A 72,089-nucleotide genomic window follows, 5' to 3' on the forward strand; every position below is an offset into this window, starting at 1 on the left:
TCCGCCTGTGAACTTGAAGCAGTGCATCCAAATCAGGACCTATAAAAGTCAGCCCAGAGTCACGTTTCCGTAGTGTCTCTTTGCTTCAATAATATGCTGAAGTAGTTGTAAATCCCTTGTCTGAAAGATGGGAAGGAAAGACAAATTTCATCCAAGCAACTTGGATAAGATAGAGAGCCAAATACCATAATGTCTTCATAAGCCCTTCAGCAAGATGACTTAAGAGACTGGTTTTCACTGCCAAAGCCAAGGAAAGAATGAAAGCAGTTTGCTGCATAAATTAGAGGAACTTGGCCCTATTTCATCAAAAAACTGAGAATTTGGGGGGTTAGGGGGAGTAGCCTCACTTTTCGGCTCCATTTGTTAGCAGATAGCAAGTTCCTCTGCAAAGTAAGGAGGTAGGGATGTAGCTTATGGATACTTCTATCTCATCATCCTACAGAATTAACACTGTTGGGTATTAACTATATGCTAGAGTCTCTGCATATACTATCTCATTGAATTCCCATGGCATGTCCTCAGGGGGGAAAAAAAATCAACCCTGATTTTCAGTTGAGTTTACTGACGTTCCAGGAGAGCATCACTAAACTGTCCAAGATAACAGAGCCAGAGGGTGGCAAAGAATGCATTTGAACTCAATTCTGTACCATACAGACACACCATTTTGTACTATACGTGCCAAAAAAACACATAAAAACTTTTGGGAGGAGTTCTCATTGTGGCGCAGAGGAAACGAATACGACTAGTATCTATGAGGACATGGTTTCCATCCCTGGCCTCACTCAATGGGTTAAGGATCCGGCGTTGCCATGAGCCATGGTGTAGATCTCAGATGCAGCTTGGATCCCACGTTGCTGTGGCTGTGGTGTAGGCACAGCTCTGATTCGACCCCTAGCCTGGGAACTTCCATATGCTTTGGGTGCAGCCCTCGAAAGACAAAACACAAAAAAAAAAAAAAGAAAAAGAAAGAAAACAGTTTAGAGGACTCGGTATAGAGAGTCACCAGTCAAATGAGAACTAAGACCAAAGATACCCAAGCTTGGGCTCTCCAATCTTGTTTTAAATATGTTATAGCTTACCATTATAAAAGACAACCTCCTGCCCATCATGGATAAGATAGACCTGGATATTGTAGACTGATCAGTAAATTCAGCTGAAGACAGAGGAGGAGAGCCTCTCAACATAGTATGGGAGTCAAGGGAATGATCTTGAGGGTCCACAGACTGGACCTGAGTTCTCACTCTGTCTCTTCTTATCAGTCACGTGTCCAGCACAAATTATTTAATTTCTAGAGCATCCATTTCCTCACTTGAAATGTGGGGTCATAAAAGCATCTACTTCCTGGTTTACTGTCAGGATGAGTTAACACATCTAACTACTTGCTCACCATACCTGACATTTTTGTTTAAATATAGTCAATTTACAATGCTGTGTTAGTTTCAAGCAAACAGCAAAATGATTCAGTTATATTTATATTTACACACACACACATATATACTTTTTTCCTTTTTCAGATTCTTTTCCAATATGGGTTATTACAAGATACTGAATATAGTTCCCTGTGCTATACAGTAGGTCCTTATTGTTTACTTTATTAATTTTTTTATTGTTTTGTTTTTTGACCACCCCACGACATATGGAGTTCCTGGGTCAGGGATCAGGTTCAAGGCACAATTGTGACCTACCGCACAGCTGTGGCAATGCCAGATCCTTAACCCACTGTGCCAGGCCAGGAGATGAACCTGTGTCCCAGTGCTCCAGAGACGCTGCCAAGCCTACTGTGCCACAGTGGGAACTCCCATACCTGACATTTTAATGATCATTAGAGCCACAAACAGATCAAACAAATAATACCAAGCTTTTTAAAAAAATTGGGCACTGGACAGACCTTCTTAAAACTAAACCTGAGTATTAAAATTATTCTTCTAGAAAATGCAATCTCTTAAGTATATAGTATGCATGGAGTATGGACAAAATTACAGAATTGAAATAGGGATTAATTTTTATATTTAACATTCCCCTTCCAGAAAATTCACCATTTAAATCACCGTACAGAGTACTAGTCAGCTTGTGTTAGGTAAAACTGAAGGAGGAGAAATATTTTCCTCCTCTTCATAAACAACCATGCCACAAAGTCAATACTTAAATATTTTGTATGCTAGTCAGCATTTTTCCTGTTTCAATGTCTAATCTTTTAAACAGCTGGTCACCATTCTGTGTCTAAAGATATTATATGATCAGAAATCAATTTTATATAGCTCCTCCCCCTAAGAATGGACCACAATGACTTTAAGTATTCCTTCTATAAATTTACTTTAGCATAATTAATGGTAATTTTATTGTACTTTGGTTATTGGACAAAGTTAGAGAGAATATAATATACTAACCATTAGTATATCCTGTAAACATAAATTATGAGATGAATGACTTAAGAGAAGGGACGAGATGAGTAAATAAATAAATAGGTTAAGCAGCCTTGTAGAGCTCTCACTCAAGTAACGAAAAGTTTCCGGGGATGAAACAAAGAACATTAGCGCCACCTGGAGGCAGGAGTCTATTTGAACTATAAAGAAGATAAGAATGTTACCAGCACTGAAATTGGCCCAGAGATGGTCTAGCCCTGTGTGGTCCTACAGCACATGTGCTGCTACTGAGCACTTGAAATGCCAGCTGGTCCAAATTGAGATGCACCATGAGAGTAAAATACACTCCAGATACTGAAGACTTAATATGGAAAAAAATACCTCATTCATAGTATTTATATTGATGAAATAAAATAATATTTTGATTACAGGAGATTAAATAATTTCACCTATTTATTTTTACCTTTCTAATGTGGTTTCTAGACATTTAAAATTACATATATAGCTCATAGTATCTTTACTCTTGACAATGCTGCTCTCATCCTTACAACAACATGGACCAGCAGCATGAGTGTTCATTACCTGAGAGCTTGCTAGAAATGTGGAATCTCAGGCCCTATCCCCAACCTACTTAACAGGAATCTGCATTTTAGTAAAATCTCCAGGTGACCCTTGTATATATATAAACACTGAGACTTGCTGATGTAATCCAAACCTCTTGTTTCAGACACAGGCAAACTGAGACCCAAAGTGGCTTGTTCATGGTCATTTAGCTGGTTACCCAAAAGCCTGATTCCCCAGTGGTCTGGAAACTACCAAATACCCCACCCCACACTGCTTCATCCTGAAGACACTGCCAATCTCACAGAGTAAAAATAAAACAGACTGCCACTCAACTAGTCAAAAATAAAACATTATTGCAAACGCACTTTTTAGACATTGAAACAGGAAAAATGCTGACTAGCATACAAAATATTTAAGTATTGACTTTGGGGCATGGTTGTTTATGAAGAGGAGGAAAATATTTCTCCTCCTTCAGTTCTAAGGTATTCTTTAGTCCTTGGCAAAAACGTCATTGTATGTAACTACATGAGAAACCTGTGCTTTCTGAACTATTCCTACAAGTAACATCCTTTGACCAAGAAAAAGGGTCAGAGTTTAGAATCAACAATGTACATTCCAATCACTGAGCCAGTTTTGTAACGCAGCTCCTTGCAGGAGGTCTTATTTATTCTTTGTTTGTCCAGCTCCTTACAATATGTTTAGCTCATAGACAGCTTTGAATAAGCTTATTGAATGGAAAGATTTGTTTCTGTTGATTAGGTTCTCTACCTCAGGAAAGGTCCCTTTCTTTACATTGTCTGGCAACAATGTAAAGAAATTCAGGAAAACACTTAAGTAGGAAAACATAGCTAAAATCAGTAGTGCTTTTATGTCAAAATCTCTTTGTAATTAAGTACATTGTTAAGAGAGAAAATTCCAATAGATTTTCTATTTGGTCATGAAAATACAACCCATCTTGTAGAAAGAAGAGGTGCCAGGTAAAATAAGATAATATTGGCAAGTAATTCCAAGTAGTATATATTGTTAAAATATTTTCACTCTTTTTTGTAAAGATTTTTGCAAGACAAATTAATCAAACCTAATCAATTTACTGTGTACTGTGTGCAGGACCCAAATGTTTTCTCTCATGCCAACTGGAAAAGGTAGAATTAACTTAGGAAATGAATTTTGGTGCTATACGAATTGAATATACTAACTAGAAGAGGAAGCACATTAATGAAGTGAGTTTTTTAAATGATGTAAGTCATATAGGAAGGAAAGTTTAACTCCCACTCTCTTCCTTTCAATTGTCCCATTTCCTCATGTTTTATCCATTACTCATGTCAGGTTTTGTTATTAACTAAATAAAATAATAGGACATCAATCTTGCCTGTTATATATAATAATGAACAGATGACTGGTGCATATAATTATTGGAATGGTAATAACAATAAAAATAATAGGCAATTTGCAGCAACATGGATGAACCTAGAGATATCATACTAAGTGAAGTCAGAGAAAGACAAGTATCATATGATGCCACTTACATGTGGAATCTAAAGTATGACATAAACTTATTTACAAAGCAGAAACAGACTCACAGACATAGAAAACAAATTTATGGTTACCAAAGGAGAAGCGGGGGGCATAAATTAGGAGCTTAGGATAAAAGGTACACATTACTTTATATAAAACAGACAACGAGGGAGTTCCCGTCGTGGCGCAGTGGTTAATGAATCCGACTAGGAACCATGAGGTTGCAGGTTCGGTCCCTGCCCTTGCTCAGTGGGGTTAATGATCCGGCGTTGCCGTGAGCTGTGGTGTAGGTTGCAGACGCAGCTCAGATCCCGAGCTGCTGTGGCTCTGGCGTGGGCCAGAGGCTACAGCTCTGATTCGACCCCTAGCCTGGGAAATTCCATATGCCACGGGAGCGGCCCTAGAAATGGCAAAAAGACAAAAAAAAAAAAAAAACAACGAGGACTTGCTTATATAGCGCAAGGAACTGTGTTCAGTATCTTATAATAACCTATAATGGAAAACATCTGAAAAATATATAAATAAATAGGCAAAATAGTACATAAATCAGTAATTTATGTATCATTAGTATCCAAAAAATACATACGTCATTTATTTGGCAAGGAGGTATGCACTGCCTTATAACATTTCTTTTACTGATATGGAATGATTCACTTATTTAACAATATACACTGAGCACTTATAAGTGCCAGCCAGGCACTGGCATAGCCCTAGAGAAATACAGAGAATAAAACAATCGCTGCCTCTCTAGAGCATTTGTTCTCAAACAGTAAACACATAGGTAATGAAATACATGGTACATCAGATTGTAATGAGGGTTGTGGCAGACATTCGTGGTAGTCCCTCTTAGTTCTGAATGGGAGCCCATAAGAAGCGAAAGAAGAAGTCATGCAGACATGTGGGGGAGAGCTGCCATGGAACAAAGTACAAAGCCACAAGGCAGGAGCACGCTTCTCGGGTTGAGGAGCAACATGGAGGCCAGAGTGAGGAGAGGGGAGTGGCCATGAGCAAGCGCAGGAGGAAAGGAAGTCAGAGAGGTAGCAGGGTCGGATCTGGTAGGACACTGTATATCAGTGTAAGCACTTGCTCCTCCAAGTATAAGGGAAAACCGCTAGGGTTTATCAATGACATGACATGATCTGACAACCTTTAGAAGGACTCAAGGCAGAAGTGGGAGTTAGAAGATTATTATAATAATCTAGCTAAGAAGTAATGGTGGCTTGGATTGGGATGAGAGTGGTGGAGATAATGAAATGGCATAACATTCTAGATATGCTTTGATGGTAAAACTAGCAGGATTTTCAGGTGGATTAGATGTGGTCTATAAAAAGAAAAGACCTCAAGTGTTTTGAGCAATAAAGAAACTGGTTCCGGAGTTCCCGTGGTGGCGCAGTGGTTAACGAATCCGATTAAGAACCAGGAGGTTGCGGGTTCGATCCCTGGCCTTGCTCAGTGGGTTAACCATCCGGCGTTGCCTTGAGCTGTGGTGTAGGTTGCAGACGAGACTCAGATCCTGCGTTGCTGTGGCTCTGGTGTAGGCCAGTGGCTACAGCTCCGATTCGACCCCTAGCCTGGGAACCTCCATATGCCGTGGGATCGGCCCAAGAAATGGCAAAAAGACCAAAAAAAAAAGACAAAAAAAAAGAAACGGGTTCCTAGGAAAACTGAAGCATGAGTAGATTTGGTTGTCGGAAAGGTAGAGGTGGGGAGAAGCAGAGATTTATTTTAGAGATGAATTTAAGATGACTTTTAAATATTCATTTAAAATAACTAGAAAGACTAGAACAAAGTTCAAGGGAAAGGTCGAGGCTGGAGTCCTGGGCATTATTTCAGCCCCTGAGACATGGGATCAACAAAGAAGTGAGTAGAAAGGAGCCAAGAAGAATTTCAGGACTGAGCTTTATCCCGTATGAAAGGGGCTGACTGCTGTTTAACTGTTGAGATGTTTGATGCTGTCATTCCCCAATCAAAATGCTATCTACCTTAAGTCACAGCCCAATTTAAACATTCTTTGCTAGGCATTCTGCCCATGGTGGATGCTCAATAAATACCAGGTGAGTGAATGAATAAATGAGTGTATCACACAATGGTTAGAAGTTTTGCCTAGAGAAAGGAAGAAAAAGTATGGAAGGACCATGTCTACCATCTTTCTCCTGTGCCCATCACCCACCCCTTCCCATTGGGGAAAGAATGACTTACATACATGATGAATCTGGGAAAGGAAATTGAGACTGAGAGACAGTAGTTTCTAGGCTCTTATTTTCCAGGGAGAATTCTCAAGTTCTAATGAAGATTACCACTGGGGGCCTAGAAGACGGAGAGGGGGATGATAAGTTATCCCCCCATCAAATCCCAATGTATTGTTGAATGGTCTTTTGTGATTGCTTTCTTTCACTGAGCATATATACATCAGTCAAGGCCCCTCCATACTGTACCATGTATCAGTCTTTCATTCCTTCTTATGCCCAAATATTATGCCATTGTAAGAATGCACGGCATTTTGTTTATCCATTCCTCAGCTGATAGATACTTGGATTGGTGATTACACACAATGCTGTTATGAACACTCGTGTACAGTTTTTGTGTAGATAGATGTTTTCAATTCTTCGAGGCATATTCCTAGGGGAAAAACTGCTAGATCAAAGAGTAACTCTATGCATAATTTTTTGAGGAACTTCCAGACTGTTTTTCAAGGCAGGTGCTCTATTTTCCCTTCCCACCAGTGAGAGTTCCAATTTCTCCACAACACTTGCTGTTATTTGGTCATAGACTCCCACTGGTTGTGAAGTGATAGCTCACTGAGGTTTGGATTTGTATTTCCTTCATGGATAACAATGTTGAGGATCTCTTGATGTGCATATTGGTTGTTTCTATATTTTTCTTTATTCTTTCCCCACCACACAGACAGGTTTGTATCCTCTTTCTATTGTACTGGTTAACCTTACTTTTTTTTTTTTGTCTTTTTGCCATTTCTTGGGCCGCTCCCGTGGCATATGGAGGTTCCCAGGCTAGGGGTCAAATCGGAGCTGTAGCCACTGGCCTACGCCAGAGCCACAGCAACGCGGGATCCGAGCCATGTCTGCAACCTACACCACAGCTCATGGCAACACCGGATCGTTAACCCACTGAGCAAGGGCAGGGACCGAACCCGCAACCTCATGGTTCCTAGTCGGATTCGTTAACCACTGCGCCACGACGGGAACTCCTAACCTTACATTTTTAACATTAACTTGAGCTTTAAGTCAAACACGATTGTCCTTATCCTTCTCCCAAAGACAAAGACCTTAAAAGAATTTACCACTTCATCCTATCTTAACTGTTACATAGTATTTTATTCTAACTTAATTCTATGCCTTACACATTTGTCCTTATTACTATTTTATGAAGTCAGTGCTAACTTGGTGACCTAAGTAAACACTCCCTTGCAAATTACATTGCTTTACTGCATCTCACTCTTTCCTTCTGGTTTCAATTTGCTTCTTCCTAAAGGACATGCTCGAGTATTTTTTTCAAGAGGAACTTAAGGGTGATAAACTATATTTCTTCAGGTTCTTTTTAATTCTCTTATTTTTGGATAACAGTTTATGTAGTATAGTTGCTAACTGACAGTTACTTTGCTTCAATATTTTAAAATAGAATTCCACTAATTTGTGGATTCTATTATTGCTGTTGTTGATCTAATTATTACTCTTCTATATAACTGCCTCCTCTGTATATGGAAATAATCAATAAACCAATCTATAACAGGAATAGAAGAGAGTTTTATTTGAACCAGACTGAGAACTACGGCCCAGGGATAGAGATTCAAGACACACCTGAATAGTGCTCTGTTGGACTACAAAATGGGGGAGGCTTACAAAGACAAAAACCACAAAACTATGTAAGTTGTTGGTCAAGAATTGAAATTGCAGCTGGCAGAAAAAATAGGGTGCTTGTTAAGCAAGGGTTGGTTGTGGTCCAAAATGGTTGCATGGTTTTAAGGGGAGACTGTGAGACCCTAAGGCTGCAGCTGGGAGCTGCTAAAAGATATTGTTTTGAGAATTGTTGACGGTGTCTTTGAGTCTGAGGCAGTTCAGAAAATTTAAGTTTTCAGTGATGTGGAAATGTGGTTTTTTGTTTGTTTGTTTTCTTTTTAGGCCCACACCTGTAGCATAAGGAATTTCCCAGGCTAGGGATCTAATTGGAGATGCAGCTGCTGGCCTAAGCCACAGCCACAGCAATATCAGATCTATGCCTTGTCTGAAACCTACACTACAGCTCACGGCAACGCAGATCCTTAAACTACTGAACAAGGCCAGGGATCGAACCTGCATCCTCATGGATGCTAGTCGGGGTCGTTACTGCTGAGTCATAATGGGACTCCACAGATATATGTTGAAACCACATCCAGCTCCATCCTAGATGTCTGAACCACAGTTACTCCATTTTGGGTTTTGGGGGTTTTGGGTTTTTTTTTTTTTTTTTGGTCTATTTAGGGCTGCACCCACGGCATAGGGAGGTTCTAAGGCTAGGGGTTCAATCAGAACTGTAGCTGCTGGCCTACACCACAGCTCACAGCAACGCTGGATCCATAACCCACTGAGCAAAGCCAGAGATCAAATGTGTGTCCTCATGGATGCTAGTCAGATTCGTTTCCACTGAGCCACTGCGACAGAAATTCCCATTTTGATTTTTTCAATGAATTCTTTTCTTTAATGGCTAAAGCAGTTAACAATGCATACCTTACATGCCATAAAAAATGTTAGCATAAAGTTTAAGTTAAATCCTGCATAAGCAGAATGACTTCCCCATACCTCAACATGTGAAAATTTCTTCCATCAGGTCTCCAATTGCATTTAAGATTTTGTATGTATGTTTTGTCTCTGATGTTCATTTTCACTTCTGTGTCCCGATGTCTATTTTTATTTATTCTGCTCAAGTTTCATTATGCTTCTTAAAGATTCACAACTATAATCAAATTGGAAACTTTTTCAACACTATCTTTTCAAACTTTATCTGTTCTGCAATTTCTCTTTTCTTCTGGCATCTTATTGATTATATGTTGGCTTTCTTCTGCTTTGTTTCTTTCTTATCTTCTCTCATTTTCTATCTCTATCAATTTTTGCTGCTTTCTGAATATCTACATAGATGTAGCTTCCAGGTCTCTTGTCAGCTATCTCTAACTAGCTATTCAATCACTTTTTTTTCCTTTTCTAGAAGTTCCATTTGGTTTTCTAAAACTTGCCTGGTGTTTACCTAATAGGGCATTGTTTTCTAGGATTTTAATCCCTTCTCTTGTGTCTCTGACCACTGCAAACATATTTATTTTATATCTTTCAGACTGTGGTTCAGTTCTTTCAGTTTCTTATTATTCTGTATTCCTGATTTTTGTCACTCACAGTAGATTGCTTCCATATGAGTTCTATTTCTGTTTAGGAACTCATCTTCGTGTGAGTTCTTTTTCTCTGACAATTTCTTCCAAGTATTTTGGCATTTTCTTGTGCCAGGCAGAAGAATCAAGAGCTTAGGCCAATTTTTATATTCTTTTCTCAGCTGAGAAAGACAGCTAAAGATAAGATAGAATGGGTGACCAGGAAGTTGAACCTGAGCTAAATACCTCAGAAAGCAGACAGGTTGATATTTTCCTCCCATCCAAAGCCCAAACCACTACATACAAACCTTTTTTCCACCTATTTTTGCCAGTAGGTAGATTTTTTTTTGTAATTCATTTTTATACATTTTCACTATAGAAGGTAGAGAAAAAATTTATAGACTACTTACAGTTGGGTTGGGTTGTAAATGAGAGCGGCAAGCTATTTCTCCTGCCATAACAAATAGAAAGAGTAGAAATAGAAACAAAAATCATATTTTGAATCATTGAAAGGCTACAAAAACAAACATTTGAGGAGTTAAATTCCAGAGAAGAAAAAGTCTTTCCTAGGAACTAAGCAATCATTTCTTTCCTGTCATCCTATCTGTATGACAGAGTAAAGGGTAGGGTTTCTCTGAGGGAAAACACTGACTTCAATATTTATGGTCCATTTACAGGCAAACCCAGGTCACCTCCTCTGCCAACAACAAGCCAGGCATCCTAGGGAGCTGCTCCCTCATCCATAGGACAGGTGCTGATTAACCAGAATGCACTTAAAAAAAAAACCCACAAAATCTGACATATGATAAAAAATTGTAAAATATGAAGCACATAAAATGTGAACTACAACCAAAAGAAAAATAGACAATAGAAGATGACTCAGTTAAATAGAAAGAGACAATAATCCTTATTGGGTATGTACTTAACAACATAACTTCAAAATACATAAAGAAAACTGACAAAAATAAAGAAATAAAGGAAAAAATAGGCAAGTCCATAATCATCCCTATATATTAACACATCTTCAAGAAAACATAGAGTAAGTAGATAAGAACATATATTGGAGTTCCCGTCGTGGTGCAGTGGTAGGCGAATCCGACTAGGAACCATGAGGTTGAGGGTTCAATCCCTGGCCTTGATCAGTGGGTTGAGGATCTGGCATTGCCGTGAGCTGTGGGGTAGGTCACAAACGTGGCTTGGATCCTGCAGGCCACGGCAATGGCTCCGATGAGACCCCTAGCCTGGGAACCTCCATATGCTGCGGGAGTGGCCTAGAAAAGGCAAAAAGACAAAAAAAATTAATTAATTAATTAATTAATTTAATTAAAAAAATAAAGAACATATAAAATATTTGAATACTATCAACCAGTTTGATCTGATATTTATAAAATACTATTCTCAACTACCAAAGAACACACTTTCTTCTCAAGTACACTTAAACATTTACAAAAATACCAGGTACTGGAACATAATGAAGTCTCAACACATTCCAAAAGATTGAAATCACACAGAAATGTTTCTTGGCTACAGCAGAATTAAATTAGAAATCAGTAAGAGAGATAACTAAAGAATTGAAGGAAGAAGTCGTAATGGAAATTGGAAAATATTTTTAACTAAATAACAATGAACAATAATGTATCAAAAGTTGTGGTATGCAGCTAAAGCAGTGTTTAGAGGAAAATTAATAGTTTAAATTCTCATTAGGAAAAAAACATTTTAAATCAATGATCTAAATTTCTACCTCAAGAAGCTAGAAAGAAAATAATTACACCCAAGAAATTAGAAATGGGGAATAAAGGAGTTCCCGTCGTGACGCAGTGGTTAACGAATCCGACTAGGAACCATGAGGTTGCGGGTTCGATCCCTGCCCTTGCTCAGTGGGTTAACAATCCGGTGTTGCCATGAGCTGTGGTGTAGGTTGCAGACGCAGCTCGGATCCCGTGTTGCTGTGGGTCTGGCGTAGGCCGGTGGCTACAGCTCTGATTAGACCCCTAGCCTGGGAACCTCCATATGCCGCGGGAGCGGCCCAAGAAATAGCTAAAAAGACACACACACACACACACACACACAAACATGGTAAAAGAAATGGGGAATAAAGATATGAACAACAACGAAAAATGAAATAGAAGACAACATAAAATAGATAAAATCAACAAATCAACAGTTGTCTTTGAAAACATTAATAAAATTTATAAAACTAGCAAAACTGATAAAGAAAATATAAATTATCAATATTAGAAAACAACACACTTCTAAATAACACATGGGTCAAAGAAGAAATATCGAGGGAAATTTTAAAATATTTTGAGCTAAATGAAAATGAAGACACAACTCGTGAAAATTTGTGGGAAGCAGTGAAAGCAGTGCTTAGAGGGAAATTTACTGCCTCGAATTCATACAATAAAGACCTAAAATCAATAAGCTAAGTTCCCACCTTAGAAAACTAGAAAAAGAAGAGCAAATTGAGCCCAAAGTAAGCAGAAGAAAATAAATAATAAGAATTAGAGTAGAAATCAATGAAATTGAAAACAGGAAATCAATAGAGAAAATTAACAAAATCAAAAGCTGGTTCCTAGAAAAAAATAATAACTAGCCAGGCTAAGAAGAGCAAGAACACAAATTACTAGTGTCAATAATTAGAGTGGACATCACTACAGATCCCATGAACATTAAAAAGATAAAAAAGGAATATATTGGAGTTCTCCATACCTGATCATTTCTCTATAAACTTAAAACTGCTCTAAAATAAAGTACAATAATTAAAAAAAAAAAAAAGATGTGCCATCAACAGGGTTGAGCTTGGAAGTGTAGGGAGAAGGAGATTATTTTATTATTAATGGATGGGGAACAGAGCACAGGGTAACAAAAAGTGCTTGTGCTCAAAAAATATATTGGATGAATAAACATGCTCTCCAAATAGGTTATATCCTAAGGTACTGGGAGTTACAACTCCCAACATATAAATTTTTGTAGGACACAATTCAACCCATAACGTGGGGGAGGGAGTGGAAGGCCTCAGGGAATGTTGGACTTAGGGCAGAAAAGGTATTGACCTAGAGCAGATGAGAGGAAACAGGCTGAGGGAATGAATGGGAAGACATGCGCCCTGGTCTCAGTTAAGGGGAAATAAAGCCAAAGCAGAGCTTCAAGACTCAGGCAGAATGCTGATGGGAGCTAGCTGGGGAGGAGCAGGCCCAAGCCCTGGGCCAAGATTCATACCAGGGATGGGGCTGTCAGAATCAAGTCACCAGCTCTGGCTTGCTTGGCAGAACAGAGGACAGGTGTGGCCATCAGTATAACCACAGTGCACCCCCCAATGATCTCTTCTGCAAAGCAGGTATTCAGATCTCAGTCATTCTGAGAGTGAAAGGCTGAAGGGCAAAGTGCCAGGTGATTTGAATGCACAAGGTTGTGAAGACCCAATGCAGGATGATGGGCTTGGAATTGACAGAAAGCAAATGAAAGGACTGTCATGCGGCTTGGGTCATCCCATGAGTTCAGGCCAAAATCCTGCAATGAGCCCATCCTGCTCAGTAGCTCTGATAGAAAGTGGGTGGTTGGGTCCACACAGGGTTGGGGATTTGCAGGGCTACTGCAAGAGAAGAACAGGAATGAGGAATGGGGTTAGAAGCAGAAAAAAAAAAAAAAAGGCAACAATATAGCATGAATTCAGACTGGGAAGGAAAAGTAGCAAAGCATATATGTCTCAGAAGCATTCACCTCTCACTCCCTACTGCCACAATTTTCCTTAAGTCACAACAAAACTTCCACCTGCTCTCCTGTTTTTCATCTCGCCCACCCTTCCCTCCACGCTGTTCCATCCATTCTCTATCCTGCTGTCAGAATGAGTTGAAAGGTTTGATCATGTTACTCCTTCGCATAAAATTCCGTCACTGTCCATTGCCTAGATACAGCAGACACAGTATGCTGTGCACCCAGGTCTTCTATTCAGCAGAGGAAGCCAAATCATACAGATAAAGAAGCAGTGGCATCAAATCAGACATTCCATCTGCTTGCAAAAAGTGATCAAATATGACTTCTTTCCACGTGGAATCTGATGCACCGCCACCACCAGAACAGGACCTTGCTGGTGCCATTTCCTTAGTCTACAAGGGTCTCTCTCTTCCCCTTGCTCTTCATCTATTAGGAACTCTCACCACCCTTCAAGAAGACCACTGACCACACCAGTTAGAAACGACCCCTCTACCCATTTCGCCCTTGTTCGAGTCTTCACTGCGGTTATTTTTTTTTTTCAAATGTACATGAAATTCACATTTTTGAACACCTGTCTGACAGGTGGTGCATGAGGTGCTTTTATTTAGATGAATCTTACCAGATTGTCTCAAGGAAGAATGTATCTTGCCCACTGCACAGTCGAGAAGAATGCAGAGAGATGGTAATGCTTATCCAGGACCTATTCTGTGCACAAAGCTTTCCATACATAACCTCATTCAACCCGCGCAGCAGCCGCATGACACAGCTTCTATTTCGGAGGGGACTGTAATGTACACAGCAGATTGTAAATAATGGAGCCTAACCCTGGTGTGTTTGCCTCCCAAACCCCTGGGCTTTTTACTCTGATATGCTCTTCAAGAAGCCTATGATCTTGGCCCTGTGGACCGTTCCCACAGCTTATTATTATAAGACCTTATGCATTGTGGAGGCTCAGGAAATTTGTTCATTCATTCATGCATTTGTTCGGTCATTCCACAGATATTTACTGAGTACCTCCTATGTACTGGGAGGTAAAAATGTGTTTCCTAAATTAAGAAATGAATGCATACAGCATGGCATGTGGTGGCAAGGGTATGGAAAAATACAAAGGGAGTGTGGGAAGCGGGAGAAGGTTGTTTCTGGACCCTCTGTTATGCTCCACTGTCTTCTTGTCTATCCTTTGCTTCCACACTATACTGACATAATTACTAGATCTCTGTCTTAGTCTTGAGAGCTCATGAAGTAAGTCGACTTCTTAATCTTCAAGAGTGCCTTGACCATCTTTAGCCTTTACTACTTCCTTACAGATTTTAGAATCAGCTTCTTAAGTTCCACAAAAAGCTGGGGTTTGATTGGGATTACATTATTCCATAAATCAGCTTGGGGAGAATTGTCATTTTGACTGTACTGAGTCTTCCAATTTGTGAGCTTAGCATAGCTCTCCTTTTAAATGGATTTTCTCTGTCAGTAACATTTTATTTTCTTTGAAGGCCTACATACATTTTACTAGGTTTACTTCCAGATACATAACAGTTTATGTCATTGAAAATGGTATCTTTCTTATTTTTATTGTTTTGCTTTTTCAGCGGCATATGTAAGTTCCCAGGTTAGGGGTCAAATCGGAGCTACAGCGGCTGGCCTACACCACAGCCACAGTAACATGGGATCTAAGCTGCTTCTGTGACCCACACCATAGCTCATGGCAAGGCCAGATCCTTGACCTACTGAGGGAGGCCAGGGATCAAACTCACATCTTCATGGTTCCTAGTCAGGGTCATTAACTGCTGAGCCACAAAGGGAACTCCTATTTTTTATTTTTTAAATTTTACATTTAATTTTATTTACTTATTTATTGCTCTTTAGGGCTGCACCCACAGCAAATGGAAGTTCCCAGCTAGGGGCTGAATTGGAGCTGCAGATGCCAGCCTACACCACAGCCACAGCAACACCAGATCAGAGCCATGTCTGTGACCTACACCACAGCTCAGGGCAACGCTGGATCCTTAATCCACTGAGTGAGGCCAGAGATCAAAACCGCAGCCTCATGTATACTACTCGGGCTCATTACTACTGAGCCACAATGGGAACTCCGAAAATGGTTATCTTTAAAACATTTATTTTCTGTTCATTTCTGGGAAACAGAAAGGATCAACATCTAGAAACTGATTTTTGTACCTGGCAACTTTATCAAACTCTATTAGTTCTAATATCTTATCTGTAGAATCTATTGGAGTTTCACATTATCTTCAAATAACTACAGTTTGTTTCTTACTTTCAGTCCTTAGGACTTTTCTTTCTTTTTCTTATTTACTGAGCTGGCTAGGGACTTCAGGAAAGCAGTGACTCCAAAGGTGACTGAATTTTGGTTTTCTATTTTGAAGGCAGAGCCAAGAGGATTTGCTGACAAATTGCATTTAGGCTGTGAGAGCAAGAGAGGAATCAAGGTTGAGTTCAGCCTTTCCACAGAAAAGAAAATCATGGACATGGAGAACAGACTTGTGGTTGCCAAGAAGAGGGAAGGAGTGGGAGGGACTGGGAATTTGGGGTTAATAGATGCAAACTATAGCTCTTGGAATGGATAAGCAATGGGATCCTGCTGTATAACACTGGGAACTATGTCTGGTCACTTGTGATGGAGCGTGATAATATGAGAAAAAAGAATGTATACATGTATGTGTGACTGGGTCACCTTCCTATGCAGCGGAAAAGTGACAGGACACTGCAAATCAGCTATAATAGAAAAAATAAAAATCATAAAAATTTTAAAAATTAAAAAAAAAAAAGGTTGAGTTCAGGATTTGGGCCTGAACATTTAGAAAAATGACACTGCAGGCCAAGCCAGAGGTTTGTTGATTGTACAGTTCTGGTAATTAAATGAAGAAAAGACAGAAACCAAATGATATTTATTGGCAATGATCTAACAGGCTTGAGCCTGATTTACCATAAATAACTCACACTCTAGTAAAAATTTAAAACATTTACAAATGCTCCTAATTGGGCCTAACTTGGGATTTCCTATTCAGTTACTGCCCTCTACAGGAAGCTTGTCTGAATATGAGCTGTGCGTGCTGATAAAAATCCAATCCCCAAAATAGAGGTTAATTTATTCCTCCATCCTCAATCTTTCCTGTTTCCACTACACACACACACACACACACACACACACACACACACACACACACACACACACACCTTGTTTTGCAATCCTGCCCCAGGTGAGGAAACTACAACAGAACCTCCCAGGAAATCTGGTCTGTGCAAGGCACTTCAAGTAGCTTTTCTGGAAAGATGTCCTAGAAGGGCCAGCTGCGATTCTATGGGCTTACCCTAAAAACAGTGAAGGGGCAATGGAGAGGTGACCCTGCAAAAACCCTGGGTCATAGAAAGAGATCTCATCGTCCCAGCTGGAAGGTCAATGTGACCATCCTTTATCACATGGCTCTTAAGTCACTGGTACAGCCTGAGGTTTCCTTGCACAAGGAAGCAAAACTCTAAGAAGCTGGCACATTTAACAATGCAAAAGACTGTTCAAGCCACATTAACCTTCCACCCAGTTCCCTGACGCTGATTTACAACACACACAGGGTACCTCACTGGGATAAGGGCTGGTGCTCCCCTCACATGCCACCCAATCTCAGGAATGTAAGCTTCAAAAAGTCAAGGACATTGTCCCATAAGCCTCTCTGTTCTCATTGTCCAAAATGATACCCGTCATATAATAGGTATACGATAATATTTTTTGGAATTGTCATTTTAAAGGCTTTTAAAAGTATTAAAAGTGTTAAATTTCCATGTGTCCTAACCAAAAATCAATGTTGTTTAAAACTGATGAGTCAAGAAAAATCACAGTTACTGCAGAGAGGTAAATATCAAAAGAAATTGCTGATGAAGTTAAAAACTTTGCCTGTGTGGAGTGGAACTGCAGCAGGAAAAGGACCAATTTTTATCACTTTAATTTTTGTATTTGCAAGTGCCTTCATGATTTTCTAGTTTGCGTATTCAAATCATACACATTTATCTAATATAATATTCATTTTTGTGTATGATCTACCGTCTTCATCCGTACATTCACATTACATAATTGCAATCATAGCTATATATTTTATAATTGGCTTTTTTTCCCTTAGTCCACAGGTTCAGTTATAGTAAAGAGTTCACTGCGTTTTTAGTTTTCATAATTACCATGTCAATTACTGTATGACATTCCAATGTGTTACTGTACCATAATTTAGCTAAATACCTTAAAGTGGAACATTCTGCATTGTTTCCACTTTTCCACTGAAAATAATGCTGCAATAAAAACTCTCAGGCACCGTCTTATCCGTTCTGCCTCTTTGAATCATACTGTTCAATCACATTCTGGGGTCCCATCTAGGCACCCCAACTCAAACCAGCGACAAAGGACGACCAGCTAGCATCAGCGGGACCCAGACCCTGGAGCCCGCGCGGTGGCGCGTCGTCTCCTCCCAGGGGGCGTGGCCTCCTCCCAGGGGCGGGGCCTAGCACGTCTCCACCCCGCGCTGCGTCACCGACGTCCCGTCCGGCTAGCCGCGGGTGCGGTTTGCGTGTGCTGGCGTCTCTGCTGCCCCTCGCTGCCGACCTCCGGAGCGTGGACGCTGGGTGTGCCGGCCATGGTCCCCCGGTTGGAGGCCGAGCTCTTGGTACTGAACCCGCTGCGCGCCGTATGGCTCACGCTGGCCGCCGCCTTCCTGCTGACCCTCCTGCTGCAGCTCATGCCGCCCCGCCTGCTTCCGGGCTGCGCGCTCTTCCAGGACCTCATCCGCCATGGAAAAACGAAGCATGGGGGACCGCCGCGCCCTGCTATCTGCCGGGCCTTTGATGTCCCCAAGAGGTAACCGTGCTCGGGCGCGAGTCTCGGTGGCTAAAGCGTGCCAGGCTCAGACAGCCAGCAGGGGGCAGTAGAGGCGGGCGTGCGCCGAAGCGGACCGGGCCGGGGAGGCCCAGAGGAGTTCCCAGACAGGCCGCCCGCCTGCGCAGCCCGCTTCTGCTGCGTGGCCCTGGCGGCTAAATGCGCCGCGGTTCCGCCGTCACCGGTGATGCTGAGCCGCGCGCATCCTCGAGGGCGCAGGAAGGTGAATTGGTGGTTGCACGTAGTCTTTCCTTTGGGGAAAGACTTCCAAATTTAGGCCTGGTCACAAGTTCAAGTCTCTTTTGCCCCCAGATTCTCCTCTTTCCCTTCTCCTGCACTTTAGGGGCTCATCATCTATCTTGAGGTCTGCGGAACTCACTAGAAATGAAGGCAAGCCCCCCCTTCGCTCCTCTCTGTGCCCTATGTGTCTCATCAATCCTCGCAGTCAGGACTAAGGCTGAGAAGCTGGTTAGCGGCTGACGCCACTGACTCTCAAACCCGCACTTTGGCAGGTGCCCCTGGAGAAAATTGCCCGAGATGGCACGTTTTAGGCAAAGCAGGTCCCCCAAGCGCCATTTGACTTTCAGCAAATTTCATAACTGAATTTAATGGGAAGTTACACCGTTAGGGCTTAAATAGAATTCTTTCAGAAATTGTAAGGCCTGTTTGGCGATATTTTTGTTTCTCTGTTTTTACTTTAAATTCAGAATATAGCCAGAACAGTGAGCCACCCACTTCTAGATGGTAGGAACAAAAGCCATGACTTTACTTGGAGGTACGTCCTAAGTTGGCATTTAGGAAGGAATATGGAGAAATATGACAGGGTTTATGATGTATAAACACCTTGGTCACTTACTGCTTAACCTCTCTGTAGGCAGTGCCCCATATTCACAGACAGGATAGGGCCTAAGTAAACTTGGCTTCCAAACCCTGGCTTCCCATTTTGGAGAAAGATTCATCAGGTATTAACACTGAGACGGGAGAACTAGATCATTCTGAGCAAGAGTGAAGGGAATGAGGTCCTGGGAAGAAGTAGAGGATTCAAACATGAGGATTAAACTTACTAGTTATTACAGGCTCTTTACAAGTGGAAATTTCCTGTTACTATTTTTGGCTTTGTTTGCTTGTTTGTTTGCCTTTTTAGGGCCACGCTGGTGGAATGTGGAGGTTCCCAGGCTAGCAGTGGAATCTGGCCTACACCACAGCCACAGCAATGCAGGATCTGAGCAGCATCTGCAACCTACACCACAGCTCAGAACAGTGCCAGATCTTTAACCCAGTGAGTGATGCCAGGGATAGAACCCACATCCTCATGGATACTAGTTGGGTTCATCACCACTGAGACCCCAAGAGAACTCCCCTGTCACTATTTTTAATCAGGTTTCGACTATACTAAGTACTTTTCTACCTCATAGCGGAGGCATTCCTAGGTTGTCATTTATTTTAATGTTATAAAGTGAAGAAAAAAATTATTTTGAGAGTGTCAATTCTAGCAATTTATTTTCTGCATTTTGAAAAGGTACCAGTGGGAGTTCCTGTTGTGGCTCAGCAGTAATGAACCTGACTAGGATCCATGAGGACTCGGGTTCGATCCCTGGCCTCGCTCAGTGGGTTAAGGATCCGACGTTGCCATGAGCTGTGGTATAGGTTGCAGACGCATCTCGGATCTGGCATTGCTGTGACTGTGTCAGAAGCCAGCAGCTGTAGCTCTGATTAGACCCCTATCCTGGGAACCTCCATATGCTGTGGTGCGGCCCTAAAAAAAAGGGGGGGGGGCAAAAAATAAATAAATACAATTTTTCCTTGTTCAAAATTTAATAGTACTCTTAAAAGTGGAAATGAGCCTGTAAGTTCTATACTTAGAAATGGACAGCTATATATCATGTTTCTTCATCTAAAAAATTAGGTAATTTTGTTTGAGATTATTTTTTCCTAAAGAGACAAGAATTAAACCTAAAATGAGTTCATGGAGTTTGATTTCAGTAGCCCTGTCTGATATTTTTCCTTTTTTTTTTTTTAAGTTAATATGATAGTTGTTTTTCTTGTTTTCTTTTTGGTTCCTAGCATTTTGATTTCCCAGAAAGTCTGATTAAATATATGACCTAGAAAATGAGTTACAGTGCTCTTGGCTTGCATAGTGTATATGGAGGTACTTCTGTTTCTAATATTTCAAAATGTTATGGAAACACTGCAATTGAATGAGCTCTAGAGACAAAGAGAACCATCCAGACTTTCCCTACTGGGGTTCAGGGGTCCTAACCAACAGTCCAGGGGGGGTCTGTGGATAGAATTTGGGGCAAATCAGATTGAAAAAAATTACATCTTTATTTCACTAACTTCCAGCTGATTTAGTCAGTGAAATAAAGTTCAGCATTTCTTTAATGATGAACGTAATCAACAAACCACAGTAGCATTAGCAGTACCTGCAATTTCGTGGCGGGTTTTTTTTAATATTACATTAAAAATATTGAAGGGATCTCAAAACATTATTTTTATCACTGTAAGAATACTATATTGTTATTCTCCACTAGATTTTGTTATTTAACACGTTGAAGAAGCAGCACGTATATTACTATATCACATATGTTTCTTAGTGGTTATGTTATCTCTATTTCAGTATAACTGGTTTGTAATCCCTAAGTATTTTTTGCTTGGCAAGGGGCCTGTAGCCATCACCAGACTGCCAAAAGAATCTGTGGAAGAAAAGTGTTAAGAACCCTTGTTCTAGGAATTCCCATTGTGGCACAGCAGAAATGAATCTGATTAGTAACCATGAGGTTGTGGGTTCAATCCCTGGCCTTGCTCAGAGGGTTAACAATCTGGTGTTGAGATGTGGTGTAGGTCACAAATGAGGCTCAGATATGGCGTTGCTGTGGTTCTGACGTAGGCCAGCAGCTGTGGCTCCTGTTCAACCCCTAGCCTGGGAACCTCCATATGCCACGAATGTAACCTTAAAAAAAAGAAAAAAAAAAAAAAAGAACTCTTGTTCTAGACTATAAACTTTCCATACAATTACTTTTGTCTTATTTGTTGCCATAGCCCTGGCCCAATCCCTGATCAGTAATTATCAGTGTTTTGAATGAATTTGAAAAAAAAAAAGGTTTTAGGTTTAACTGGTTTGTTGATTAACTTGACTCCTTTCTCTGAGAGTAACTTTGGATGAGATACCTTCTCTTTCATTCATTTATTTAACCAAGCAAGATGCGGGGTGGTGGTGACAACACTGGAAAGGCTGTTCAGGAAGGGGCGGGGCAGGGATATGGCAGTTCAGTTCCAGAAGGCCAGGACAGATGGCCCACAAGGGACTTACAGAGCACAGTGGAGATTAGATTTTGTTCTGAGTATGTGGAAAGTGGCTTTAGGATGGGGGAAGGGGCATGGCATGATGTGGTTTATGTTGGAAAAGATGACTAGTCATTGTGTGGAGAAGACTGAATAAGAGGCTGTTACTGTGGTCCACGCAAGAGGTTGTTCTATGGATTAGAATGTTAGCATAATTGCATCTGCTTGTCATATAGGTGGTGATGACATCCAAGCACATAGCACACGGCCAGGGACCTCCTCAGAACTCAGTAACCATTAGTTCCCTTCCTTAGTTAACGCCAAAACTCCCCTAACTGGTTCTGGGATCAGTTCTGGGAGTCAGCAAATACGTATTAAGTCAAATAACATCTCCTGACTCAGAACCATCTAGTGGCTTCCAACAGACAGGAAGAGCTCAAGACCCTCTACCGTCTTGTCCCACCACCTCACTGACTTTGTGTCTTATGGTTTGCCCCCCATGTAGCTCCAGTCCAGTTTTCTGGGCCTTTCTGCTAGTTCTTTCTCCCACCTCAGGGCCTTCACACTGCCTGTTTCCTCTACCTGGAAAGCTCTACCTCAAAATAGCCAGGTGGTTTATGCCCTCATTTCCTGTAATTCTGTTCAGATATTACCTTCTCAGTGAGACATGCCCTATTTACACTGTTTAAAAGTATAATACTGTCTTCTTTTCTGACCAGCTTTAATTTTCTCCTTAGCAGTTAGCACCTGCTGACATGCTGTAAAATGTACTTCTGTGAGTGACTGTGAGTATAAGGAAGGCAGGAATCCTTGTCTCTTGTGTTCATTGTTACATCCCCAGAGCCTAGATCAATCCCTGGCTTATAATGTGCACCAAAATGTTAGATCAGAGGAGTGCTTGCTCAGGGCCCAGCCCAGTGTTACCATAAGAATATCTTACTCTTGCTCTCAGGGACTTGCTTCAATTAAACAAAGTGGCCAAGGGAGGAAAAAGAGGGAGAACATGTGGAACAGAACAAAGTGGAATTTTTAGACCTGCCTGCTTTTGTGTCTAGAGCCAAGCTGAGTCTTTTAAAAATATATATATATATGTATATATATAATGGAGTTCCTACTATGGTACAGTGGGCTAAGAGTCCAACTCCTGTGGCTTGGGTCACTGAGGAGGTGCGGTTTTGATCCCTGGCCAGGCGTAGTGAGTTAGAAGATCTGGCATTGCCACATTTGCAGTAGTTTCTGCAGTCCCTGGCCCAGGAACTTCCATTTGCTGTGGTGGGGCCATAAAGAGAAAGAGAGAGACAACCTTGAATAAAGAGGAGAACATGTTTCCTATGGAGGGCAATCAGGCAAGCCAAACAAGAGATAGAATATGCAAAATGTAGGAGTAAGAATCGCAGAAACAACTTTCCTGTGAATCAAAACCCCATGACATGGAGTTCCCTTCGCGGCTCAGTGGAAATGGACCTGACTAGTATCCATGAGGATGCAGGTTCGATCCCTGGCCTCACTCAGTGGGTTAAGGATCTGGTGTTGCCATGAGCTGTGGTGTAGGTCGCAGACACAGCTCGAATCTGGAGTTGCTGTGCCTCTGATATAGGCCGGCAGCTACAGTTCCAATTCGACCCCTCGCCTGGGAATCTCCATGTGCCGTGTTTGGGTGCAGCCCTAAAAAAAAAAAAAAGAAAGAAAGAAAGAAAAAAACACCCATGGCACAAATAGGGCACAGCAGGATGTGGCTTAGCAGCTTATATCAGGCATACCAGAGTGATTTGGGTGACTTTAAGGTTTGGTTTAAATTGGCACATGTGATGTAGGGTCAGAAAAGCAGGTTCAGGCAAGTCTAGCTTGCATGAACAGGAGCACAGTGCTGTGATTTTAACTACAGTCACCAGGGCTGAGTCTGGACCCAAACACTGCCACTTACTGCGTGACCTTGGATGGATAAGTAATTTAACCTTCTGAGCTTTGTTTGCTCATCTGCCACATGAGGATAACCACGTCAGTTTGATAGGATGTTTGGGAAGATGAAATAATCTTTCACTGGTCTCCCCATAACTAGACTGTTCTCTTACCTAGTCACCAGAGAATTTTTTTTTTAACTTAAAAGAGTGAAATGAATGAGCAATGCTCTCTTTTTTGATTGTGATAAAATATACATGACATTTACCACTTTGACCCTTTTTTGAGTAGATACAGTTCGGTGGCTTTAAGTACGTTCACATTCCTGTGCAGCCATCACCACCATCCACCTCCAGAACTTTTCCGTCAGCCAGCGGGATTTTTAAAACATGAATTATTACTTGAAGTCAGTCTGTTCAGACAGCTCCCCATCACACTTAAAATCCAGTGCCCTTACAGACCCTGTAAGTGTCCTCCTCTCCTTTTTCATGGCCTAGCCCTTTGCACACAGGTTGTCTTACACTGTTCCTCAGGCCTTTGTGGTTGTTGTTTCCCCTGCCTAGAAAATTCTCTCCTTAGAAATTCACAAGGGTTACTTCTGGTCACTTCCAGAAGGCCATCCTTGACCACCCACCCAGAGTGGCCCCCTGCGCCCTCTCTGTCCACTCACGCAGCATTGGCCTAGATGTCTAAAGGTGCATTTGATCTCTGCTAAAAGGCACACTTCATCAGGGCAGGCACCTGGTCACAGTTTGCTCCCTGCTGAGTCCCCAGTTGCAAGAACATCACCTAGCAGGTTCGAAGTGCTCAATCAATTTTTTTTTAATGAAGGGAAATGGTTCAAAAGTTGCCCCTCAGAGATTCTCATACTAAGTGAAGTAAGAAAGAGAAAGACATATACCATTATGATACCATTTATATGTAGAATATACAATGTGGCACAAATGAGCCTATCTACAGAACAGAAACAGACTCACAGAACAGATTTGTGGTTGCCAAAGGCGGGGGTGGAGGGGGGGAAGTGGGATGGATGGGGAGTTGGGGTTAGTAGATGCAAACTATTACAGTTAGAATGAAAAAGCAGTGAGGTCCTACTGTACAGCACAGGGAGCTATATCCAATCACTTGTGATGGAACATGATGGAGGATAATATGAGAAAAAGAATATGTATATGTATATATGACTGGATCACCATGCTGTACAGCACAAATTGGCACAACACTGTAAATCAACTATACTTTACTACCAAAAAAAAAAAAGGCATTAACAAAAAAGAAAAAGTTGCCCCCAGAAGCCAACCCCTCCCCTTTCTGTGGCCTCCTGCTGAGCAAGGTGCTAGCGACTTTCTGCTCTGCTCATCCCAGACCTGGGCTCAGTTCCAGGAAGTGTGTCTTAAGGAAGGCCCTGGGAGGCAACCCAAGGCCTGAGGCCTAGGGGTGGAGACAGGTGAGTAGAATTGACACTCTTGCATCAACTTTGGAGGAAACTAATCTCTATAGGCTGGAGAAGATCCTTATTGGGAATAACGGGATGTCTCAGAGAGGACAGATCCAGTGATAGAATTTTTAACCACAGTGGGAATAATTAAGTGGGTTGCTGCGGAATGGTCAGACTAGATCAGTGTGTGTCAGACTGGGTTGTGGGCGTGATTTGGGGGCTGTGAGTGCTGGCACATGTATTCTGTATGGCTGGAAGGAGTCCCTGAACCCATGTGTGAGCCGGGCCATCTTACTACACTGCAGATTAATGAGACAAGGAGGGCCTAATGAGATGTGATGTGTTGAACACTGGGGAAGGTCAGATGACCTCCAGGCACCCTGCAGAGTCAGATATTTTGAGTTGATTTTTTTTTTCTTTTTGTCCTTTTTTTAGGGCCACATCTGCGGCATATGGAAGTTCCCAGTCTAGGGGTCCAGTCAGAGCTACAGCTGCCTGCCTACACAACAGCCACAGCAACATAGGATCCAAGCCTTGTCTGGGACCTACACCCCAGCTCACGGCAACACCAGGTCCCCGACCCACTGAACAAGGCCGGGATGGAACCCACATCCTCATGTATGCTAGTTGGGTTTGTTACCGCTGAGCCATGACTGCAACCCCGAGTTGATTTGAATAGAGAAAGATAGTAGAAGAATAAATAAAGAGACTTCACAGAGTTCCCGTCGTGGCTCAGTGGTTAACAAATCCGACTAGGAACCATGCGGTTGCAGGTTCGATCCCTGTCCTCGCTCAGTGGGTTAAGGATCTGGTGTTGCCATGCGCTACAGTGTAGTTCGCAGACACGGCTCGGATCCCGAATTGCTGTGGCTCTGGCATAGGCCAGCAGCTATAGCTCTGCTTAGAATCCTAGCCTGGAAACCTCCATATGCCATGGGTGCGGCCCTAGAAAAGACAAAAAAATTTAAAAAAGAAAGAGACTTCATAAAAAACCTGGGTTAGATCCTTGTGTCGTTTTAGATGATTTCATTGCAGCAAACCAACATTTTTTGTGTTAAATGAACATTATTTATTGCTAATAGCGATTTTTATTGGCTTTGTGGTTTTACTTTTTTCTGATTGCAAAATAGGCGCTGTACCCATCAGGAGTTGATAGCCAGTTTTACGAGTTGAAGTTTGTCATGTTATTATAAAATATAACTTAGGTCAACACAATTTAGGAAAACATTGAATCAGAAGACTTTTAAGGTTTCTTGCAGTCATGAGAGCCTGTGATTGTCCAAATTTTGCATAGCAGTTGTGTGGCTATTCTGGCACTACTACTCAAGATTTAGAAATCTTCCACAGACTTGGCTTGTGTTCATACAGGTTTGGGCTTCCTCTTCCAAACCTTGGAGTCCCCTTCTTTTGAGTCTGAGTCATTCCTGTTACTGTGAGCTAAGAGAGATAGCTAGGTGACCCTCATCTAAGGTCATTCATGTTCTTCTTAACCTCAGGAAGCCTTTTTTTCATATGAGTTAATCAGTCCCATCATTTGAAGTGAAATTTTAGTTCCCTAAAATTAACGAACCCGACTAGTATTCGTGAGGACACTGGGTCAATACTTGGCCTCGCTCAGTGGGTTAAGGATCTGGCGTTGCTGTGAGCTGTGGTGTAGGTCGCAGATGTGGCTCAGATATGGCGTTGCTGTGGCTCTCTCATAGGCCAGCAGCTGTAGCTCCAATTAGACCCCTTGCCTGGGAACCTCCACATGCTGCAAATGTGACCCTAAAGGGGCAAAAAAAAAAAAAAAAAAAAAAAAGGATAACTATACTTGTGCAATGGGGGGAAGACTAAAGATAGTCCTCCTGCATAATGGCCTCAAGTGGATCTGCTCTGGTTATTTGCCTACCATCTTTTCCCTTCACAGGTACTTTTCTCACTTCTACATCATGTCAGTGCTGTGGAACGGCTTCCTGCTTTGGAACCTCACTCAGGCTCTCTTCCTGGGAGTGCCTTTTCCAAACTGGCTTCATGTTTTGCTGAGACTTCTTGGGGCTGCGCAGTTCCGAGGTAACAACTCCCCACTGCCTCCTCTTCCTGTCTTTCCACCCTGCAGGGAGCTGTTCTTGGTATTTCATAGCCACTCTCAGACTCCTCCTCAGCGGGGCCTTGGAAGTGGATGATGGGGGCAGAAAGGGTTCTTCATGGATCATAGCCAGACAGCCACGGGGAGGGCCCCTAGTCTCTCACCGAGGTCATGGCAGAGCCGAGAGTCAGCTCCCGTCCCTGATTCCCAGCAAGCACTGTGCTGTGGACAGGACTGACTGTTCTCTGCCTCTGATAATTTGAGTACTGTTGATAAATTTATACAGAAGTCTTTACACTTCAGGGGAAAAGCTTTTATGATCCCTTGGGTTTGCCTTGAAACATTTATCTTACATATAGTTCCAACCAAAATCTCATCTCCGGGCTCCAGAAATTTGATAGAAAATTACTTTTGATCATGGTTTAAAATGTTCCTTGTGCCATAAGGCTTTGGTTATATAATAAAAATTGGCTGTAAATAGTTGACCATATGTTTAGAAAATAGCCTTTTTTAAATTTGCCTCACTGTGCCTCGAGGAAAGGATACAGAGAACAACTTAAAAAGCAGGGAATTGAAGGTAAAAGCCATAAAGTGGCCTCAATTAATGTTAGGCATGGGGAGAGGGGCAGAATTAGAAACAAATTTTTCTGGTGCAATCTCTGTCCTTTGTTCCAGCAGCCAAACCACTGGCTTCTTAGGAACAATCCTTTTCTGTATGACCAGGGGAATTTGTTGCAAAAGGTGGCAGTTAGAAGGAAAAACCTCGGAGTTCCCGTCGTGGTGCAGCAGAAGCAAATCCGACTAGCATCCATGAGGTTTCAGGTTCACTCCCTGGCCTCACTCAGTGGGTTAAGGATCCAGGGATGCCGTGAACCTGTGGTGTAGGTCACAGGCGTGGCTTGGATCTGATGTGGATGTGGCTTGGATCTGATGTGGATCAGGCCAGCTCTGATTCGATCCCTGGCCTGGGAACCTCAATATGCTGTGGGTGGGGCCCTAAAAAGCAAAAAAAAAGGAATAATCTCTGCAAATCCTACTTGGAAGGGGGCATTACCTCAGTGAATCCCACTTCACCCATGAAAACTTCACCTCTTCATTTGTTTACTGTGGGGCTGGCTGGGGTTTTGGTATTTGGAGGGTGGTTGTGAGGAGTTTTATTTGTTGTTTGTTTTAACCTATTCCTGAAGAGTTAGAAGTAGGCTTTACTATATTTAAAGTAGAAAAGCAGGCAAAGCTAATCTCCGTGATGAACATCTCCATAGAGTTTACCCTTGGGAGGTTGGGGAAGGAGCAGTACTTGGAAGGGGACACAAGGGGGAGCTGGTTGTGTTTCACTTCTTAATCTAGCTGAGCTGAATGTGTGGGATGGGCTGGTTTAGATTGTGAAAATTCATTAGGCTATATCCTCATTGTGTTTTTATGATATGTGTTTATGGTAAGATTTTTAAAGACATATAGATTTTATGGCATTTTAAAAACCAGCATTTCTTTTGACTTCTTTTAGGGCAAGGGGTGAAAAGCAGATGGAAGACAGATCTCAAGGCTCACAGTCTCCCAAAAGTATAATTTTTTTTTTCTCTTTGGAGCTGCACCTGAGGCATATGGAGGTTCCTGGGCTAGGGGTCGATTCGGAGCTGCAGCTGCCAGCCTACACCACAGCCACAGCAACACTGGATTCTTAACCCACTAAGCAAGGCCGGGGATTGAACCCATGTCCTCATGGATACTAGTCAGGTTTCTTACCGTTGAGCCACAATGGGAACTCCCAAAAGTATTTATTTTTTTTTTTAATATGGAAAGAAATGCATAATATCCTCATCTGTTCATATCTCCATTTCTGCCTCTTATGTGCCTGTGTCTCTTGTCCCCCCATGATCACAGGGAGGCCCCCAGGGGGGGCTTGCTCCGAGGTAATCCAGGAACAACTCCTGACATTTTCACCTGGCTGTTCGTGCCAGGGTGGGGGTCGGGTTCTGAATGCACAGACGCTTTCACAATGATGGTCATGTAACCCGAAAGTCTTTCCCATAAAGTAAAGGGACCTGTCTTTGTCTCAGCTCTGTCACTAGCTCACAATGTAACCTTGAGGCATGTTCCTTGACTTTGCTTGGCCCTCTTTCCCATTCCCCAAAAAAGGACGTATTAGACTGGATGGTGTCTAGGGTCCTTTTCTGGCTCCAACCTTGTCTAAAACTGTGTTTAATGGTAGGGAAACCATAACTTTGAATTCTTCCTGGAGAGAAATGCTGAGCATGCTCCGTTCTGAATTGTAGGGGGTGAGCTGGCTCTGTCTGCCTTCTTAGTGCTGGTGTTTCTGTGGCTGCACAGCGTGCGGAGACTCCTCGAGTGCTTCTATGTCAGTGTCTTCTCTGATGCTGTGATTCACGTCGTGCAGTACTGTTTTGGACTTGTCTACTACGTCCTCGTCGGCCTGACTGTGCTGAGCCAGGTGCCGATGGACGGCCGGCATGGTGAGTGGTTGCTAGAGTCCGACAGCTGGGTGTCTAAGGGACCCAGTGGGCGAAGCACTCCACAGAGCATTCTGGAAGTTTGACACATGCATGCCTAGTCCGCTTTGCATTTGAGAAACTGGGGCTCTGATTGTAGCTTTACAAATTCACCATGGCCAAGGGTATCTGACAGTTACCCATCACATTAACGTAACTGCCAAAACCTGGGAGACGCCAGCGTGAGAAGTACATTCAGTAAAGAGAGAAAAGTGCAGAGTTGTCAGGAGGCCTGGTGTGAGGATGAAGACGTGGGGTTTCCCTCAATGGGACCAAAGTCTCTGGACTCCTGTGGAGTCCATCTGAAAGGAAAGAGCCAGTAGGGTCAGGAGTGGAGCGGGAAACCAGGGACACACCCAAGAATAGGAGACAAGGTCTGCAAGCCAGGTGGCCTCACCAAAGCCTCATCCTGGGGTGGGGGAGAGGGTTTCAGGAGGGGAGGGCACATTGTCCTGCAAGGTGAAATCCTGGAAGACCAGAGGAGGAAGGGGTGCCTGAGCTCATGGTGAATAGCTGTGATTTGAAGAGGATGGAGGGAGCCATTTTGTTACCATTTAGTTCTGTGATTGTTTCTGTTACAACAAAGCTTTTCTTCAAGTGAGGCAGCCTGAGGGGAGAGCACAGAAGAGCACTGTGGGCAATCAGAATTCTGTCTATTAACACTTCTCCCCTCTCACTAGCCAGGAAGAGGGAAGCAAAATCCTGGCCTTTCCTTCTGAGGAGGAAATGAAATGTGACTTGGGGGCAGGGGGAAGGAGGATTGGATGTCTAACATATATGAACATTGTTTTTGAAAAAAAAATATTATGTGGGGTGATTGAAATGAGTTTTTAATGCTGAGCTCACTTCATCTGTTCGGACACTGTAGGCTAGATCATTGGTGACTGTTTTCTCTGTGTCCAGCCCTCCCTGTTTCCTAAAGCTGCCCTTTCCCTCCTCGTAAATTGAGACCAAGGTCTGGATATTTCCAGTACTCAGTGGGTGAGCTTTCTCCTCAGGTCTGATTTCAGAGTCAGTGGCTTTGATCATCCTCTCACTCTTGCAGTTGGACAACCCTGGCTCCAGGAGTGATTTTCAAGTATAGCTTATTGATGATCTTTCTCAATTCCTGGAGTATTTATTGGCTCCAGCCACTCAGCTAGTATCGCCATCTAATTTCTCTGAACTGAATCAAGTCAGTTTTTCCTCCCTGAGCTTTCTGCCATAGCATCTTTGTGCTGCCATGTCACAGTTTGAACTATCATTCCTGGAGAACCGTCCTAGGTTTTCACTCTAAGGAACTTTCCAGAGCACTTTGGAAGCCCACTAGCTTATAGTCTGTTAGTATAACATCTCTCTCCTGGAGTTTCCTCTACTGGCTGGACCCCAATTTCTGCCCTCTCTCCTGGAAAAACAGGCAGGGAAAGGCTGCTGGGACACAAACTAGCTTGTAGACATTCCCTTCTGAAGCGTTTCTGAAACTTGCGTTTCACCCACCTGCCCTTCAAGAGGTCATCTGCTGTTATTTGGGACAGTATGGCCAGGACTGGTTCAGGAGTTCATTGAGCGAGAATACACAGAGGCATGTGCCAGCTGTGGGGTCTGATGGAAATAATAGGAGCTTGGAAGTTCCCATTGTGGCTCAGCGGTAATGAAGCCAACTAGTATCCCTGAGGACTTCTCAGGTCTGATTGCTGGCCTCGATCAGTGGGTTAAGGATCTGGCATTGTTGTGAGCTGTGGTGGAGTTTGCAGACATGGTTCAGATCCTGCATTGGTATAGGTGTGGTATAGGCCAGCAGCTACAGCTCTGATTTGACCCCTAGCCTGGAAACTTCCATATGACGTGGGTGCTGCCCTAAAAAGCAGGGGGAAAAATGAAGTTCCCATCGTGGCTCAGTGGTTAACGAATCCGACTAGGAACCATGAGGTTGCAGGTTCAATCCCTGGCCTTGCTCAGTGGGTTAAGGATTTGGCGTTGCCGTGAGCTGTAGTGTGGGTCGCAGATGTGGCTTGGATCCTGCGTTGCTGTGGCTCTGGCGTAGGCTGGTGGCTATAGCTCCGATTAGATCCCTAGCCTGGGAACCTCCATATGCCGCGGGAGCAGCCCAAGAAATGGCAAAAAGACAAAAAAAAAAAAAGGAAAGAAGGAAAAGGGAGGGGACTGTCATAGTTCATTTGCTGTCCTTGTTTGAGTCCTGCCTCCAGGTACCATTTGGAATAGCTTGATCCTTGGTGTTCTCTTACCTGAATCAACTTTGCAGGGGCTCCTTCTTGACTCCAGAGCCTCGGGCTCTTTCCTGTTGCCAGTGGGCAGCTGAGTTTCTTCAGTCAAGTCCCTAATTAGCCCAACTGCTTCCTGAAGAACACAGGGAAGTCCTTCATTTGCTTTTCTGGTGCCAGTCCTTAGAAGACCCGCAGTCTTCCCATCTTCCTGAGTAGCTGGAGAAGGAAGAGGAAGATGAGGCTTTGAGTGTTTCTACTCCTGAAACGAAATCTCTCTGACTAGGTTCTCTCTAACCAGAAAGGGATACCATTTTGTTCTTCATCTTGCAGTTTACGTTTCTTTTCTTTTTGAGAAGCGTCACCCTTAGCCTTTACTTCCAGTGACTTTCTTCAGTAGCCAGAGCCAGTGAGTATTCCAGGTTTCCCTAGCCGTGGCTCAGGGTGAGATGCTTTAGAAAGTGTTTTTCTGGGAGTTCCCAGCAGAACAAATCCGACTAGGAACCATGAGGTCGCAGGTTCAATCCCTGGCCTCTCTCAGTGGGTTATGGATCCGGCGTTGCCGTGAACTGTGGTATAGGTCACAGATGCGGCTCAGATCCTGCATTGATGTGGCTGTGGTGTAGGCTGGCAGCTGTAGCTCCAATTAGACCCCTAGCCTGGGAACCTCCATATACTGTGGGTGTGGCCCTAAAAAGCCAAAAAAAAGAAACTGTTTTTTTCTCAGCAGAGAGGTGTAAGAAAGACATAAAAGCAGGCTTAGAAATAAAAATGCAAAATAGACCCACCACACAAGAGTGCATTATGAGAGTGAGAGGCAGAGCTGACCTCTGTGCTTGAAACACTTGAAGGAGCAAGAGAAGGGTCGGTATGGGATTCTCCACCGGGGGCCATGACAGCTGTCCCTGGCTGAGGAGCACACCTCCTTCATCCAGCGGGATGGTGTTCTCCCCTCTGGACTTGGGAAATTACATCAGGATGATGTTCTAGTCATGAGGAGCAAACTAAGTGGATAATGGTGTTCTACTGACAGTCATTTTTTTAATTCTCTGAGCCTCTGAAATTTTGCAGAGTCAGCTAATGAGATAATTCTTATTTCTGTAGTCAATGTGATAGGGAAGAATCTCGTGATGCAGGCTCGGTGGTTCCATATCCTTGGAATGATGATGTTCATCTGGTCATCTGTTCATCAGTATAAGTGCCATGTCATTCTGGGCAACCTCAGGAAAAATAAAGCAGGTGAGATATCCTTCAGAACCACTGCATGCAGATTTTAGCCCTAATTAGTTGACTCATCTATCAAATACTCATTTTTTGACAAGACTCTCTGGGTCTTGATCTTCCATAAAATGCGAGCCTTATGTTAAAAAACCGCTCTGGCCCCATCTAGCCCAGAATTCTATGATTCTGTTCTCTGCCCACATTTGGGGCCTACAATGCATATATATGTGTCTAACTAGCATTAGTACTACTGGTATTACTGTGCTGAGTTAGTTAGTATCATTCCAGCCAAAGCAAAAAATCTTTTTAGTTAGCTTATGTTGTCTTATCACAGATACAGGTTTTATTAGGCATTTTGAAATTTTAAAAAGTGGGATAGTACTGTTCAGCATTTATCCAGTGAGTATTTTGTGCCTGCTCCATCCTGAGTGCTTTATATGTACTTCATAGTACTGGCCTGAAGTAGGTACAGTCTGCTTATTTGACAGATGAGAAACCTCATTTGGCAGATGAAGAACCAGAGGCACAAGAGGTTCATTAAGCAACTTATCTAAACTTATCTAAAGTTACACAGCCTATACGTGATACCGCTAGTTTTCTGTACAGCATAAATTGATAGAACATTGTAAATCCAGTATAAGAAAAAAAAAATTTAAAACAAAGTGATAGAGCCAGTATTTGAACTTAGGAAGTCTGACTCTGTAGTTTGAGCTCTTAATGACTAGCTTGGAGGATTCTTGAGATAACAGGCTTTCTTTGTGCTTACTGGCAGTTGTTAGTGTAACCTAGGCATGTGACTTTTTAACATGGAGTAGATTGACAGTGGGGGTGTAATGGCTAATGGCGTGGTGGTTTGCACAGGTCTGTGACACCCTTTTCTAAATAAATTTTTTTTGTTCATTTTGGGTTTTGTTTTTTGTGTTTGTTTTGTCTTTTTAGGGCTGTACCCACGGCATATGAAGATTCCCAGGCTAGGGGTCGAATCAAAACTTCAGTAGGCAGCCTACACCACAGCCACAGCAACGTGGGATTCAAGCCATGTCTGTGACCTGCACCACAGCTCACGGCAATCCTGGATCCTTAACCCATTGAGCGAGGCCAGGGATCAAACCTGTGTCCTCATGTATACGAGTCAGATTAGTTTCTGCTGAGCCACGACGGGAACTCCCATCTAAAGGAGTTTTTATAAATTATTTGGGGAGTGACATAATAAAACTTTCTTTTAGCAGCTTCAACGTTCACGGTATCTTCTTTTTCCATTTCAGGAGTGGTCATTCACTGTAACCACCGAATCCCTTTTGGAGACTGGTTTGAATACGTTTCTTCTCCTAACTACTTAGCAGAGCTTATGATCTACATTTCCATGGCTGTCACCTTTGGATTCCACAACTTAACTTGGTGGCTCGTGGTAACATACGTCTTCTTCAACCAGGCCCTGTCTGCTTTCCTCAGTCACAAGTTCTACAGAAGCAAATTTGTCTCCTATCCAAAGCATAGGAAAGCTTTCCTACCATTTCTGTTTTAAGAAAACCTCAGTCATGAAGAATGCAAACCAGGTGCTGGGTACGATTCTTAAGGACCACGAAGTCTAGAGATCAAAGTACACTCTCTGCTGGACTGCTTGAAACTCTGTTCCATTTCTATATCCAAAAGTCTTCACTGAATGAGCAAAGCACTATTCCTCAAGGAAAAGAGTCTTCAGAGAAGAAATACTTGTGACAGACCTGAGAGAGCTTTGTAAAACCAACAAACTGCTCAAAAGTAGATGAGACCTCTGCAAACTGCTTTGAAATCAAACTAACCAAGAACATACGAACAGCTTCAAACCTACACAGAGGAAGAGAGAAGTCATCCATGGCTTCGTTTTCGCTACAGACAAATTAACTAGACCACACAGTGTAGTAGGTGCTCAGTAACTGCTTATCATATTGCAATCAAGGCAGAATAGCCTTTGAAAATGACGACAATGTGTAAGTTATACCAATGGATTCAGAGAAAAATGAGTTTATGGGAATTTGATTTATTACCACAGGGATTTCTGTATGTAATTAATCATCAGTAATCGTCTCCCCCTCAAATCATAGCCTGACAGAAAGTGTGAAACCTTTTATGTAATACTTTTTTGACGTCCCTTTCAAAGGAGTACCTTAAAAGTGAAAGCATCTGAAAATAAACTATTTTTATATTTATGCACAGAAGGCCTTCCTGAATGGAACTGACTTCCATGTCTGATGGGATGGTACTGTAGCCTCATTCATATGTAGTTATTCAAATTAGATTAATGTCTGCCTGAGTTTATTCTAATAGGATAAATCCAAACATGTTTAAAAATAAAGTTTACACTTGAAATAGCTTATGTTAAAGAAAACAGCCATGGTTGAATCAAGTGGCTATAAATGCATGGTATGAAAATAGAAAATAATGTTATAGCCTGAGCAATGCAGTAAAAATTGCACATCTGTGCAGCATAAGATTTACTGGCTTATTGGCTGAGGTATTAACTATCCCTTTTATAGAAATGTCTTTTAGTCTACTGGGTACCAAAGTTTTGCAGTAACTGAGGGAAAGAACCTCATTATTAACCAGACACATAATGGAATTTATAGTCTAAGAATATCCTTCCCAGCCCCATCCTTGGAGGAGTCAACTGAAGCTTTTAAATACACTCTCATTTAATCTGACTTTAAATATATGTATGTCAGCCCATATTCTAAAATTCTTAGAATTCGGATGTAGCATTTTCTCCTCCAGCAATCAGATACCACTTCCATCAGCTGCTCAACCTATTCAAATAAATGACATACTCACTTCACTTAACATTTGGTTTTACCATCCTCAGGACCAGGACTCAGGAACACAACTTTCTGCATTAGGAAAGTAAAGCATATAATGTTTTAGTCTTAATTTTCACCCAAATGAGATGGATAATTTTTAGTAGCATATTATTTTGGGATGAAAAAAATGTATTTTGCTTTAGCATGCAATTTTATGCTGGCTTAGACTAGGAATTTGACTGCTGTTCTGGAGAGCATTCCCAGTACCCCCTTCCTTGCCCAAACATTGCATTTCTATGTGAAGATAAAAAAGGAAGTAGTGATGTCCTCAGAGGGGTTCAGGGCAAAGTCCTGTGGTCTTTGAAAGCTCAACCATGGGAAATAATTCAGAACTGTGTGGTGATTGCAAGGTCACAGTCAGGATTGCTCTTTGTGTTGGTGAAGATGTTCCGTATGCCTAAAAGGAGAGCACCAAAGGGAGTCTGCAAATTCTTCATATAGGTGATCCAGAAATAGCTTGGGGGGGGCGGTTCTTGATTTTCCTGTTGGCTTAGTGGAATAGCTCTAATTTTTCCTCTTCTGTTGCTATTAAGTTCCAGGAAATGATAGTCAACTACCTCCAAACAGCATTCCCTGGATTAACTACTGAATAACAATTAAGTCTCTGAGTTGTAGCTCATCTTCTACACTAACATTTGCGTTCATTGAGCATAGATTATTTTGTCCACAAAAGCTTTGTTCTATATTCAATGAGTGGTTATGGCTAAAATTCCTATCAAAAAAAGAGGAAGCCTTTGCTGGAATTTTTATGTAAGGCTTAATGGATAGTTTAAGGGGACTCTAAACATTTGCATAACTAAAGTTAACTGAAAATTCAAGGACCATTGATAAGTAATGTATCTCAAAATGAACTGATATGTTAAAGATCTTAAAATAGTAGATCAACAAGTAGAAAATCTTATACCTGTCTAAGCAGGTTTTGCCCACTTGCTCACATTGTTTATCAGAAAAAAAAAAAATTTAACTGATTTTTATCAGGATCTCACATTAGTCTAGTGTTCTAAGATTTTTCTGACAAATGGACAAGAAGCCCTGAAGGTAGCAGTGGATCTTTAAATCATCCACGTGAGTCATACTTCATCATTTTCCGCAAATACCAAAGATCTCCTAGGAACCCATCTATTGGTTTGGGGGGAAATTTTTAATTATTCAAATAAAAACTGTACTATGAAGAGCTATTCTATGACATATTTTTTTTTTCCCATACCCACAACAATGGAAGATCCCTGGCTAGGTGTCAAATCTGAGCCACAGCTGCAGCAATGCCAATCCTTAACCCACTCTATCCAGCCAGGGATTGAACCCTGTATAGGATCTTTCTGTGAATTAGAAAAGTCATTACTCTAGGAATATCCCCATGAGAGCAGGGCATGAACTTTTGTGGGCATACAAGGTAACTGTTGATGGGACTGTAGCTCACTGAGTAGAGCTTGAGCTGGGTCTCAGCCCACTCACTGTTGAGCCTGGTGTCTTCTATGCGGTGCACAAACTGCACAACCTTCCCTAGAGACCCTGCTCATCATGCTGCCTGTCTGTCTGCAGATTCTGTTCACTCTTGAAGAAAACAAGACTTGATTTCATGGAATCATCTCATTGAGAAAGACCATAAGAATAAAACTAGAAGGGGAATAAGCACTCCATGCAAATCATCTGTGTTTTCCACACACAAAAAGGAGTTGATGCTTATCAGGTAAGTGACCCTCAAATCATAGACTGTTCAGATGCTAGGATGATGACCCCACATAGAATACTTTGCTTTGCTGATTACCAGCCCTTGTCTTTCCAGCTCACAGTTCTAGTACAGCAACTCCAACAGTCTTTCCAACTTAAGGGTTCCTCCAATATATTGATATCATGACATTATGATTGTCTGCATTTTTCCGTCTTTTCTTACCTCCTCATCCTCCTTCAATTCCAAGTGGATCACTCTAATCTTTGTACACATCCCCAACTCTATTGCTCCTTCCTGCTAATTTCACCAAGGCACCCCCAGGTTAAATTCAGCCCTCCCTCCTTTGTGTGTGCACCTGTGCAGCTGACTGTGGCTGGAGAAATAGTCCATGAACAGCCCCCTTCATATTGGCGGCCACTAACCTCAAGCGGACTTCTGTGCTACCATCATACTAAACATCTCTACTCCATTCACTGTGCCATTCTACTGTCACATCTGTGTCCTCAGGAAAAACAAGATGTTGGGAGAGGAATTCTACAGAATACCAACACGACCTGTACCCACCTGAGCATCTGCCCGTAAACATTGTTTGCCCTCATTACTATTGTTGAAAGATACTTCAAAAAAAACAAAAAACTAACAACAACAACAAAAAACCATGATCCTCATACAAATATAAAATGAATATGTGCCTTATTTTTGGTTTTTTTTCCTTTGCTTTTTTAGGGCCACACCTGTTCCCAGGCTAGTGGTTGAATCAGAACTACAGCTGCCGGCCTGTGCCACAGCCACAGCCACACAATAACTGAGCCGAGTCTGCGACCTACACCACAGCTCACAGCATCGCCAGATCCTTAACCCACTGAGCAAGGTCAGGGATTGAACCTTCATCCTCTTGGATACTAGTCAGCTTGTTATGGCTGAGCTACAACAGGAACTTCCATCTGTGCCAAAGCTTTTATTGAACTCATTAAATAATGAAGAAACTAGTAAGATGTTAGCATCAGTTCACAGAAGAATTTCAAAGAGCAGACAAAGAGGGATGATGAGGTATGCCAAAATGAATTCACTTAATAGATGCCCAGCTGGTTTCTGTAGTGGCGGAGAGAAATCAGTTGTGCCTCCATTGTACAAAATTCATTTGCATGTCTATAGAAAATAATTTTTTGCATTCCTGTGAAATGTCTGTGACTTAGAAAGTTATAAAATAGCTCAAAGACAAGGTGCAGATAAACTGAAGGCTGTGCTAGACAAAACACCAGTCATATTTTTTGCTCTTTTCAAATTCATTTATAATTTTTTCCTGAAAACATAAACAATATCTCTGGATTTTTACTCAAAGCCAGGCCCTCTCCTTGAGCACTAACTAGATTCCACCTGAAGACATTGGTTAGCCATTCTTCCAACAACTAAATCAGCAAAGTTCTGCCCTTTCTCCATTGTCCCATCAGCAGACAAATACCTTTTTTTTTTTTATCATTATTAAAGTGTAGTTGATTTACAATGGTTCTTCGATCTCTGTTGTACAGCAACGTGACAAAATCACAAATATTTCCCTGTGCTGTACAATGCCCATCCATTCCAAATGTAACAGTTGGCATCCCCTAACCCCAAAACATAACCCCATTTCCCTCACCAGATACAACCTTATTTTTCTGGTGCCTTTGCATCAAAACTAAATGTTTATTTTTTTACCAGCTACAGTTTTCTTTCACTACTAAACCCACTCCAATTACTCTCTAGACCTCACAGCTCCACTGACACTGGTTTTTTGGGAGCTTTTTTATCTTTAGAGCCACATGCACAGCATATGAAAGTTCCCAGGCACGGGGTCGAATTGGAGCTGCAGCTGCTGGCCTACACCACAGCCACAGCCACATAGGATCTGAGCTGCATCAGCAGCCTACACCATAGCTCATGATAACGCTGGATCCTTAACCCACTGAGCAGGGCCAGGGTTCTAACCCATGTCCTCATGGATACTAGTCATTTTGGTTACTGCTGAGCTATGATGGGAACTCCTGCCACTGCTCTTAATGTCTCTGGCAACCATGCTAAATCAAGGGGTCACTTCTTAGTAAACATATGAACATAGAGGACTAGGTCACTTCACCTTGATACACTTCCTTTAACTGACTCCAAGACTCCACACACTCTTGGTTTTCCTCCTCCCTCCCTGGATGCTCCTTCCTGGGTTGCTTCACTGATTCTTTGTCTTAACCTGACTTCTGAATGTAGGAAAACACCAATTCCCAGTTTATAGTCACTTTCTCTATCAATAGATGTTGATCTCATGAAGTCTTAAGACTCTAAAACTGTTTGTGTACTGACAACTTCAGTATACATTTATCTCCAGCCTAAACATCATTCTTCAACTCGAGATTCATGTCCAACTGCCTGCTTAAGGTCTCTACATGGTGTGTAATTGATATCTGGAGTTTGACACAATTAAACTTGAACTTCTGATTTTCCTCATCCCCCACACCTGATCCTCCTACAGACTCCGTTTCTTTACTTACTCAGTGAAAACAGTGGGCTGTTCCATGACTCTTCTCATTCTCTCTCTCATTGGCCTCTCACACAGGCCAATCAGTGGTTCTATGTCCTGATGTCATCCCTGTGACCATGACTAATGATTTGAGCCACCGTCATCTCTTGCCTGACTGCAGCAGACTCCTTATTGATCTGGCTTTTCTTCTTATTTTCTCCAGCTGATTCTCAATACAAGCCAGAGCGATCTTTCCAAAATATAGATCATATCACTGCTCTGTCAAAACACTGCAACAGCACCCAATTGCTCTTAGACTAAGTCCAGAGTTACCAGCTTTGAATATGATATGACCCCCAGTCATCTCTCATCTGCTATCCCCAGTTACCTCATCTGCTATTCTTGCTCTCATTCCCTCTTCCTGTACACTGGCCTCCTTGTTGTTCCCTGGGCATATCAGTCATGCTCCTGTCTTAGAGCCTTTGCACCGGCTGTTCCCTCTGTGTAGACTTCTCTTCCCCCAGAAAGCCATGTGACTAACTCCCTCGCCTCTAGTCATTGTGTGATTTGTTGCTGTGTCATGAAGTATTCCAAATCTTAGCAGCATAAAAGGACAAAACAACTCTCATAGTTTCTGTGGGTCAGGATTTCAGGTGTCCCATGACTGGGTACCTGTGCCTCAAGCATTCACTGCAGTCAGGATGTCAGGAGGCCAGAGGTCCCTTCAGTAAGCTCCCTTGAGGGAAGACCCCCTCCAAATGCATGTGGCCATAGCAGGATTCAGCTAGCGTCATGGGTTATTGAACTAAGGGCCAAGCCTCCCTTAGGTCCCTGCCACATGGGTCTCTCTGTGGGGCAGCTCATAGCATGGGGCCGAACTTCCATCAGGGCAGGCAGGCAAAGCCATGAAAGGCAGAAGGCCACCTCTTTGTGACCTAGTCTTGGAAGAGACATCCCATCACTTTTTCTGTGTCTGTCTGTGTGAAAGAAGTCACAAGGTCCAGCTCACTCTGCAAGGAAGGGAACTATTCAAGGCAGGATTATGAGGAAGGTGTGGGTTAGCAGGGCCATCTAAGAGGCTGCCCACCAGTCACCTCAATAAGGCCACCTGATTTAATGTGGCACCCTAACCCTCTCAATCACATTTTCATCTCCCTTTATTCTCATGAGCCATAGTAAATCCTTACTATTTTGAGCAAGTTTTGCGGTGGTTTGTTTTATAGCAATAGCTAACTGATAAACTGTCTTCTAAAACACGAAAATAAGGAGTTCCATTGTGGTTCAGTGAAAATGAATGCGACTGGTAACCATGAGGTTGCAAGTTCGATCTCTGGCCTTGCTCAGTGACTTAAGGATCCAGTGTTGCTGTGAGCTAAGATGCAGATCGCAGATGCAGCTCAGATCTGGTGTGGCTGTGGCTGTGGAGTAGGCTGACAGCTGTAGCTCTGATTCAACCCCTAGCCTGGCAAAGTTCATATGCCAATGGTGCAGCCCTAAAAAAGGAAAAAAATAAATAATAAATAAAAATACAAAAACTACAATGAGCTTTTTGACTTATGCTTATTATTTTATTGTCTGTCTCCCCCCACTGGAATATAAGGTACATGAGGGTAGGCTTTTTTGTTTGTTTAATTATTTGGAACACAGATGCATGTCTAGCACTAGAAGAGTGTCTGATACATAACAGACAATTTTTATTAAATGAATGTTTCTGTTGTCAATGTCATATGCAAAAATCACTAATCCCCTTCATTTTCTTTATTGTGGAATTGCAATATCTACCTTACAAAGCTGTGAGAACAGGTTATGTTGTTAAGTGAAAAGCAGTGATCCAGTTGTGCATTTGTACTACCAAGAAGCCAGTAAAAATATAGTAAGGGGGAAATACAATGAAATTCAATCAAAAGGAATGCTTCGGAATCCATAAATTGTTACAAACCCACACAAATTTGTATTAGGTTTTATAAGAGAAATAGAGCATTTTCGGGAAATTAGAGTACATATATTTTTTCTTCAAAGTATTAACATTAAATCTGTGTTTAGTGATGAGGACAAAGATTACTCTCCAGCCTGAGTCCTATTTCTTTAATTCTTGTTCCCTCCAAATTAAAAAAAAAAAAAAAAAACAACTGTGAGATTTGTTGCATCCTGACCTCTAGACCTCTGTTTCCTTGTGGCCTGCTAGTAAATAACTCTGACCATGACTTTTTTTTTTCCCCTGTAAAAATTACAGATCCCTATCAAATTACCAAGGACATTTTTCACAGAACTCGAACAAAATATTTTAAAGTTTATTTGGAACTACAAAAAACCCAGAATAGCCAAAGACATCCTGAAAAAGAAAAAAGGAGCTGGAGGAATCAGGCTCCCTGACTTCAGAATATACTACAAAGCTACAGTCATCAAAGCCATATGGTACTGGCACAAAGATATAAATATACATCAGGGGAACAGGATAGAAAGCCCTGAATTAAACCCACACACCTACAGTCAACTAATCTATGACAAAGGAGGCAAGAATATACAATGGAGAAAAGAGAGCCCGTTCAATAAGTGGTGCTGGGAAAACTGGACAGCTGCATGTAAAAGAATGAAATTAGAACACTCCCTAACACCATACACAAAAATAAACTCAACATGGATTAAAGACCTAGATATAAGACCAGATACTACGAAACTCTTAGAGGAAAACATAGGCCAAACCCTCTCTGACATGAACGACAGCAACGTCTTCCCAGATCCACCTCTAAGAGTCATGACAATAAAAACAAAAATAAATACATGGGACTTAAATAAAGTTTCTGCACAGCAAAGGAAACCCTAAACAAAATGAAAAGACAACTCACAGAATGGGAGAAAATATTTGAAATGAATCAACTGACAAGGGATTAATCTCCAAAATTTATAAACACCTCCTACAGCTCAATACCAAGAAAACAAACAATTCCATCAAAAAATGGGCAGAAGATCTAAAGAGACAATTATCCAAAGAAGACATACAGATGGCAAAAAAACACATGAAAAGGTGTTCAACATCGCTCATTAGAGAAATGCAAATCAGACACTATGAGGTACCACCTATCACCGGCCAGAATGGCCATCATCAAAAAGTCTACAAACAATAAGTGCTAAAGAGGGTGTGGAGAAAAAGGAACCTTGTTACACTGTTGGTGGGAATGTAAATTGACTCAATCACTTGTGGAAAACAGTATGGAGATTCCTCAAAAAACTAGAAATAGAACTGCCATTTGATCCAGCAATCCCACTCCTGGGCATCTATCCGAAGAAATCGATGACTCGAAAAGACCTATGTACTCAAATGTCCATTGCAGCACTATATATAATAGCCAAGACATGGAAACAACCTAAATGTCCATTGACAGAGGAATGGATAAAGAAGATGTTTTTGGTTTTTAAGGAATCTCCATACTGTTTTCCAGAGTAGCTGCACTAATTTATATGCCTATCAACAGTGTGAGTGTTCCATTTTTTTCCACCCCTTCTCCTGTATTTATTGTTTGTAGACTTTTTGAAGAGAGCCATTCTGACAGGTGGGAAGTGATACTTCCATTGTGGTTTTGACATGCATTTCTCTGATAGTGACATTGAGCATCTTTTTGTGTGCTGTTGGCCATCTATATGTCTTCTGGAAAATGTCTGTTTGGGTCTTCTGCCCATTTTTCAGTTAGGTTGTTTCCTCAACATTTGAGTTTTATGAGTTGTTTGTATATTTTGGATATTAACCCCTTATTGGTTGTGTCATTTGCAGGTATTTTTCTGGAACCCCTATTGTGCGTAGTGTGGCATATTTTCGATTATTCCATACATCATGTATATTGGCTTCATTCTTTTTTTTTTATTTGTTTTTCTGACTGCTGTCCTGATTGGTGATTTCCATTATTCTATCTTTCAGATCCCTTACTGGTTCTTTGTCATTTAGTCTGCTATTCATTGCTTCTAGAGTGCTTTTTATCCCAGCAATTTGTCTGTTTTTGACTGGTTTATCTTTATAGTTTCCAGTGCCGTTACAGTGACCTGCGTTTCTATCGGTAATCTTTGTTAATTCAGTTAGTATTTTTTTCTTTTAAAAAAATTTTAATTATACTTGATTTACAGTATTCTGTCAATTTCTGCTGTACAGCAGAGACCTGGTTACACATATATAAACATTCTTTTTTTGGGGGGGGGGGTTTGGTGCCATTTCTTGGGCTGCTCCCATAGCATATGGAGGTTCCCAGGCTGGGGGTCGAATCGGATCTGTAGCCGCCAGCCTGTGCCAGAGCCACAGCAATGCAGGATCCGAGCTGCATCTGCGACCTACACCACAGCTCATGGCAATGCTGGATCCTTAACCCACTGAGCAAAGCCAGGGATCAAACCCTCAAACCTGCAACTTCATGGTTCCTAGTCGGATTTGGTAACCACTGAGCCACGACGGGAACTCCTACAAACATTCTTTTTCTCACAGTATCCTCCAACATGTTCCATCAGAAGTGATTAAATATATTTCCCTGAGCTAGACAGCAGGACCTCATTGCTTATGCATTCCAAATGCAGGATTTTGCATCTACTAATCCCAAACTCCCAGTCCATCCAACTATCTTCCCTCCCCTTTGGCAACCACAATTCTGTTTTCCATATTCATGAGTTTGTTTTTTCTATACATAGGTTCATTTATACCATTTATTAGATTCCAAATATAAATGATGTCATATGGTATTGATCTTTCTCTTTCTGACTGACTTCACTTAAGTATGAGAGTCTCTAGATCCATCCATGTTGCTGCAAATGGCATTTTTTTTCTGGCTGAGCAATACTCCATTATGTAAATATACCATTACTCTAGGACATAGATAGAAAAACATTGCTGGAGTTCCCTTCGTGGCTCAGCGGGAACAAATCCAACTAGGAACCATGAGGTTGTGGGTTTGATCCCTGGCCTTGCTCAGTGGGTTAAGGATCTGGCATTGCCATGAGCTGTGGTGTAGGTTGCAGACGCGACTGGGATCCCGAGTTGCTGTGGCTGTAGTGTAGGCCAGCAGCTGCAGCTCTGATTCAACCCCTAGCCTGGGAACCTTCATATGGTGTGTGGGGCTCTAAAAAGCTATATATATATAGCTGCAATTTCCTCCACTATATGTTCTTGACATCTTTGTCATAGGTTCATTGAACATAGGTATGTGGGTTCAATAATGTGTGCTCTATCCTATTCCTCTGATCTATATTTCTGTTTTTGTGCCATGCCATACTGTTTTGATTAGTGTAGCTTTGTTTTATAGGTTGAGGCCATGAAGCATGATTCCACCATCTCTATTTTTCTTTCTTAATATGGCTTATGTTGGCGGGGGAGGGAAATCTTTTGTGTTGCCACACAAATTTTTTTAAGAAATTGTATGGTTCTTTGAAAAATGCCTCTAGTGATTTGATAGGGATTGCATTGAATCTATAGACTGCCTTGGGTGGTATGGTTATTTTGACAGTATTGATGTTTCCAGTACAAGAACATAATATATTTTCTCTACTGTGGGTGTCATGTTTGATTTCGTTCATCAGCATCTTATATTTTCCAGAAGGCAGGTAGTTTGCCTCCTTAAGTGGGTTTCTTCCTACATATGTTATTCTTATGGATGCATTGGCAAATGGGGTTATTTTCTTAATTTCTGTTTCTGATCTTTCATTGTATAGAAATGCAGGAGATTTCTCTGTACTAATTTTGCATCCTGAAACTTTACTGGATTCGCTGAACTCCAGTAGTTTTCTGATAGCACCTTTAGTATTTTTTATGTATAGGATCATGTCACCTGCAGTGACATTTTCACTTCTTTTCCAATTTGGATTCTTTTATTTCTTTTCTCTGACAGTAGTGGTTAGGACTTCCAAAACTATGTTGAATAAAAGTGGTGAGAGTGGACATCCTTGTCTTGTTCCAGCTTAGTGGAAACTCTTTCAGCTTTGCACTTGTGAAAATGATGTGAGCTGTGGGTCTTTCATATATAGCCTTTATTAGGTTGAGGTGGGTTCCCTCTATATCCACTTTCTGGAGTTTTGGGGTTTTTTTTAATCAAATTTTCTCAAAAGATTTTTCTGCATCTATTGAGATCATTATACGGTTTTAATTCCTCAGGTTGTTAATGTGGTATATCAAAGTGATTTACAGATATTGAAGAAGCCTTACATCCTTGACATAAATCCCACTTAATCACGGTGTATAATCCTTTAAATATATTGTTGGATTTGGTTCACCAATATAAATTTGAGGATTTTTGCATATATGCTCATCAGTGACATTGGCCTGTATTTTTATTTTTTGTCTTTCTTTGTCTGGTTTTGGTGTCAGAATGGTGGTGGTCCCATAAAATGAACCTAGGTGTATTCCTTCCTTGGTAATTTTTTGGAATAGTTTCAGGACAGGTGTTAACTCTTCTCTAATTTTTTTTTTTTTTTTTCCTTTTTAGGGCTGCACCCTCGGCATATGGAAGTTTTCAGCCTAGGGGTCGAATTGTGGCCAGCCTGTGCCACAGCCACAGCAATGCAGGATCAGAGGTTCATCTGTTATCTACTCCACAGCTCACAGGAACACTGTAGCCCCGATCCTCTGAGCGAGGCATGGGATTGAACCCGCATCCTCATGAATACTAGTCAGATTCGTTTCTGCTGCGCCACAACAGGAAATCCTTCTCTAAATTTTTACAGAACTTAACTGTGAAGCCATTAGGTGCTGAACTTTTTTTTGTTGGAAGTTGTTTTACATCACAGTTTCAATTTCATTATCTGTGACTGGTCTGGTAATATTTTGTAGTTTTCTTGCAGTCTTGAAAGGTCCTATCTTTGTAAGAATTTGTCATTGACCTCTCTGCTGGTGAGGGGATATCCCTGGCTGTGAGCATCTCTTTTCCTTCAACACCTTCCCAGAGGAGCAGCTGCTAACTTACTTCCAGTTATCCCTCCTTCTTTTTCTTTTCTTTCCCCTTCATCCTTCCCAGTTCCATGAAGATCTTTCTTGACTTTTTAGGTTTTTTGAGTTCTTCTGTCAGTGTTTGGTCACTGTCCTTTAAGGATTATTCCATGTGTACATGTATTCCCAGTGTATGTGTGGGAAGAGGTAAGTTCCATGTCCTCCTGCCACCATCTTTATCTACCCTCCCAACCTACAATTAATGCTTGATAACTTACTTTTCCAGTTCTGAAAATTATTACATTCCCGGAATATACTACAGTATGTTTTCCCATTCATCTACTGAAGGACACCTTGATGTTATTTACATTTTTGCAATACTAACAGTGCTATAAATGTCAGTATGCACATTTTTGTATGGACTTAAGTTTTTAACTCCTTCCAGGATATATGTAATAATATATCTACAAGAATACTTTCCACTTTGTAAGGTGGGAGTATTTTCAATATTGTAGAAACTGTCAATCTGTCTTCCAAAGTAACTGTATTTTCACTTCTTCCAGCAATGAATGAAATTTTCTATGGCTCTATGTCCTCTAGAGTATTTGTTGTTGTAATTGTTACACATTTTAGCAAATTAAGGGCTATGTAGTTGGTTATCATTGTAGTTTTAATTTTCCTTTTCTTTTTTTTTTCTTTTTTTTTTTTTCTTTTTGGTCTTTTGAGGGCCACACCTGCAACATATGGTGGTTCCTAGACGAGGGGTCTAATCGGAGCTGTAGCTGCCAGCCTACACCACAGCCATAGCAATGCCAGATCCAAGCTATGTCTGCGAACTACACCACAGCTCATGGCAACACTGGATCCTTAACCCACTCAGCGAGGCCAGGGATCAAATGCACAACCTCATGGTTCCTAGTCGGATTCGTTTCCAATGAGCCATGACAGGAACTCCTAATTTGCCTTGTAATGATACCATGTAATCTGGATTATTCCATATAGTTATGTGCAAAGCATCTATTTTCTTTGACAAGATGTCTTTAAAGTTTCTTGGTCCACTTATTTTTTGGCCATGCCCTTGGCAAGCACGAGTTCTGGGCCAGGGGTGCAAACCATGCCATGGCCCTGAGAACGCCGGATCCTTGAACTGCTGATCCATGAGGTAATTCCAAGTCCACTTTTTATCTGGGCTGTTTTTATTTTATCTATCCAATCTGTATTTCTTTTACTCATTTTCTTGCCTTATTTCATTAGCAAGGACTGAGTAAAATACGGAAAAGGTGTGATGGAAGGGAACATCCTTGATTTTTACCTCCTTAGTGGGAAAGCTTCATGTTTCTTACCATCAAACGCAATGTGAGATAGAAGATTTTTTTGTAGTTTGTTGTTATCAGCTTGAGAAATCTCCACTCCGCTTATACTTAACTGAGAGTCTTTCTGAAGAATGGGTGTTGGATTTTTTTCAAACACCTTCTGCATCTACTGACATAATTATTTTTCTCTTTAGGGCATTGATATGATTATTTGTCGAATGTTTAACGAGCCTTGCCTACTTGGGATTAATCCATCTGTCATGATATACAATTCTCTCAAAACATTGTTGGGTTCAATTTCTTAGGATTTTGTTGAAAATGTTTGCATCTGTGTTCCTGAGCAACATTGGTCAGTAGTTTCCTAGTCATATTTTTGTCTGAATTTGGATATTGTGATTTTGATGTCAGACATTCATTTGGGGAAATTCTTGGTCATTACTTTTTTAAAAATTAATTTCAGTTCCTTTCTATCTGTCTTCTAATATGGCTGTGCCCATTATGTATATATCATATCATTTTTAGTTGCTCCATAATGATGGATTCCTCTGTTCTGTTTATTTTTTTCCAGCCAATTTTCTTTCTTTTGAGATTTCAAATTTTCTCTTGACAAGTCTGTGAGCTGAGAGATATTTTTCCTCAGCCAGTTCTCTGGCTGCTAAAACAAAATACCAGACACTTGGTAGTTTAGAAACAATAGAATATTTTATTTTTACAATGGCTGAGGCTGAAAAGTTCAAGAAGAAGTGACCAGCTTACTTTGTGTTGGGTGAGGGACAAATATCTGCTTCATAAATGGATCTTTTAGCTGTGTACTGGAATGATGAGATGGAGGGTAAGGTTTTGTTGGCTACATTTATGTCCCTAATCCCATGTTTGAGGTCTCTGGCCTAGTGACCTAATCACCTCCCCAAAGACTCACCTAATATCATCACCACAGGAGTTGAATTTCAAATTTTGAAAACTTAAGGGACCAAATGTTTATACCACAGTAGGGACCACAGGGTTGATTAATTTTTCCACTCATATTAAAAGTTTTGAACAATTTGTTTCTGATATAGTCCCAACAAACCTTAATTGTTAAGAATAACTCAAATCGAAGTTCCCATCGTGGTGCAGTGGTTAACGAATCCAACTAGGAACTATACGTTGTGGGTTTGATCCCTGGCCTGGCTCAGTGGGTTAAGGATCCGGCGTTTCCATGAGCTGTGGTGTAGGTTGCAGATGTGGCTCGGATCCCACGTTGCTGTGGCTCTGGAGTAGGCCAGTGGCTACAGCTCCAATTTGACCCCTAGCCTGGGAACCTCCATATGCTGTGGGAGCGGCCCTAGAAAAGGCAAAAAGACCAAAAAAAAGAAGAACTCAAATTTTTCATGTTTTATTAGCTATTATTTATGGCAGACATGTGATAACATTTTTTTTTAAACATGGATATTGAGACCAATTCTCGGCAACTGCCAACAAACAAAAGATCATTTACATAGTAATACATTGGATATCAAAGATGAAGCTATTTGTGCTAAAATTTTTTGCACCCACTGTTGACAGAGGGCAGGGGAGTTTGCCTTGCTAACCTTCATTATATGCACTTCTTCCTAATGGGATACTCCATCTAAAATTGATAAGATGGGGGGAGTACATCATGAAATACACCAATCTTTTCTATAGATTCTGAAGCAGCAAAATCAACAGGATGGTGAATCCATCCAAAAGGACATGTCCGTATTGTTACAGCAGTTTTCTTACCACTCTGAACCCTTTTCAAACCCTGGCACTTGAACATATTTTTTATTTTGTTGAATACCAAGAATGTTCATCTGAAAGTGTCACATACTCTACTAATATTGCACTACTCCCTATGCAAGTATGTGTGGAATTCATTGAGCTATGGGAGGATATTGTAAGAGTTTGCCTAGAGTAATAAGGACATTTCATTTAAGGTTGACTCTTCTAAGGTCTCAGCTACCTCCTCTTTCTGCTTACTACATCTAGATCTGACCAGAATGGGGGACTTCTCCTTTGCTGCCCATGAATAACAGCCATGATTAATCCCATAGAACTTGGTGCTTATACCCTCCCCTGAACCTAGTGACCCTCCATGCATGGCATCACTAGAAAAGGAGGGTGGCATGTGTATCTGTGTGAAATATGCTGTAAATATTTCATTTCTTCCCTTGCTCATAATTCCAAGGAATAGATTTGGGTTTCTGCCTAATGCTGCTGGGGTTGGTATGTAAGTTGAGGGAGGTAGCATGAGTAACTGATAATGAAAATAGCCTAACTGCACAGAAAATACAAACAAGTACATTCCTGTATAGTTTCAAGCAACTGATTGGCTATATCAAGCATGGTGACTCTTCAATCCTTCCTCTACTAGTAGTTCAAGATACAAAAATGAAGGATATTTTGTTTTATCCTCACCTCTCACATCATCTGTATTAAGGCAGAGGAGAATGGAGACCCCGTACTACCATCTTACTAATTAGTTGTACTGGAGAATTTTAACTTTTTCAATGGATAGTTTCATATTCTCCAGTCAAGGCTATGAAGGACCTTTATATATTCTATTTAACATATTCAGATATCTCGTGGTATCCAGTCATCACCAAAAATGTAAATAAATTTGAAGGGTCTTAGAGTTTACCATATTTGAAGTTACAATAGTTTAGCCTTAGTTTTAAGGATTTTAGGGAAGAAAGTATTTTAGATACTTACTATGAGACAAAAAAAATTATTTTCTTGACACAAACAGACAGCACTGGGATTTGTTTTTATCTACAACTTTTCTACACATGTTCCAGGGAGAGAAGTAAAGTAGTCGAGTTGGCTGCTGTGTAATCAGTATATATGGAGTAAAGATTAGGAATCTTAAGCTTCACTCATCCCAAACCCTTAATTTAGGATGAAAGCAATCCTGTACAATATTTTAGCAGTGTCAGACACTGCCTATATTTTGTCAGGTAATTAATCATCCCTTTGCCCCAATCAGAGAAAGCTTGCATCTTTGTGACTGTGTTGTACAAAAATCTTTGAACAGATGTGCAAGCAGAGGCTGACAGAAGATATGAAAAAAATGAAAGACCTCTGTGGAATTGTCTCTTGATCCATTGCAATCTCCCATTTACAAATGGGATACTCAACCCTCTGAGGAAAAAGGCCCAAGGAAGGTTTTTGCTTCTCTGGTATGATGGGAGTGCTAAAGATATGAAGAGGCAAGAAGAGTTGGTGAGAATGACTATGAGATTTCAAAATCAGATTCATGAAAAGGTGTTGTTTACCTCTGTGAATCAATGAGAGGTAATTGAGGAAATTAAAGGAAACCTAGATAGAATATTTCCTGAATAGATGTATTTTCTTGGAAAGGTTGAAAAAAATCACATTGTAATACAACAAATTGATTTTTTCTGGAAAGCTAACATATTCAAAGCTTAATTATTAAATTTATTGGATTGAAGAATATATAGCATAGTAAAAGAATCTTGAGCTCACCTTTCTTAAGCACACAAAAACCACAACTGCCATGAATAAATAAATTTTTTGAAACTTTTAAAAAGGGAGTTCCCATCATGGCTCAACAGTTCACACACCCGACTACCCTCCTTGAGGAGGTGCGTTCCATCCCTGGCTTTGCTCAGTGGGTTAAGGATCCGGCATTGCACTGAGCTGTGGTGTAGTTTGCAGATGCAGCTTGGTTCTGATGTTGCTATGGCTGTGGTGTAGGTTGGTGGCTACACTCCATTTGGACCCCTAGTCTGGGAACCTCCATGTGCTCCAAATGCAGCCCTAAAAATAAAAAATAAAAAACGATCACAACAGCCAATCTTGAACACCCTATACAAAAGACTGGAGGTTACCCCAAAATAGAGAAAAGATACTCTACATTCAATGACACAAAGATGAAACCATGAGACAAAGAGGGGGCTCACTTGCACCATCATCAACTCCCATACCAACCATATGGGCAAACAATAAACTAGATTAATTATATTGCAGAAGTTATCCAACAAGAGTAAAGCTCTTAGTCACATGCCATGCTCTCCAGACTACTGGTCCAATATTTGAGAGGAAAACCGTCCAGAGCATTTGGCTTTGAAGACCAATGTAACTTAAATTCAGGTGCTCCATAGTACTCGCAGAAAGAGACTACAATCTGGGAGGATGCACACAAGATCTCACATATACTGGAACAAGGGCAAAATCAGTGACACCAAGGGAGCCTTGGACAGACCTATCTGCTGATCTTATCAGGACTCCTGGGCAGACAGGGGTCAGCAGTGGCTCTCTTTGGGGTCATAAAGACTGGTAGCAGGGACCTATGTGAACTTTTGGCTAGAGGGAGACAATGTGGGTCCTTGGGAACAAGACCTGGGCCCACCCAACACTGTGGAAACTACAATGATGACATACCTAAGGCTGAACAGCCAACGCTATGGGGATACAGTCCCATCCATCAGCAGTTGGGCCGGCTAAAGGCTTTATGAGCTTACAATCACCTTTAGACATGTGCCATGAAACCACACTGCGCAATATACAGCCAAGGTCTGCTTCATCCATCAGTGGGCAGGCAACAGCCCCTTAAACCAGGAAACCTGCACAAGCCTCCAGACCAGCCTCATCCACCAACACGAAGACATCAGAAATGAGATAATACATTGCAGTCTACAGAACTGAGTCCATAAGCACAGGCAGAACCTATCATGGGACTGGATAGTCCCTGACCCTTGGGTGATGGGAGGGGAGTGTATTACTGGCACACATAGAACATCCCATACAGAGGACATTTCCAAGGTCAAGAAACATGAAAAGGCTACTCCATACTTAAAATACAAATAGAAGTTTAAACAAAATGAGATGGCACAGGAATATATTCCAGGCTAAGGCACAAGATAAAACCTAAGGAAGTAAGTGAAGTGGAGACAGGCAATCTACACAAGAGTCAGAGTAATGATTATAAAGGTGATCCAAGAACTCATAAAAGAACGTATAGACAGAGCAAGAAGGTACCAGAAGCAATTAGCAAAAACTTAAAAAAAAACCTAAAGAAAGAACAACCAGAGCTGAAGAATATAACTGAAACAAACAAACAAACAACAACAACAACAACAACAACAAAAAATATATATATATATATTAGAAGGAATCAACAGCAGAATAAATTAAACAGAAGAATATATCAGTGATCTGGAAGACAGAGTGGTAGAAATTAGTGCCATGAAACACAATAAAGAAAAAAGAATGAAAAGAAATATGGGAAATCCCAGATATCTAGGACAATGTCAAACACAAGAGCATCTGCATGATAGGGGTCCCAGAAGGAGAAGATGGAAAGGGCCTGAGAAATTAAAGTGATAAGAGCAAAATTCCCTAACATGGGATAGGAAACGGTCACTGAAATCCAGAAAGTGCAGGATTAACCGAAGGAGGAACATACTGAAAAGCACATTGTAATGAAATTGAAAAAAAAAGACAGAAAATATTAAAAGTAACTAAGGAAAAGAAAGAAATAGCATACAAGGGAATCCCCATAAAACTATCATCTGATTTATTCAGCAAACATTTTGCACATCAGAAGGGAGTGGCACAAAATATTCAAACCAATGAAAGGAAAAATACCGACAACCAAAAATATGCTACCAAACCAGGTACTCATCCAGATTTGATGGAGAAGTCAAATGCTTTACACATAAACAAAATTAAAAAAAAATTCTACACACCAACATAGCTTTAAAACAAGTGCTAAAAGAACTCCTGTAGGTAGAAAAGGCAACAGGTAGAAACAGGAAAATTATGAAACAGAAAATTATGAAATTTTCTCAGTGGTAAAGGCAAACATAATTAAGATAGGGAATCATCCACAAATATGATATAAAAACCAGTAATCATTAGAGAAGAGTATAAATGCAGGTATTTGAAATTTAAGAGATTAGCAATTTGAAAACATTCATATTGACTACTATATTGCAACCTGGTGGTAAGTAGCCACAAGACAAAAATATATAACAGTTATACACCAAAAAAAAAAAGAAAAGAAATAAAAAGGAATTCCAACATTAAACAAAAGATAGTCATCAAATCAAAAGACATGAGACGAAAAGAGGAAAGGAAGGGAGATCAGCAGAAGATGGCAGAGGTGTAGAAGGTGGATACCACCTTCTCCCAAAAATATATGTTAAAAATTCCCCATGTAAAACAATTCTCACAGTACATTTATTGGACACTGAAGGAAAAAAATCAGCCTTCTTAAAGGACGAGAAGATCCCCACATATCTGAAGTTAAGAGAAAAATAAGTGAAATGTAAAAGGCACAAGCAGCAATCCCAATTAAAAGAACAGGAGAACTCCCCTGAAGGAGCAAACAATGAAACCAGCTAACACACATTCAGTTCAAAAAGGAGGTAATGAAAATACTGAAGCAATTAAGAAAGGCTATCAACAGAAATGTGGATTGCTGTAAAAAGGAACTAGAAACTATAAGGAGGAGCTAAGAAAAATTAGAAAACTCAGTTGCCATGATAAAAGCAGAGTTAAAGACAATGAATAGCAGAATGAACAATGTGAAGTAACAAATAAGTAACTTGGAAGACAGAATAATGGAAATCACTCAACCATGACAACAGACAGAGAGCCAAATGAACAGGAAAAAAAAAAAAAGAGGAGGAAGAAAAGAAAACAATACAAGTGATCTTGGGGATTGTATATAATGTGTCAAACCGTGTATAGCAAGGATCCCAGAAGTTGAGGAAAGACAAAAAGGTGTTGAAAATGTACTTGAAGTCTAAAAACTTCCCAAATCTAAAGAAGGAAACAGATATGCAGGTACATGGGGCACTGAGGGTCCCAAACAAGACAAACCCAAAGAGACCTACACCAAAGCCATATTATTTTCAAAAATAGCAAGAGTGAAAGGTAAACAAAGGATTCTAAAGGCAACAAGAGAAAAGCAAAGAGTTAATTACAAGGGGGCCCTATAAGGCTTTCACCTTATTTCTATACAAAAAAACTTCAGGCCAGAAGGGAGTGGCAAAATATAGTCAAAGTTCTAAAATAAACGAAAGGAGAGTATGGAAGAGGATGGTGGGTTAGTTGGACGTGTGGCTCACCTATTTCCAGAAACACATTGAGAATATATCAACATGTGGAACTCTTCATACAGAAAATTTGAAAAACACTTGACAAATGACCTCAGGATTATGATAGGGCAAGAAAAACTTCATGAAACCATAAAGGAAAATACAAAGAAAAAGAGATGGAAAACACTATGAAGGTTCATCAGAAAATGAAGTATAAGACTACCATATGGTCTAGCAATCCCACTCCTGGGCATATATTCAGAGAAAACATTCATTTAAAGAGATACACACACCTCTACGTTCATCACAGCACTATTCACAAAAGCCAAGACATGAAAACAACCTAAATGTCCACTGACATATGAATGGATTAAGAAGATGTAGTATACACACACACACACACACACACACACACAATGAAATACTACTGAGAAATATATAGGACAATATAGTAACATTTGAAGCAATGTGGATGGAACTAGAAAGGCATACTAAGTGAAGTCAGAAAGAGAAAGACAAGTACTACATGATATCACTCATGTACAATCTGAAATATGGCACACATGATCCTATCTACAAAACAGAAACAGATCATGGGCATGGAGAGCACACTTGTGTTTGGCAGGGGGGAGGAAGGAGAGAAGCAGATGGATGGGGACTTTGGAGTTGTTAGATGCCAAGTGTTACATTTCAAACATTGGGTAAGCAGGTTCTACTGTACAGCACAGGGAACTTTGTGCAGTCACTTGGGTTAGAACATAATGGAAGACAGTATAAAAAAATGTGTGTGTGTGTATGCGCACGCACATATGATGCGGTCTCTTGACTGTATGGCTGTATAGCAGAAGTTGAAAGAACATTGCATATCAACTACATTTTAATTAAACAATTAAAAAAATCATAACCCCCATGTCCTATCAGATTCACACATCCTCCTTTCTGATGCATGCAACATGGTTTGATGCTTGGCGGTGTGGCAACCATATGGGCATTATGAAAGAACAGAAATCTGTGCATCTAGACAGTTCCAGAGAAGTGAAAAAACAGAAGGTACCTTATGTTTTCTCAGTCCTTTTATCAACTGTGAACATCAACCTGTTCCCTGTGTACATAACACCAAATAGACATTCTTTTCTATAAATATGTATCAGGTACTTCTTGGTATAAGGGAACATAAAATATTAATTATTGAAAAAGACACATTATCATATATCTTTTGTATCAATGCTAAATGGCAGCACAATCATCAATCATATTTCATCAAAGCAATGACCAAAATTGAAGGAAATTTCCTCCCAAGCCAGTCAAGATATGTAAAAAGGCAAAATGGGCTGTGAAAAATTTGGAAAAGTCTAGACAAGAAACTGTTTGCAAAAGAAAAGTTCACTGCCTCCGACTGATGAACTTCTCATCTATCTAGAGGATCCCCTGGTCCAGAACCCAGAACTCATGATATGACCATTACACAGTTAAGAGAAAGTGAAAAAGAACCCTGCCACTGGTGGGTCAGCTAGCTTCTCTGGAAGGTTATTTATTTAAAGGATATATAATTTATGTTGCAGTTACATAACTGGAAGTAGTTTTCTGTGAAACTACAGTACACAGCTTGCTGATCTGTCTATACAGTGCCCAGAAGGCTTCCTCTTCTCCCAAATCTACTCCTCCATGTGACATTTTAATGATGTCTTCACAAAGTTTGTTTCACTCACACTCCCTCTCCATCAAACTGCCAGTAATTTAAGTCTGGGAAAGGAATACTCTCTGCCTACTAACCACATGTAGTTCTCAGTACTGACCAGAAATTTGTTTAAATCAAGAGGACATTGTCTGACTTCCTGAATTCTAAGAAAACCACTACACTTGCCAAGGCTCCATCTCTATCATTTCTACACGAGACTGCACCAAGACTAGGTGCCTAAGATCCTGAAATGGTTAAAGTGAGCCTCCTTTCCCTTTCCTTCCTACATTCTTAAACTTCCCCATATTTACTTTCAAAGAATCTTGGGACTCTCTAAAACAACATTGTCCTATTTTATCAGTCTTCACATGACTCTTAATGCTGTCTGACCTAAAACTCTGGTCCATTGAAACATCTCCACTCTTCTCATGATTAACTAATCACAATATTGAATTTGCATCTTATAAATGACTGAGAATATGTCACTTCAATTTCTCATTCCTTTAGAAAAAATGGAAAGTGCACATGAGAAACTACCAGGGCCTGCATGGTTGACTGGGGTGAGGAGAGCAGTGCGAACCATGTGTCCATAACAAAGGAAAAAGGACAATACCTGGGATTCATAAATAGCAAGGAAGACAATGAGGATACATTTGAAAATTTGAAATTATTAGGAAATAAAAAATAGAAATTCTTCCTAAATTTATTGTGTCAATGGTGTAACCAGTGAACAAGGAATATGCTCTCCACAGGCAGACTGATGCAGTTCTTCATTTTGTACATTTTCTCTCTCTTACCTCACGCTAAAGCATCACTTAATTGAAATATATGTCTCCTAATTATACATTATCAACTAAACACCCCTCACCAACCATGTGTGTTCACTTCATATACATGTCTAAACAACCTCATGACTTGGGAATATTCCAGGTTTTTACCTGATCAAATTGCCATAATATAGTGAATTATTTTTGATAATGTCACTAGAAGAAACACATTTTCAGGGGATGGGCACTATGATGGAGTAGAAGGACTGAAATACACAACTTCTCATAATACCACAAAAATAAACCAACCTCTGAAAAGTCATCAACCAAGTAACTGGAAACTATCCAAAAAAGATGATTTACACACAAGAAAAAGAATTCCCCATACTGAGATTGTAGGAGGAGAAGCAAATCCCATATCCTGTGGGTGGGCCAACCACAAACTAGAAAATGTTTATATTGCAGAAGCTCTCACAATGGAGTATGAATTCTGAACCCAGTTAGGTGCCCTAGTCTGGCAATCTGGCAATGGGAAGAGCAAAGCCTAGAGCATGTGGCATTGAAAGCCAGCAATGGCTTGATGGCAGGAGCTCCACAGCTTTGGGAAAAACAGACAATCCAATCTTGGAGTATGCATACAAGGTTTCATGTGTGCTGGGTCCCAGGGCAAAGTAGGGACTCCATTAGAATCTGGGCCAGATCAACCTGCAGGCGTATAGCAATGCAACCTGTAGTGTGTAGCAGTACATTATTTATGACCTCAGGAAACAAGAAAATCACAAATAAACAACCTCGCCTTAGACCTAGCACAGCTAGAGAAAGAAAAACAAAACCCAAAGTTATTACAAGGAAAGAAATCATAAAGATCAGAGCAGAAATAAAATGTAGATAGAAGATGATAGAATAAAAATCAATGAAAATATAACTTGGTTCTTTGAAAAGTTGAAAACAACTGATAAAACTTTAGCCAAATAATGAAAAATGGGAGAGGGCTCAAATCTGTAAAATGAGAAATGAAAAAGAGATGTTACAATGGACACCATGGAAATACCAGGGTCATAAGGACCATAAAAGACTACTACAACAAGGAGTCCCCATCATGGTGCAGTGGTTAACGAATCCAACTAGGAACCATGAGGTTGAAGGTTCAATCCCTGACCTTGCTCAATGGGTTAACAATCTGGCATTGCTGTGTGCTTTGGTGTAGGTCACAGATGCGGCTCAGATCCTGAGTTGCTGTGGCTCTGGCGTAGGCCAGTGGCTATAGCTCCGATTAGTCCCCTAGCCTGGGAACCTCCATATGCCACAGAAGTGGTCCTAGAAAAGGCAAAAAGACAAACAAACAAACAAACAAAAAAAAAACTATTCCAATGTTATCTAACAACCTAGAAGAAATAGACAAATTCTTAAAAAGGTACAGCCTTCCAAGATTGACCCAAAAGGAAAGAGAAAATATGAATGGACCAATCACAAGTATTGAAACATTGACTGAAAATGTCCAAGGAACAAAAATCCACCACTGAATGGCTTCTCTGGAACATTTAGAAAAGAGTTAATACGTATCCTTCTGAAACTATTCCACAAAATTTCAGAGGAATGAACACCCCTAAACTCATTCTATAGGGCCACCACCCCACTGACACCAACCCAAAAGATACCACAAAAAATTAATTTACACAAAAAATAAATTTACTGATAAACATAGACACAAAAATCATCAATAAAATGCTAACAAGCCAAACAAAAAATATATTAAAAGGATCCTACACAATGATCAAGAGGGCTTTATCCCAGAGATGCAGGTATTCTTCATTAACCACAAATAAGTGATATACCACATTTAAAAAGTGAATAATAAATACTGTATGACCATATCAATCAATGCAGACAGATTCTGACAAAATTCAACACCCATTTTCGAAAAACGATATTCAGAAAGTTGTCACTGAAGGAACCTCAACATGAGAAAGGCAAAATATGGCAAATCCATAGGTAATATCATACTCAGTGGGGGAAAGCTGAAAGCATTTCCTCTAAGATCAGGAAAAAGGCAAGGACAACCGCTCCAACCACTTTTATTCAACATTGTTTTCAAAGTCTTCACCATGGAAGCTAGAAAAGTAAAAACAACCAAAAGACTCCAGAATGGAAAAAGAGATATAAAAAAACAGTGTCACTGTTTGCAAAGTACATAAAACTATACATACAAAATCCTAAAGTTGGTACCAGAACACTATGAGAGCTCAGCAGTGAATTTGGTATGGTTGAATGATAGAAAACTAATACACAGAAATGGGTTGTACTTCTATGCAATAACAACCTAACTTCAAAAAATGAACTTAAGGAAACAATCTCATTTATCATTGAATCAAAAAGAATAAAATATGTATGAATAAGCCTAAATGAGCAGGCAAAAGACCATTACTCCAAAAACTAGAAGATGCCAATGAAAGAAATCCAAAATGACACAGTCTGATGGAGAGAAGATACACCATACTCTTACATTGGAAGAATCAATATTGTGAAAGATGGCTATAATACACAAAGCAATCTATAGATTCAACATACCAATGACATTGTTCAGACAACCAGAACAAAAAATTTTAAATTTGTATGGAAACATAAAAGACCCAGAATTGCCATAACAATTCTGAGAAAGAAAAAATGGAGCCAGAGGAATCAGGATCCTGACTTCAGACTATAATATAAATTAACAGTCAATAAACCAGTATGGTACTGTAACAAAAAAACTGAAACAGATCAATGGAACATGATAGGAAGCCTAGAAATAAACCCATGCAACTATTGTCAATTAACCTACAGCAAAGCAGGCACAAAAATAAAAAGAGAAGAGGCAGTCTTTTCAGTAAGTGATGCTAGGAAAACTGGACAGCTATATGTAAAAGAATGAAACTAGAACATGCTCTAAGACCATGCACATGCACACAAACAAAATCTCAAATTGGATTAAAGACCTAAATGTAAGACCAGATGCTATAAAACTCACAGAGGAAACCGTAAGTATTACACACTCTGACAAAAATTGCAGCAATGTATTTATTGATCCAAACCTAGAGTAATAATAAAAGCAAAATGTAAACTAACAGCACCCAATTAAACTTAAAAGCTTCTGCACAGCAATGGAAACCATTAACAAAATAAAAGATGACAAGTGGAACAGGAGAAAGTACATGCAAACAAAGACAGCCATAATGGAATAATCTCCAAAATATACAAAATAAACACATAGCTCAATATCAAAAACACACACCAAAAAAAACATTTGAAAACAAACAAAAAAGCAGAATATCTAAACAGACATCTCTTCAAAGAAGACATGCAGATAGCCAAAAAACTTTGATGCCCAACAATGCTAAGTATTAGAGAAATGCAAATCAAAAATACGAAGAGGTATCACCTCGCTCTAGTCAAAATATCCACCATCAAAATGTCTACAAATAATAAAGGCTGAAGAGGATATGCAGAAAAAGGAACACTCCTACCCTGCTGCTGGGAGTGGAAAGTAGTACAACTACTATGGACAATAGTATGAATGGTCTTTAAGAAACTAAAAAGACATTGTAAATCAACTATGCCTCAATAAAATTGTTTTAAAACTTGAAAAAAAAAGAAAGAAACTAAAAAGAGAACTATCATATCATCCAGAAATCCCATTCCTGGCCATATATACAGAGAAAGTATAATTCAAAAATATACATGCACACCAATGTTCACTGCAGCACTGTTTACAATAGCCAAGACGTATAAACAACATGTGCATTAAGGATGAATGGATCAAGACAATGTGGTACATAGATAGAAGGAAATATTATCCAGCCATAAAAAAAGAACAAAACAATGCCATTTTAGCAACATGGTTGGATTTAGAGTTTTTCAAACTATTTGAAGTCAGAGAAAGAATAATACCACAACTCACTTATATATGGAATCTAAAAAAATACAAATCAGCTTCTTTGCAGAACAGAAACAGATTACATACGAAATGAAGTAAAGACAAACACCATATATCACTTATATGTGGAATCTAAAAAAGTAATACAAATGAACTTTTTTCAGAACAGAAATAGACTCACCATTTGAAAAGAAACTTATGGTTACCAATGAGAAAGTGGAAGAGAGGGATGGATGTGGGGTTTGAGACTGACAGGCACACTATTGTCCATGGAATGGATGGCTTTAAGGGACCTGCTGGACAGCACAGAATACTCAATATTCTGTGATAACTTATCTGGGAGAGTCTGAAAGAGTGGATATATGTATGTGTATATGTATACATATATGTGTAAATGAGTCCCTGTTGTATAATAATTATCACCACATTGTATGTTGTCTGCTTCTATAAAACATTAAATTAAAAAAAAGAAAAAGAAGAAAAAACAAGTGAAGAAATGTTTCCTTACTGTTCCTCTCAAATTAAGAAGGCAGTAATACAAGGTATAATATCTATGAAATCAACATAATACTCTCACAAAGGGATCACTCTCATCTTCCAAGTAACTTCTGTATACCATTACATTTAATGAAAACCGTTCTTCAAATGCCTGACCATATCCTAAAAGAAATGGTTCATGAATTTTAACAAATAAAAAAATCTAATCATTTCCATGATGAACAGGCAAGCAAAAAAGACAGGATCTGCATGGGGAGCATCTCCCACCAGGGCTCAAGAGATAGGAAAATAATCTATTCAATTTAATGTAGACAAAATAGATTTTTATTACCAATATGTAGGGTTAGGTAGTTTGGAAGTACTTCATGCTGAATTTTGAAATTACCAGTTGTGATCCAATATGTCTAAATTCTTTCTAAAGGTGTGTACACACATCCTCTTCCTTTTTAGTCTTCTTACTTCTAATTATATCTCTATATATCTCCATATGGCATTCCCTGTATACAAAACCATGAAAATATGATGGATCAAATATAAGTATAGTCTCAATGAATTCCAAATAATGGATTTTCATTATTCTTTTGACTTTGCAAATTAACAGTTTAAAATGAACACCCACAAATGCATGGGGACTACAGGTTCAACAGAAAAGGAAATCAAAATAGATGAGTTTAGGACTCACATTTCCTAAAATATTCAATAGCTGGCTCATGCCTGAAGCCCGAAGCAAGATGCAGGGAGAGACAGTGGCAGTAATTTGGTGCATGCATTTATCAGTGACAATGACTGAAATGTGGGGAGTTTCCTGGTATAAGTGTGAATTGTTGAATGAAAACCCAAAAGAGGAGGATTTTCATACTCTTAAAGAATCCTATTGAAGGCATCCATGAAAAGAGGAACCAGGGACTTCCCGTCATGGTTCAGTGGTTAACAAATCCAACTAGGAACCATGAGGCTGTGGGTTTGATCCCTGGCCTTGCTCAGTGGGTTAAGTTTCCAGTGTTGCCGTGAGCTATGGTGTAGGTTGCAGATTTGGCTTGGATCCTGCATTGCTGTGGCTGTGGCATAGGCCTGCGGCTGCAGCTCCAACTGGACCCCTAGCCTGGGAACCTGCATATGCCACGGGAGCAGCCCTAGAAAAGGAAAAAATACCAAAAAAAAAAAAGAAAGAAAAGAAAAGAGGAACCAGAATTTCTCTGGAAGACTGGAACACAAGGGCTGCTAGGGAGACAGAGCAAAAACCTTCATTTGCTTCTGGGTTTGCAGCCTTTTTTCTAGTGCATATGCTCACAGGAATCACTGGTATCAGTTCAAGTTTTCCCAGAGCCTGCCTAGATACACAAATCACTGCTGATGAAGTATATCAGAGCATAGTTTAGCTAAGTTTTCAACAATCCTCCAGATAATCCTTATTAAAACCATTATAACATGCCAGTCCTAAAATAAAACAGAAAATGACACCACATGCAAATTATGAAACATAAAAAAATTATTTGAGTTTTGAGGCCAGTAGGAAGATGATTATAGATGCCACCATATTTTTTGATCAAATAGTTTATTGCTACGATCTGTTACCTAAAACCTTAAATAATGTGGGATGGTTTCATCCTGGTGGTTGATAACACTTCATTAATTACATACCAAGTTTACCATATTTTTTAATTCTGTTATTAAATAAATTATACTAATTTCATAAATAAGGTAAATGAAACTTTTCATAATGCACTGTATGATCCTCGATCAAAATACAGATTATCAGAAATCAGAAGCATTCTTCTTCAAATACATTGCTTTGAGGAGTTGGGTTTTTATGGTTTACAAAATAGGGGCTAATTCTTTAGGGAAAATGGATGTACATTAATTTTTTAACTATCAAGCAAAGAGTTAACTCTATTTTTCTTGAATAAAGGTGACAATGTCTTTATTTCTAACATGTCAACTGAGATTCATCAGTTCTATTGCTTTTATGATGATACATCAGGTTTTAAACAAATGGAAACCTTTTAATCATGAAAAAGCAGATGGAAGAAATATTTCAAATTTACAGCAATCTTCTGTCTTATATAATTATAAAGAATGATTTCCAAAACACTAAAAAGTGGTGATCAACAGGAAGGTTTTAAATCAATTGTACATACCATCTCCATTTAGGTTTTCTTGCACATTTATGTTACAGGGTCCTTAAACTTCCATGGAGTGTCAGATAGAAATAATTCCCACCTAATGTGGAAGGGCTCCTCTTGTCTTTGAAGCTGCAATCATGAAAAACAAAATCCACATACACAGTAGGAATAAAATGCATGGCATTTAGTAATTTGAGAGTTGAATTACAAGCATTTTTTTGTCTGATAAGCCCAGATAATGTCAATATAGACACACTGATGAGAATATCACCAGCCCAAATATTCCTCCCCTTAATCCTCTTGTCCATACTGATATTTTTAGTATTTCCATTGGCTTATTTGCTTAAGTTAGAGCAATCTCAGAAAAGAGTTATTGACTGAATTCATTCTCCTATGCATTCCCTATATGGAGTTAGATTTGATTTTCAATAAACACTCCCCTGCAATTTTTACATCATTAATGTTTCTTTCATGTATGAACTCCCTGGTGTTCTCTAAAGTGTGTATTTAGTATAAATATCCTTTATCACATATTACACTGGCAAGATTTCCATCCATCATACATTCTCTGATGTTAAGAGAGGTGACAACTCTGATGAAGGGTTTTGTCACATTCTCTCCATCTGTGAAATTTTTCCCCAGTATGTATTTTCTGATGTCTAGAAAACACTGAATGCTGTTTATAGGATTTGAAACATATTATAATTGTAAAGCTTCCCTGTAGTATGAACTCTCTGATGTTGAGTGAGATTTGAGTGATAGGTAAATGTATTCACAAACTGATTATATTTGTATGTTTTTTACCCGGTAAGTATTCCCTGATGTTGAGTTAAGCTTTCATGCCACTGAAAAGTTTTGTCACATTCTGTACATTTTGTAAGGCTTCTCTCCAGTGTGAAATCACCAATGCTGATTAAAACCTGACTGCTTACTAAAAGCTTTGCCACACTGTGTACATTTTTAGGACTTCTCTCCAGAATGAGATTTCTGATGCTGCGTAAGAGAAGAATGCTGGTTAAAATCTTTGCCACACTGCGTACATTTGTAAGGCCTCTCTCCAGTATGAGATCTCAGATGCCGAGTAAGTTGAGAATGGTAACTAAAGGCTTTGCCACATTTTGTACATTTATAAACCTCCTCTCCAGTATGGAATCTCTGATGCTGGGTAAGGACTCCATGCCATTTAAAGACTTTGCCACATTCTGTACATTTGAAAGGCTTCCCTCCATTATGAATCCTCTGGTGAGAAATAAGATCTGAAGGGTAAGTAAAGGCTTTGCAACATTCTGTACATTTTTACGGATTCTTGCGGGGAGCGGAGGAAATGCAGGGACTCGAGGAAGGGATCTTGCCTGATGGCAGAAAAACCTGAAAGCAGGTTCCTAACCAAGGAAGGGAGCTCACCTGAATGGTGCAAGCCGAAGGTGGGCTTCTGGTCAGGATAGAAGCCTGTCTGTATGGTAAAAAACTGAAGGCAGGCTAAAGCCTGCCTGTATGGTGAAAAACCAAGGACAGGCTGAAACCTGTTTGTATGGTACAATCCAAGGGCAGGCCTCAGGTTACACGGCTCTTATGTTAATGTTGATGGGGAAAAATTGGGGCTTTCCTGGGGAAACAATTTCCATGTTTGCACCAGAGAACATGGATTGTTTCTTGGGTCACCTAGTCTTTCCTGTTGTTTTATTTGTTATTCAGTTTTCCTCAGTCTTTCCTGATTATTTGCTTATTATTCTTATTTCCCATTCTTATTTTCCTGTGGTGACTTGTGATTTAACAAAATTACAATAATAATAATATAATAAAAATTTAATCCTAAAGGACTTTCCCCTAGTTAAATCCAACTTAATTAAAACATAGTGTTTATCTACTAACTAGTTATACAGTAAACTTTAGAGTTAGGATTTTAATAAAGTTTATAGAAGTTAGACACATATTATTCATGATCAAAAGAAACCTAGCTGTGAGTTTTGTCCTTGATTTTAGAAGCTTTTAGTGATAGCTGGCTAAGTTAATTTGTATTTTCTCACACTGTCTCTCTGCCAAGGACACTTTGAAGATAGACACTAGTCTGAAGGCAAGAATTGTTATGTGGCCTCTTCAGTTTGTAAAAATTGGCTGGCCATGGGATGGTTTGTGCTGGGTCTCCTCTTTCCCACATGATATGTTGTGCCTGTTTGTCCTTGAATTGTACTCACTAAATTTAGTCAAGTTGAAGATTTTAGAACATGACGTATTGCTGCTGTACCATGTCATCAAAAAACAAAATGTAAAAATAGGAGTTCCCGTCGTGGAGTGGTTAACGAATCCAACTAGGAACCATGAGGTTGTGGGTTCGATCCCTGGCCTTGCTCAGTGGGTTAATGATCCGGCATTGCCGAGAGCTGTGGTGTAGGTTGCAGACGTGGCTCGGATCCTGCATTGCTGTGGCTCTGGCGTAGGCCGGTGGCTACAGCTCCGATTCAGCCCCTAGCCTGGGAACCTCCATATGCCGCAGGAGTGGCCCAAGAAATAGCAAAAAAAGACCAAAAAAAAAATGTAAAAATAAACCAATGTACTTTTAACACTGTGATATAATCTACAGTTAGAAACTGTCTATATAACAATCACTTATCCCAACAAAATTTAAGCAGTCCAGTGCTCTGAAAGAAGGGACAAAGAAGCTGTCTCTGTGTGCATTCACTGACACTGTCCATCTCCTTTCAGGACGTGCACTCCCTGGCAGCTAGAGCTGGCCTCCGGCAGATTCTCTCCAGTATGAGAACACTGGTGATGAATAAGATATGAAGGGGAGTTAAAGGCTTTGCCACATTCTGTACATTTGTAGGGATTCTCTCCAGTATGAGATCTCAGATGCTGAGTAAAAGGAGAATGGTGACTAAAGGCTTTGCCATTCTGTACATTGGTAAGGCTTATCTCCACTGTTAATTCTCCAATGATGAATAAGGACTCCAGGCCACTTAAAGGCTTTGCCACATTCTGTACCTTTGTAAAATTTCTCTCCAGTATGAATTCTCTGATGCCCATAAAGATGTGAACACCGTCTAAAGACTTGGCCACACTTTATACATTTGTACAGCTTTTCTGCAGTATGGAATAGATGATGTCTGCTAAAAGTTGAATACCATTTAGAACCTTCACATTTGTCAGGTTTTCCTCTAGTATGTTTTTTCCTCTCTCTTGGCACATTTAATGACTGATTACAGACTTTCTCACATTTTTGACACGTGCATCATTCCTTCCTAGTATGATTATGCTGATGTTGAATAACTCTGGTGTTAAATAAGACTGGCTAAAAACTTTGCCACACTCACTAAAATGGCAAGCTTTCTCTCCAATACAAATTCTCTGATAGGTAGTGGGATCTGAGCTTTGAGAAATGACATTCCTATGTTTATTTCTTATTGACTGGTTCTCTGAATATTGAATTCCCCGATGTTTCATGAGATTTGCATCTGGGTCAAAGTCTGAGATTCAATGCAGGCATCACTTCTTGTTCCAGTGTGTATACTCTTATAATTATACACAGTTCTTGCTTAAGGCCTTCTCATTTTAGTACACATGGCATGTTGGTCTATATTAAATATATTATTATGCTTATTGAATAATGATGCTTGGATCAATACCCCCCCATTAGTGTCAATATTAGGGATGTTGGAACAATGAGGAAATATTTGTTGGTTGAAGATTAATGAACTCTTGCTATTAGATCTCCTGATTTGATCATATTGGGGGGGATTCCTTCCATTTTTAAACCTCTGGTGTTCATAAATGTTTGAATGAATGTTTAGTCCAAGCATACATTCATGTTTTGCATCATCATTTGTAGTACAGACTATATAATTATCCTGATTTTCCAAATTTCCTTTCAGAGATCTATATTTCAATAAATAACATGGGTCTTTTCTTACAAAAAAAAGTTTTTCTGCCAATGGTACTGACTTAAAGTGAAGTTTCTCACAGTTTAATTTAGATTCTTGATCTCTTTTAGCAGTAACATTTTCCTTATGGATAAAAGTCCCAGTAGGAGCATGTTCATCATAACAACCTTCCTGTCCTTCACATGCCCCCTTACCTTCACTGCCTCTAATTACATCAAAAGTACCAACAGGAGAGCTTTCATGTTTTCCCAGCAGAAATTTCCATGCCTGGGTTTTATAGCATCAAACCGTGGGTGTCATGAGAAGACAGAGCTGAAAGATAACAAATAACAAATTATCCATGGAGTTCCCATCATGGCTCAGTGGTTAATGAATCCAACTAGGAACCATGAGGTTGCAGGTTTGATCCCTGGCCTTACTCAGTGGGTTAAGGATCCAGCATTGCCGTGAGCTGTTGTGTAGTTTGCAGACGTGGCTCAGATCCTGAGTTGCTGTGGCTCTGGTGTTAGGCCGGTGGACAGAGATCCTATAAATAACACCACAGAAATAAAGATATGTGTGGGAAGCTACTGTGAATAAGTGTATACCAACAAATTGGACACTTCAAAAAAGTATGAATTTCCAGGGAGATACATCCTATTTAGATTTCAGCATGAAGAAATAAATAATCACAACAAACCTAAAACTATTAAGTAGACTAAAATATTAATTGCAAAGAATCCCCAAAAGAGAACATGTCTGGATTTGATACCTCAACAGGATAATTCCAACTTAGGAAAACAACAACAACAACTATGAATTCTCCACAAATATATCCAAAGTTTGAGTAGGAGTAAAATTATAGAAAGACTATTTATGAAGCCAATATTAAGCAATATGAAAAGACATATGCAAAGACACTAGAAATGAAAATTTAACCAAAGAAAAAAAAAAACCAAAAATTAGAAGCCAATATTTTAATAAATACTGATTCAATAGTCCTGAAAAAAATACTAGAAATGTGAACTCCAAACCTCATTAAAAGAATTATACAGCAAAAATAATTCAGTATTATTTATGAAAGCCAGGGGGTTGATTAGTAAATTAAGAAATTAAGTGCACATACACAGAGTTAAGATCATACTACAGAATTATATCAAATGAAATAGATACATAGAAATATTAAGTACCCTTCCATGATTGCTATACTGAAATCAGGGATTGACTGTAATATGGAAATGTAATAAAGATTATGTAAGAAAAACAGAGTTATCATTAAAATCTCTGTATATATGAAAATTTTAAGAATGAACACTCTCGGAGTTCCCATTGTGACACAGTGGTTAATGAATCTGACTAAGAACCATGAGGTTGCAGGTTCAATCCCTGGCCTTGCTCAGTGGATTAAGGATCTCGCATTGCCATGAGCTGTGGTGTAGGTCACAGACACATCTCAGATCTGGTGTTGCTGTTGCTCTGGCATAGACTGGCAGCTGCAGCTCCAATTAGACTCCTAGCCTGGGAATCTCCATATGCCACTGGTGCAACCCTAGAAAAGACAAAAAAAAAATTTAAAAAAATGAATGAACACTCTATAGTTTTGATTAAATTTATTACTTGATTTTTTCTAACCAAGGTGAGCAGGCAAAGAAATAAAAAGCCATCTAAACCAGAAAATGTGCAGTAATGATCTTTGTTCACATATGACAAAGACATCCATATTTTAAAAAACAAAGTACACAGAGATCAAAACAAAATTAATACAAAGTACACAGAGATCATAACAAAATTAATACAAAATGAACAAAAAAGAATTTATTTGTATATACTAACAGAATATAATCCAAAAACTATGAAAATATATTTTCTCTCATATCAGTATCAAAGAGAATAAAATAATAAGTTAATAAAGGCAGTAAAAGTTTTTTGTTTTTTTTTGTCTTTTTGCCTTTTTTGTTGTTGTAGTTGTTGTTGTTGTTGCTGTTGCTATTTCTTGGACCGCTCCCACGGCATATGGAGGTTCCCAGGCTAGGGGTCGAATCGGAGCTGTTGCCGCCAGCCTACGCCAGAGCCACAGCAACGCAGGATCCGAGCCGCGTCTGCAACCTACACCACAGCTCACGGCAACGCCGGATGGTTAACCCACTGAGCAAGGGCAGGGACCGAACCCGCAACCTCGTGGTTCCTAGTTGGATTCGTTAACCACTGCGCCACGACGGGAACTCCGAGTAAAAGTTTTTTTATGATGAAAATCATAAAATACTGCTGGAAAAAACTATACCAGACATTTTAAAAAATGAACACCACATATTCCATATACCTGATTGGGAATACTTAACATAATTAATTGTCAACACTACTCATGTTGATCAATTGATTCAAAGGAAACTTTCAAAATCTAAAGAACAATTCTCATGAAAATAGAAAAGCTCTTTCTAAAATGTATCTTGAATATCAAAAGCACTAAATATCCTAAATATCCTGGCAAAGTGAGTGGAGAGTTGGTGGCATGACACTTCCTGATTGTAAAACCTACTTCAAAGACATAGTACTCAGAGGTATCAATAAAGTACAACATGCAGACGGAAAGAGAAGAGTGCAACAGCATGGAGAGCAGACATAAACGCTCTTAAATTTATGGGCAAATAATCGTCAACAAAGGGACATATACCACACGATGGGAAATGCATTGTCTCAAAACAAATGGTGTTGGGAAAGATGGATGTTCACAAGTGAAACAAAGATGGTAGACCCCTGCCTAGCACAACCCACAATTGTAACTCAAATAGGACTGAAGCCGTATAGAGAGAGATCATTATAAATATCACAGAAGAAAATATAAAAGTTTTATATAATTTGACTAGGCAATAATTTCTTGGATAAGAAAGCAAAAGCTCAGTTGCCTAAAGCAGTAGATTCATCTTAAAGGGAAGTTCAGAGCAATACAGCCATTCTCAAAAAACAGGGGAAATATCAAGTAAGTAAGCTAACCTACCACCTAAATAAATTAGAAAAACAAACAAAACCTAAAGTCATTGAAGGAAATAATAAGGATCAGAGAGGAAATAACTAAAACAGATTTTAAAAATACCATTTCGTGGTGGATCAGTGGGTTAAAAACCTGACATAAGTGTCCATGAGGATGTGAGTTTGATCCCTGGCCTCAGTCAGTGGGTTAAGGATCTGACAATGCTGCAAGCCATGGTTTAGGGGGCATATTTGGCTTCAATCTGGCATTGCTGTGGCTGTGGTATAGGCTGGCAGCTGCAGCTCCAATTTGACCCCTATCCCAGGAACTTCCATATGCTACAAACGGAGCTATAAAATTTTCATTAAATAAAATTTGTACAAATTAATAAAACCAAGTTACAATTCTTTGAAAGGGTAAACAAAATGGACAATCCTCTGGCCATGCTCACCAAGACAGAATTCACATAAAATAAGAGTGAAAAGGGGAAATAGCAACTGGTAATCATGTACATTTAAATAATCATAAGAAAACACTATGAAAAATTACATGCCAATAAATTCAACAACCTACAGGAAATGGACAACTTTCTAGAAGCACAGAGACCACCAAAACTGAATAAAAGAAACAGATAATCTGAACAGACCAATCACTAGAAGTGAAAGAGTATCTGTAAAAAACAAAACAATCAAAAACAAAAACTCCCTACAAACAAAAGTCCAAAACCAGATGCCTTCACAGGAGAATTCTACCAAACATATAGAGAAGAACTAATACTAATTTCTCTCAAATGCTTCCAAAAAATTGATGAGGAGGGAACATGACCAAAGACAGCATATAAACTCACCATCACCTTGATACCAAAATCAGACTTATGATACCACAGAAAAAGAAAATTATAGGTCAACATCTTTGATGAATAGATGCAAAAATCCTCCACAAAATACGAGGAAACAGAATCCAACAGCACACAAAAAGATCATATACCACAACCAAGAGGGACTCACCTCAACTTCACAATGAT

The 72,089-nt window shown here is 40.1% G+C and overlaps 1 protein-coding gene across 5 annotated transcripts; it reads left to right on the top strand.

The window, feature by feature from the left end:
- The first annotated feature begins 18,038 nt into the window (after positions 1-18,038).
- SRD5A3 (steroid 5 alpha-reductase 3) lies at positions 18,039-51,559 on the top strand. 5 transcript variants are annotated; one of them, XR_007137462.1, is made up of 7 exons: positions 18,039-18,358; positions 26,905-27,047; positions 29,337-29,534; positions 32,876-33,010; positions 34,258-34,962; positions 37,369-37,516; positions 51,229-51,559. XR_007137462.1 is itself a non-coding variant. In XM_047798516.1 (5 exons), exons 1-5 carry the CDS (start codon positions 18,138-18,140, stop codon positions 34,515-34,517), a joined length of 957 nt encoding a protein of 318 aa, XP_047654472.1. In that variant the 5' UTR covers positions 18,039-18,137; the 3' UTR covers positions 34,518-36,998. The 5 variants fall into 5 exon arrangements, 1 of the variants encoding a protein (XP_047654472.1); XR_007137461.1 differs by lacking the exon at positions 51,229-51,559 and adding an exon at positions 42,220-42,279; XR_007137463.1 differs by lacking the exon at positions 51,229-51,559 and adding an exon at positions 38,225-38,242.
- Positions 51,560-72,089: the final 20,530 nt, after the last annotated feature.

This window comes from Phacochoerus africanus, chromosome 10 (assembly GCF_016906955.1).
Source record: "Phacochoerus africanus isolate WHEZ1 chromosome 10, ROS_Pafr_v1, whole genome shotgun sequence".
NCBI classification, from domain to species: Eukaryota; Metazoa; Chordata; class Mammalia; order Artiodactyla; family Suidae; genus Phacochoerus; species Phacochoerus africanus.

Excerpts from the sequence above, each read along its gene's own strand:
- SRD5A3 (XM_047798516.1), top strand. The coding sequence starts at position 18,138 with ATGGTCCCCCGGTTGGAGGCCGAGCTCTTGGTACTGAACCCGCTGCGC. Across the intron at positions 27,048-29,336 it reads TGGGGCTGCGCAGTTCCGAG|GGGGTGAGCTGGCTCTGTCT; the intron begins GTAACAACTCCC and ends TCTGAATTGTAG. Across the intron at positions 33,011-34,257 it reads CCTCAGGAAAAATAAAGCAG|GAGTGGTCATTCACTGTAAC; the intron begins GTGAGATATCCT and ends TTTCCATTTCAG.